Source organism: Tinamus guttatus, unplaced genomic scaffold (genome assembly GCF_059628265.1).
Source record: "Tinamus guttatus ecotype Peru unplaced genomic scaffold, ASM5962826v1 Tinamus_guttatus_pri_ptg000510l, whole genome shotgun sequence".
Lineage (NCBI taxonomy): Eukaryota > Metazoa > Chordata > Aves > Tinamiformes > Tinamidae > Tinamus > Tinamus guttatus.
In genome coordinates, this window is record NW_028289044.1 from 4,187,803 (window position 1) to 4,259,891 (window position 72,089).

The following is a 72,089-nucleotide window of genomic DNA, read 5'->3' on the forward strand; positions in this document are numbered from 1 at the left end:
AAGATTCTGCTAGTACAGAAACCAGATATTGGTCTGCAGTTCCCTAGCTCCTCCCAGTTGATCTGTTTGCCTTCCTACCCCATCTGTAAAACTGTGATGCTCCACTACTATACCACGCTATGCGTATACATCTTATAAATGTGTGTATTTATACGCATGTATTTCAGAGGCAGAATGCCCAGACTCCATTAACAACAGCACACATATAGAAAATATGCTAATATAGCAGAATATAAAACATTTGTGTTCGTTCCACAAGGTCCCCAAACAAACCACAACCTGCCTCTGTCTTGTAAAAGGGCCTGTTCCAGTGATCTTTGAAGTCAGTGGAAAAAATCTAATGGACTCAACAGGCTTTGGATGTGGCCCTCAAGTAGTAAAACCTTTATTGAATGTTTACAGATTACCACTTAGTCAGTGTTGGCTTAGGAAAAGAAAAAGGAAATAAATTAAATGCCAGTGACATAAGCCTCATGAAGAATTAACTAAGATAAGCACTTATTCTAGTTGGTGCACTGTCGATCTGAACAATGCAGACAAAAATAATAATTAAAACATAGCTTCATGCTGAGATGAAACTTTCAAGAGTCTCTACTGTGTTAAGCTTATGATTTTTCTGTTTTTGTATTTGCAAGCATAATTATGTCCCAGAGGCAACAGGAGCTAGTGCCTGTCAGTCCCCATTTCCCCCTCCGATAGGAGATTAATTTCTTTACACAGAAATCCAAAAGTTGATGCCAGAGCAATAATAATAATGTAAACAAATCTTCTATTCTTTTAATCTGGAATGCATAATTTAATGCCATAGCTGTATAAATAATGAAAATACCACATCTACTTTAGGCAATTAAGGATAAACCAAAGGTAACATTTAATGTAGTATTGATTGACTGTATCAACAAAATGACGGCAGACATCTGTATGGATGATAGCAGTTAGGAAAATGCTACCAAGTATATCAATACAGATTAAGTAAAGGTGGGACGGAGTAGACTTGATGGCTCAGAGTTCTGGTAATGGAATATGAAGCCGCTCACCTCTAACACACTGATTCAAACCAGCCTAGGTCAATTTGTGACTGAAAGTCACCACCATCAGAAGGCTCTCCAGTGAAATGAGCTTGTCCTAACGGCAGGCTGTCTGTGTCACAAAACTCACCATCTATCTTGGCTGACACCGTGATGAGATTTTCAGCGGGGAGGCTGAAACGGGAGAGCGCCAGCTCCACATTCCTGCCACCCGGCAGGTGAGCGTCAGTACCCAGGGGCTTCTGGCGCAGGGGGTTTAGGAATGCATCGTTTTAGGGACCATGTAGGCAAACACTAACCGAGCAAAAAGCAGTAGGAAGAACCCTGGTTTTGAGAGATCGCGACTGAACTGTAAAACAAGAGACATGAACTCTCAGATGGACAGATGTGGTAAACAGAGAACCACTTAGGTGGCACTGGTTAGGATGACTGGTACTAGGATCAGCACACCAGTGGTTTAAGTAGTTTTAAGGCTTCAAGTTTTAGCAGATACCCTGCTAAGCTCCTGGGTTTGGATGGTCTGAGTGAAGATATAATTACAAGCAAAAAACCATGAAAGGGTTTGTTTAAAAAAAAAAAAAGGCAATGGCAGCCAGGATCCTAGGTTAGTTAGAGGCAAGAAGCAAAATATTAACACTAAGTGTAGAACAATACAGCATAGGAACAAAACATGAAAGGCCTTGAAAATGAAAGCACAGTGCTTACAAAGATGTGGAACACTGGAGAGATGCATGGACAAAGCAATGAGCTAAGGGGATTATTTTTTACAACAACAATTCTGGTTGCATATGAGCAGAGCAAGACTGTATCTGCCAAAGCCACCAAAAATGACATTGTTGTAACTGAAATACAAAGTGACAGGAGCATAAAAGAGAGCTTTAGCTACGTAGTTGAATGAGGAATATTTTCTCTGAAGAAGAATCCCTGGCAATAGGATTTTACCATAGGATGAGGGCTAGGAAAGAAGAAATTAAAGACAGTAAAACTGAAATGGTGAAAATTTCTTAGGGAATTTTCATGGAGTCATAATTCTTTATGACTTATTGTTTAGAGATGTTTTAAGAAGCCTGTTGGGCATACATAGGATTATTATTAAACAAAACCAACCCAAAACAAAACTTGGTGACAAAATGAATAGAACAATTAGATAAAACTGGCCTAGCACTAAATGTACTGTGCTACAAAGTAGTGCAAGAACAACCTTTGTAATAAATCTTAAGATAATACAAAATCATGCAGCCAGATGCTGATATTCCTTCATTTTTGTGTGCTAGGGTGATTATGAAGTCTAAAACCATATCTAACAGTTATTTGGATCTGACTGCTGTTCTGCACATACTACTATATTTAAATACCCGTGAGCATAACCATGAGTTGGGTTCAGCTGAATCATATTGAAACAACCAAGGAATTAAAACACAGGACTGAAATACTTTGAGGTATCTGGTTTTTAACTTATCTTTTAGCGTGTACAGGAAACATTTTTTGAAAGTTCTGAGCATGCAGAAGATAGAAAACATCAGACATCCCCTCCTGTGCTTAGGGGACAGTTCCGCTAAGAATAAATCCCAGTATTGTGGGATTGACAGGTCTTTATTTTTGTGCTAAGGGGAGATAAGACCTTCTTCTTGTGCAGGTGGCTGGCAGGGGATGGCTAAGGCTGGATCAGGACAGCCCAGGCTCGCTCGTCAGCACCTGCCTTGCAGGTGGCCAAGCGCATTTGCCCAGTACTGACCCCAGGCCGCTCAAGAGGGCCAGCGGTTTGGATTTGCATCCCAAATAAACGAAATCACCTGCTGCAAAGGACCTCCCATCATCCTGACCAAAAAATCACCTGGCAGAGCAGGTTAGCACGTTCCTATGTGTAAGCTTTAAGGATCTCAAAGGCCGTGTCCCACTGGAGCGGGCTTTTATGAACTGACGGTGCCAATCGCTTTTAATCCCGCAGGTCTGGCGCAACATTAACTGCAGCCACCCCGGCAGGGAAAAGAAAACAGCAGTACTACAACAGAACTACAGTACTACAACAGAACTACAGTACTACAACAGAACTGCAACAAGTGGCGGGTCCAGCCCCGCCAGCCGCCACGGCCGCCTCAGCCCACCCCGCCCCGCCGCGGGACCGCCCGGCGGCAGCGCGGGCCGGGCTCGGGGGGCGGCGCGGCGGGCGGGGCCCGCGCAGGAAGCCGGTGCCGCCGCGGGAGGAGGCGGAGCGCGCTCAGCCCCAGGTACCGAACGGCTCCCGGCGGGCGCGAGGGGTCCGGCGGGCGCCGCGGTGGCCACGGCGGGCGCCCCCGCCGCCTCCCGTCCCGCGGCGGCCACGCGCGAGCTGGCGGGCGCCCCGCGGCCGGGCCGCCGGCCGGCCGGAGCCTGCGCCGCCATTGGCCGGCGGGAAGCGCTCGCCGCCGCCATTGGCCGGAGCGCGCCGCCAATGCGGGCGGGGCGTCGCCCTCGCCGCGCGTGCTGAGGGCACGGCGGTGGCGGCGCCATTTTGAGTGCGGGCGGGCAGGGCGGGCAAGGCCAGCGCCCGGGCTGGTCTCCCGTTCCCGTGCGGTTTATTCCCAGATCCTCGCCAGGAGGCCGGGCCTTGTGCGGGGAATGCCAGCGTGGCTGAGCTGGCCAAATCCCTGCTCCTGCCCCGTTGCCTCACGAGCTCCACCTTTGACGTGCCATTTGCCAACGTGCTCCAGTTGGGTTTGTGCGTGTATAAAACCCTGTCTGTGTGGGATTTCCAGGTGTCTGGAAGCGGGACAAGCAGCTACTGTGTGTGTGCAGACTGGCCCCACACGCAGTGAGCCCTGCGCGTGTGGAGCAGCTCTGCGTGCAGGGCGCAGGCGGTCTGCGCAGGGCCAGCACCCTGCACGCGCTGCAGCGGCCGGCTGTAAATCCCGTCCACCCAGGACCTGTTGAGCTGGCGGTGTTTACCTAGCAGCTGCAACGTGTAATGGATACACTGGGCGCCTTTGTGTGTTCTTCAGAGCCAGCTGGTCACACCTACGCTCAGAAAATCCGAGACAGAAATGCAGGGGCCGCGTGCTGCCTAAACGCCGCGTTGGCAGGGCTGCCGCCAGCCCCCGAGCTGCTCTGTGCGCACGGAGCGTGGTACCGGCAAACACCTGCACAGCGTGGGCCAGGCTCCCCGCTCACACACACGTTAATTCAATACAGGGCACGGGGGCTCTTTGCCGTCTCTTTCCTGACATAAAGAGCTGTCCGCTCTCCAGAGCGGAGGAGTAGGAGTGCCCGTTAACCAAGACGTGTTGACTCCGTCTTGGTAAGCTGTAGAAAGTGTCATTTAAGGCATGCAGGAAAAGCTGCAGCTATGGGGAAAATTGAACCGTTTCTTAGGCAGTGGTATGTGGCGTGTTTTCCTTGGAAACGTTTCACTTCTTACTACTAAATGGGCTAGTGACAAACACGGTTGTTCAGTAAATAGCTTTTCTGCTCACCAAGGGAGAAGTTGGCAGATGCTTTTGTTGGCATCGTTATCTCTGGTTGTGAATGGGTACGATTAACCAGGCCTTGTCTCCTGTCCTCGTGAAAGCCTTGGCTAGACAAGCTTATGGTCAATATGACCATAGTATGTATTTAAATATGACCACAGAGAAAATACAGAAAAAAGGCTGAGTCTTCTATTAAGTTTGTTAAAAACAGGAGTATCCCTCCTTTTGTTTTGGGTGCAAGCAGCTGAGTTCACCAATTCAATTGCTGTATTATATTTAATGAACTCTTTTTTTTCCCCTGCATTTTTTTTTTGAAAAACAGACTTTTACCAAGTATAATAAAAAGAATGTACATATATATATATATATATATATATACCATATATATGTATATGTATAGTTTCATTGTTTGGGTAAAATCGTGAATGAGGACAGTGCTTTTGTTATTAGTTTTTTGTTTTCTTGGGTTGAATTAAACAGAATAAATCCATATGCTTTGGAGGCCTGCCCTGTGCTTCTGCCAGGTCCTTGACTTCCTCGTAGGTCTCGACCTTGCGCTTGGCACCGTGTAGCCAGTTTGTGTGCGAGTTTTATAGACCTTGCAGGTTCTCCAACTGCTGGCCTGAAAACAGAGCATGAAGACCTAGTCACGTAAGCTGTGGTATTGATCTGTCACAGTGCTCAACACGTATGGAGGATTTATTTGATCCAGTATTGCCTTCTGATCCTGTAGCTCGCTCTTAGAGAAGGACTTGGGCTCAGTGTGCAGCCCATGATAGTACCTCCAAGAAACATGCAATTTTTTAGGCTCAACAGAGGAAACAAGGTGGGGGCTTTTTCCATAACTTATTCTGTGTACCCTATTTCTTTGTATCATGAACCGGTTTTGTATCTTAGGTAGTTTTTAAAATGTTTTGAAAGAAAACAGATGACTAGTAACAAGCTTACAACTGCAATAGTAGTTTTAGCATTTCCTTGAGATTTTTCTCAGAACTAGGAAGTTCCTGGTTTCCTTCAGTATCTCTCTGTATTAATCACCCTGAACTTTTCATCAGGCATTACAAGCAGTGTGATAAGTACAGATAGAATAAAAATACAAAGGATGTTTTGGAAAGCCTTTATAAATTTCTAGAGCAGGCTAGAGTTACAAAAAGGAGTTAAAATGCAGATTAGACGTGTAAAGAAGATGAAACCTAGATGGTTGTAAGGTAGGGACAAAGAAACTAGCAGTTTTCCTTTACAGCATTTATAACATAGTTACTCCTGGTTCTAAAAAAAAAAAAAAAAAGGACTGTGTAAGTATGTTTTCTGATACAAACTCTTTTATTTTTTTTTCTTTGCAGATTTGCTTGCAGGTTTACATTTTGCACAGAAAAAAATGTGAAGAGAATTACAAAATACGTAGAAGCTGATCATTTTTTTTTAAATAAAAAATGAAGTACTTTTCAATGCAATGGCTATCCTCATTTCAAATGAAGTCTGCAATGATTAAATATTAAAATGATAGATGGTTTAAATTAATATAAAAACTTTTCAGGAGGTTATTGCAAAGATTAACATTTTTAATGTTTTAATACTTCCATAGTTTATCAATCACAGGCCCAGTGAAACTGTTTTTAGTTACCTAGATGATGATCCCATATATCATTGCAATGTTATACACAACATAAACGTCGCAGTGTTGTTAGTAGAAGAGATGAAGAAACACAATTTATGTTACAGCTCTTTAATAATCAGTTTTGCTGTTGAAATATTTTTGACATCCTGAATGAGCAAGTAGGTTTTTCTTCCCTTCTAGAAAGGAGACGAAAAGGAAAGACAGCTTCAGGAATGAAATTAAGCTAAGTGTTGTTTGCCATTTAGAAAAGAACCGCATTTCATGGAATGACAAACATAGGTGGTCACTGGTACTGCTACAGGAGAAGAAAAAGTGCTTGCATGTGTTTTTCCAAGTAGGACTTGCATTAATTCAGCTTTAATGCCCCAAAATCGTTTGCGACAGCCTGTGATTCCTGATACATTTTTACTCTTTGCTAGAATTATGTTGGAAGGTCATGGGAAAATGTCATGGCACCCCAGGTGCTTTTTGTATCTGCACGTAGATACCCCTGTAATTCAGTGTACTGAGTAAACACTCCAGGCATTATTAAAAATGCACAGTGTTAATTTCTTTGTTTTCTGCTTCTTCACCCATTTTTAAGCAAGAAGTTTAAAAACGAAAATTAGTGTTTGCATGGGTTTTTTTGCCTCTCTCACCATGTATTGCAATCAACCATTGTAGCTTTATGTTATTATTCATATACTTACTGTATTGTATCCCAAGGCTTTCTGCAGAGTTAGCTGTGGAATTTTATGTATGTATCCTTTCTTCATATCCAGTGATTTTTCTTGGCATTATCCTTCATCCTGTGTGTTTACCACCAAAAACAGCACAGCATTGGTAAGGTGCAGAGCATGGAATTAGCACACGTAAGCCCAATAACAAGGGTGAAGAAGGAAAAGAGGCACAGTCAGGAGAGGAAAGATGGAATGGAAACCTGGAAATAGATGTTGAGCTGGTGAAATGAATAGATGGGAGAAGCCTGTTCTGACAGCAGGAGCTGGCAGCATTGAAGGTGCTTGTATCCCATGGCAAGTGTTGGAGAGGGAAAGAGCAGAGGTTGGCATTAGGTTCATGCTGAGTGGGGTAGGGGAAGTTAAAACCCAGAAGGTAGACTCGAGAATACCCTTTTTTTTTTTTTTTTTTTTTTTTTTTTTACACAGGTCAGCTTGTCCTTGGTTACTAATACTTCTATTTCTATCCTTAGGATAGATAATAAGGGAACGATTAGGGTACATTGCCTGTAGTTTGTTGCCTCTAGACAGTAAGCCAGAATTATTCATGTATTTCCATTGAAATAAAATAAATAATGAAACAAATAACCTTTTATGTTATCAACTGTTATTTATAGAGGGGAAACAGATTGGGTTAGAAATGTGGTAGATTTCAAAGTTTGAGTTGTTTTCTCTCCGGCTGTGCTGTGTGGTGCAAGTAAAGGAAAGGTTAAGTTTACCCATGATAATTCCCACTCACATTTACATTATCAATCAGCCTGTGTAGCTTTTTGTGCTTTATCTATTGTGTGTTTTTATTGTAATCTTTACGTATGAAGTTCTCCATTCTTCCAGTTCTTAGGCTCACATTTATTCACAAATGGCTCTGACAGACGCGTGCTGAAGACGTAGACGCGTTCAGGTACCGCCAGCTGTTGGGTTTCCCGCGTCCCTCAGATCCCGGTCCGTGCGGAGGAGCAGCTGCACCTGCTCCCGGTCACTGCAGCCGCTCTCCTCGCCGCAGCGCAGAGCCGCTGATCCAGGGGCTGGCGCGGAGCAGTGGGTCTGGATGTGGGATTCCTGGGAACAGACTATCCCCTTTGCTGCCCTTCCTTCCAGGCCAGTGACCTCCAGCAGAGAGGTGGCTGAACAGCTGGGGGCAGCAACATCTTAGAGCCTCTCGCTTTGATACCCCGCGTATTTATGAGACTCCGGAGTGGTTTCAGATGGACGTGCTTTAAAATTTGTTTTAAATGACCTGCGTTTTGCACCTGTTCCTGCATCGGCAGAGGGCACGTCAGTCCTCGGATGTGCCTATCACCATATCTCTGTTCAAACTCTCACCTCACCTGCTTTACCATTAAAACCAATCATACCTGAAAGGTCTTGGCTGTGTACCATAGATCTTTCTTTTACGTGGAATTGTGTAGTAGGCAGATTGAGTGTTGGATTCGTTGTGCATGGAGCAGATGAAGCTGCCTTCAGTTCAAATTACATCACTCACTTTATTGCAAGACCGGTTCTCTATTACTTTATATCTTTGCCAAAAGAAAACAGTTAACCTGAAGCGGTGTATTATTTGTTTTGTTTTTGTGTGTTGGCTGTCAAGCCAAAGTGCAATATTTGTATAGCCAACATTTAAGGTTGATTATGTCCTTGATTTACTACTGCCTGGTTAAAATGAATTTTAAAATCAGGCCTGTACCGCAATAAAAAAATGGATAAAGAGCTGGCCTGTTGCCAGAGCTTAGAATGGTGTCTGGGGGCCGGCAGTGGCGTGTGGGGACTGGCAGCAGAACTGGGGCTGAGTGCGGTGCTTCTCGCTGTCCTGGTGGCCGAGGACCAAGCGTGAAACCAGCAGTGACAACCTGCGTGGGTGCTGCAGTGATGGCGGGTCCCGTGAGGGAAGGGCGATGTATAAATATGGCTGAGGTCATGGTAACATGAGCGAGCCCAGTTGACTGTTACAGTCAGGTGCCCACAGAAGTCTTGTGCCTAGGAAGAAGGAATTCTGGCTATTCCTGCAGAACGGAAGACTATTTTGGAAAGCTGTGGCCCAAGGAAGACATGGGCTTTGTAAGGAGGCTCCTGTAGCCAAAGATGCTTCGGATATCAGGCAGTGCCTTCTGTGCCTTCGCTTGTCCCAGAGGCGGCTGTAGGAGTTGAAGTCCTCCCTAGAAGACACCAATTCCTGCGTGTTAACAATGTCACCTCTGGGAGCTGACAGCGGGTCCGGGCTTGCCGGGTGTTCTGAGCACACCACAACGTCACTGCGCTGTGGCACAGCCTGTTAGCTGGGTGTCCCTGACGCTGTTAGCTGGGTGTCCCCACACGCAGGCCCTCCTGTAGCCGACGCGTGCGGTGCTGGGGTCCTCGGCCAGGCACCCCCGGCCGTATCATTTCCTTCAGCTGCGCAAGCCGTGACAATCAGTGTCTCTCTTCTGTTGTATGGACATATCCTGGAAAGCTTTTTCAGCCTTAGATTTTGGTGTGATTAAGTTTTAGTATGTTTTTAAAGCCACAAAGAATTAAAACAGCTAAGGATTATTATTATTATTATTATTATTTTTCATCCAGAATTCATAAAATGGTCAGATCAGGGATGGATGTTGCTTTCCTTGGAATTTTTGACATATACTACTTAATTTATGAATGACAGTTTCTGTAATTTGGAGAGAAAAGGTTAACAGAGCTTTCTTAGACTGCTGTTTGTTTTTTTATTGTGAAAGATGAAATAATTTTGAAAGTCTGGATTATTTCAATATCTTTCGGGGAATACAAAGCAGCAGACTGAAAGGCTATATAGGGAGAAGTTATTCTGGAAAAATGATTATTAGAGGCACAAATTCTATTTAAAAACTTCAAACTATTTTCATTTTAAATGCACCAGTGGGGTTAAATAATATTAGGAACTTATGTTAAAGTAACAGATCATAATGATTTAAAACAAAAGGTCCCAGTGCACTTGCTATTATCCTTTATGGCTTTAGCAAAATACATCCGAATTGATTTACAAGGGAAAGCTTCTGGATGAATTCTTCCAGTTCTACATGGCCTGTTTGTCTTCATGGATGTTTATATATACCCATGGAAATTATGATCCAAATGTGGGTACAGTACTAAAACATAGCCATATATGCAGAGTAAAGAATTCAAAGCACTTGCATTCTGTGGTTTATTGCACACAAGTAATGTATATTGTATAGGGTCTGTTCAATTCTGTGCTGTGACCATAGAAGGACTCTATAGAATTTGTACTGTACCTTGAAGAGTCTTTCAAGGGCACTGGCACTCATAACCACAAAATAATCAGTGCAATGAGTGACCCAACTTACCAGGCTGGTTTTGAGCATCCTCACCCAGGCACTGATAGTGCTGGAAACAGTGGAGAGCTGGAAGATGTTTCCACTGTAGTGTGTTAGTATAGATTTTAATTAACTTACCTTTTATGTATATATATAATCTATTTGGAAACAAAAGGAAGGCTCAGAGCACTGGAACAGGCTGCCCAGAGAGGTTGTGGAGTCTCCTTCTCTGGAGATCTTCAAAACCCGCTTGGATGCAGTCCTGTGCCACGTGCTCTAGGTGACCCTGCGTATGCAGGGGGGTTGGACTAGATGATCTCTAGAGGTCCCTTCCAACCCTAAGCATTCTATGATTCTATGATTCTATGATTCTATGTAAAGCTGAGTATGTGGGGCTAGGCTATTTCAGAAGTTAAAAGCAACTTAACCAAACTCTTTGTTTCAAAGTTGATGCATCCCTCCTTAACCTTCCAGAGCTTGGTGGAACTGAGCAATTATCCTGGGAAGAGAATAGCAAATTGCCCTGCGGTTTCTTGTTATACTGGTGATACTCTTTGCTTTTTTTGCTTGCCAGTCTGAACTTATTTTAGTGAATGCTCTAGCAGTTTTTATTTGTTCGTGTTAGGCAATCTGCAAAGCAATACATCCCTTTCTTCCCGGTTAAACCTTAAGGCAGCACTGAGGCATACATTCTCCTTTGACGAGGGCCAAGGGCATGTGCAAAACCTTAGTGCTTGGAGATGGGCTCTCAGGAAATTAGAGTGAATGGATAGAGTGGATTTTCATCTGCCACTTTATCTCAGGCTACGATTCCTGAATAGAAACTCACAACCTGAGAGCTCTTTACTAAATGCTCTTGCAAGGGCAAAGTCTCCCATTCAGGAGCCTTCTAACTGTTAAGTTCCTAGTTATAGTTTCAGGTGTAGAAATTTCTCATCAGAGGCATCTTCCAGGTGAGGGAAGGCCAACCTTTCATGCCCCAGAACACAGCATTTTAAAAAGTCTAAGCACCAAAAGCAGCAAGTAATAAATAAGTGCTCAATTTTGTATTTCACTAATATTTTCACAATAAGGACAATTTCATATATGCTGCATGACTTCAGACATCAAAATAAATCCTTTTTTTTCAGCGTGTTGGTCTCAGCTGGTGCCGTCCTTTCCTCTGGTGTTCTGCAGAATGAGCCCTGCAGTGAAATGCCTTCTTGCTGGTGCCACACACGCACGCTGGTCAGCAGGACTGGGAATTGATGGTGACAACTCCCTTCTGGTCCTGTGGCTCTGCGGGGAAACCTGTGAGAAGGAACCAGTCAGACATTTGCAGAAATGGTCCCATCAGGGACCTTCAAACATTCACACAGCTCTGCTATTTCAACTGAAACTCTGCTGCTGGGTGATTTATTTGTTTATTTTCCTGCCTGTTTCCTGCCCTATTATATTTTCTGATGCGAACAAAGGCATATTTTTGTCATTTGAGAGTTTCTGCATATAAAGGCTTTAGAGTGATTATGATGCATTTCCTCAGTTTTTGTACTAGTTTAGGAGTTTTCATGCCTATCGATAATTTTATATTCACTTTTTGCCCAGACAAAATATGCAGCTCTTCAAGCTCTTGCATCATGCGCCCTATTACTTTATTCTTTGGCCTAAAAATCATTGCCTTTAATGGGCTCTCTAGTTTGATTTCAAGAGAAGCAAGTCCTGAGTGATTTAGATATAATCTGCAGCGAGTGAACTTGGCCTACTGGTCTCTGCTATTGTCTTGAGCCACTTTGGAAACTACTGAACCGGGGCTGTTTAAGCCGTATGAAACTTCTCACCCAAGTATGGCCTAATCCTTCAAAACCAACGGAGTAGGACTTGTTTTTGATAACGCTGCTGCTAACATCTATGGGTCTGTTCACTAAGCCTGCATATCGTGCTTGTTATTAGCTGCTATAGGGCTGAACTATGTTAGTACTGGATCTTATAGATTTATCTGCTGCTTTTTCTGTTCTGTTTTGTTTTTCTGCACACAACTTCAAAAGTGTATTACATTAAGACTAAGAAAATACATGCTGGTTTTATCATCTGATCTTTATGAGGAATATTAACAGCTTATTCCATCTTTTATCAGGTTTTGAAAAGCAGAAAAAAATATAGATTCTAGACCCACCAAATTAAAACTGTTTATACCTGATGTTTCTTTTGCCTGATGACCAGATAGATTTTTTTAAGCTGAGTTTCTTTCCTGAATGCCTAATACAGCATGTGAGACGACAAAATGGGGCATAAAACTACTTTTCTTCATTCACAGATAAGTCTATTTAATACTTACTGAGTGGCAGTAGTCTCAGGGAAAGGAAAAAACATTCACTCTGGACACTGGATGGAAAGATTACCTTTTAAGTCCTTTCAAATACCAGGTTTTGTAATGGAAATAATAATTCAGTTTTGCCGGAGTGTTACAATTATGCCCACGTGCACTGAAACGTTATTCGCTGCTGTCATTCGTCGTCTGCTTTCAAATTTTGTGGGCCTGTTCTAGGTAGCAAGCGAGGAAATCGTTAAGACTATGAGAAAAGTGTGCTGACCAGTTTTACCAGTTACTACGACTTGGAGTCAAATGTGGTGGGGCACTGTATGATACTACAGTGAAATATATGTCAGAAGGACACGTTTTTCTGTCTTGCAGCTTTCTAAGTGCCTGGTAGGCTTGTGGCTGTGGTCTGTGGTTGTGGTCTCCCGCCCGGGGCTGGCTGTCAGGCAGGGATGGCCTGGGTGCCGAGAGCTCTATTTCTGCTTCAGCAACGGACAAGTTCAAGGCAACTGGACACAACATAGATGGGGTATAAATAATAGAAGTAATGGGAAAAAATAAGCAGAGACATAGTCTGATATGCTTTATAAAATCATTTTTGAAAAACAGGGTAGGAGAGAAAATTCAAGCAGCTTCAAAATATCTTGTTTTGATATATTTCTTTAGAGGAACTGTTCAGATTTTCAATTTTGAAAACATTCAGATATGCAAATTAAGCAAAAAAGGCACAAAGTAAAACATCAGCAGAATATGGAGTTAGTTATTGTTTCTGAATTTTTCTTTGCAAATAACATAGGAGTTTCAAGCATTATTCCCACTTCGAGTCATATGACAGATTACAGTCACTCAGTCTGTCCTCTGAATGGTTGTTTAAGATGGATATGCTAAAAGGATGTATAATTATTCCCCAAACATTTCTTCTTATTTCAGGAAGTTCATGAAAATGAACCTTAGCTTAAAAGCCACAAATGATGAATTAATAAGTATATATAGTTTAAGCACCCAGGCCTGTGGCAAACTCTGACTAGGGGAAATCCCAGGAAAGGAGCAACATCTGGAAAAAATTGAATCTTCGGCATGTCCCCGAACTAAAGAAAGTGAGATTCAAAGCTTTATTTTCTGTTTTAAAGAAAGGAAAGATAAATTGCTCTCTCCTCTACTTTAACAGCTAGCAGAACAAAGAAAAAGTTTCCGAGATCTTGAAGTAGGATCCCAGTGAAAAAAAAAGGTGCTCTATGAGATTCAAGAATTACAACTTCATAACATATTAGAAGGGAAGTGCTCAGACAGACTTACCTGACTTTGAAATTTAAGGTCTATGACCTCTAGCTTTATACCATTTATTTAAATTATTACCTACTTCATCAAAAGAAATGAACACTGAAGGTGTAAATGCTGAGGATCAAAGAGAATAAAACTACCTATATTTAAGTGCAGTGTGAAATGTTTGCTGCTGCCGCTTTGGTTGCAGAGATAGAACAAATAACTGTCTGTCATTTTGCCTCTTGACCCAAGAAGCTTTCAGCCTGAGAGCCAGGAAATGCAGGCTTTCATTTTAGGTTGTGTGAGGCTGACAAAGGCTTTATTCTCCTTATTTATCCCAAATTATGAGCACCATTGTACAATTCCTGCGTTTACTCCTATATATTCATCCTTTTAGAGAGGGTGAACTTGCTTTGGCTGCTCAGTGTGGGTCTGGACCCTTTCTGGTCAGATCCCCGTTCATCTCTGAAAGTTCATAATTTTAAGTTTGTTCAAATGAAGATCTGTCTTCCTACTTATATTGTATATATGTTTTACAGATGGTATAGCAGTTTGGAAGTGGGTAGGGAATTTGATTCTGACGACAAATGAAAAATCCTAATAATGAAAAATATATATAAGGTCATTACATTAGGAATATTCTTCTTCAAAATGCCATGATCTTCATGATTTACTGTAAGGGTATCTCCTGTATAAGTAATGTTTTTATAAGTGAGTTTTGGCCAAGTACATCTTGAACGTAGTTCTACTGCCTGTGTAAACTATGACAGACTGTTCTTTACTGGGAATGGAGTTGACTTCTTTAATAGCCTCTTTTTTGCTTAAAATTCAAAATTTACTTGATAGGAAACCTTTTAAAAATCTTACTGAGGGTTAACAGTCCTTAAAATCTTCACTTTCTTCCTCTCTCTCATGAATAAAATTAATCACAATTTTTTGCCCTGTTATCTTGTGTTATCAGATGTGCCTTACATCTAGCAAAAGCAAGTGAACTGCTTTTGCTGAAAGACAAAAAGCAAATATTTAGACCTAATTGATCCCACCTAATCTGAGGTACCTATGTGAAGTTAAGCCTCCTGAATGCAAAATTTCCAGAGGTGATTTGGATTTGGATTCCTTATCCTTTGAGAAACAATTTCCAGAGGAGTGATGATGGCTGCTGTTTTTTTAAGCCTTAAGATTGTGATGTGTATAGCTCAGCCAATGAATGTATAAGCAATGTGTTTTTTTTCATTTTTTAATTTTTAAAATAGTAGTCTTCATTATTCTTGCAATTTTGTCTACTGGTTACTTTCACTACCTTTCTTCCTGACAATTTCAGCAGTACACAAAAAAAGCCAATCCACACAATCAAGAATAATATTTTCCACTTTAAATGGAATAATTTGGTGTTTTCAGACAATCTAATATGTTCCTTGGATTTTACCATAGGAGATAAAAGGCTATTTTTGTCCCTGTAATGTTATTAATTATCAATCATTTATTATTAATAGTAATTAATTATATTAAACATTATATTAACGTCCATTATTTATTAAACTAATGAGATTGACTGGTAAAGACCCATTCTTTCATTGACATCAGTAGCCTTTGAATGAGATTCAAAATTAATTGGTTTATGGGTTGAAATTATTAACCTGCATTGTAACCACAAAAAAAGGGAGGGGTTTTTAAGTGTTATATCCATTTGCAGTATTTCTAAACAAAACGTATGTGTACGTATACACATATATACATTCATCCTCCTTTATGAACTTTTTCAATTACAGTAGAAGATTTGACCTAGTAGTTTTACACTCCATGGTAGTTTTTTTCTATCACAAAATCTTAATTTCCTTTCTCCCAGCTGACTAGCCACATTTCAGCTGCAAAAATAATTTAATTGATTACTTTTATCACTCTAAGATGCCCTGTTTTAATATTCAGGCAGCTTGCTGTTGAAGAATAAAAGCATTGGAGACTGTCAGATATCATCACTGCTATGAACGTGTGCACATGGGCACGTGTTTAGATGTTCCTGTGTTCAGTGCTGCACACTTTAGACTTCATTATTATTATCAATAATTTATGTTGTGCCATAAATGTACAACGTGCATTCTTTATGCTATTTGGTGCTCGTGCTTATTTCCAACATGGTTTTTGTAATTATTAACAGTATGTTTTTACTTAATTAAAAGAATTGCTTTAAACATTTTGTGATTGATTCAAGCAGTATATATTTCAAGAAGAGTCAGTTGGGATTTAAAACAAACACTGTTATGATCAGATCTTGAGTAGACGTTCAAACATGGTTTATAGCTCAAAAAATGCTATTAACAGTAGGAGGTGATAATAGGCGATTTATCATGTGTATTAATTATTATCAGTCAGTGCTTCAGAATAAAACAGGAGGAAGGAAAAATATATCATGTATTCTTCTGGGGATGTAAACCTTCAAGGGTGAATTCTAGAGGGGAAGAGAAAGAGGGTAAAAAAACAATTAAAGGAACCACAGAAATGAATAAATCCTTTGACCTTGTAGTATCTCTGAAAAATAGCAATAAAAAGGCAAAAAAATAATGCAAGGGCGTCTTGCTTCATTTTCTTAAAGTTGTATTTTATAAAAAGTTGAAAGGCGAGGAGAGCTCAGGTTGACTTCAAATGACCTGCAATTACTCTTAAAGTATTTTTAATAGCATGTAAAAAGAGCAGAGCTCCTTTACGTGCTTTTTCGTGGTTATATTGCAAGGACCTGAAGGCCACCCGGAGTGCACGTAACACGTTGTGCTGCAGATGACTCGTGTGCTCTAAAGAAACAGAGAAAAGGCTAATTCCTGCACTTGCTGACGTCAGAGAGCTGAAAAAGACTGAATGCGATTTCCATTCCTTAAAAAGCAATGGTTACTGCAGGTGACCACCTATATTTTACATAGGGAAGTGGCAGTTTTCTCCACAACCAGTGTCGTGATTCATAAAGGCTGAAGGATTTTCCCTTACGGAAATCGGATTGGAAAGTTACATTTGAAACCATTCCTACAGCGAGATTCATCAATAATAAATATTATCTCTTATTAATCCATATTTTAGTTTAACTCTGGCTCATCGCAAGTTACCTCCTCGGGGAACAGAGGATTCTTTACAAGAGAAGGTGATGAGCCACCGTCCCCGGGGAATTAAATTGTGAAAACAATCTTGGTTTCCTACATGCTAATATAGATCTGTTATTCCCTTTCCACATCTATCACAACACATTTTAAATTGTGGCTGATCTTTTATGCAAATAGCTGTCTTATTAGGCACCGCGGCTGTATGTGCTAATGTCTCCACGGGTTTCTCGGGAGTTCGCTATCCAGCCATCAAAAATTAGAAAGGAGCAGGGATTTCTGCAGAACAAAGAGCAGCAGCAGCGTTTTCGGGTTCTAGGTGCCAGAGAGAGGGACCCTGCACTCCCCCAGCCAACAGCCGCAGTCCCAGGGCTCCCATTCACTCAGCCAACCTCATTTTTAAATAGTGGGGAATAATTGTCTCCCTGTGTTTTACTAGCACTCCTGCAAACATCCTTCACAGCTGACATTTTGTTACCAAACACTGGTAGGCTAGTGAAATTGCAAAAGGCAAGTCAAAACAGTTGCTAACAGTGGCATAAAATAAGCCAAGAACTAGTTTTGCGGTGTAAAATGTATATTTTCCCTTCAACTAGCTGCAAGTTGAAATTTTATTTTTGTTTTCCAACATTGCTACTGTGATGTGAACATTATGTGAGAAATACCATTCAGTCACCAGAATAGCAGGAAAAATCCCAGTGGATTACAGTTTACCACATATGTGTTCTAGATAAAAAAAAGAAAAAAGAAAAAAAAAGTATTCTTTGAATAAAACCAAAATAAAGCATGGAAGCATTATAATTTTGTAGCTGAGGTTTCAGTTAAAATTGTAAACAGTACTAGTCTTATAGTCTTATGCCTTGCTATTCCTCTTGAATACTTTTTTGTCGATTTGTAGACTCCTAAGTTCATTTTAAGTCCTGTGACACACACTGAAAGTGAGCATCTGATTTAAGAGCTCGATTCCATTGTCATGTTTTTTCACTTGACATTTACACTTTGGTAATTCTTACAGGTAAATACAAAGAAAGATACATTTTTCCCTTTATATGCATGAGTCACTGACGGGGTCATTCCTGCAGCGGTGCTTTGGACCTCAGCTGAAGTTACGAAGGAGCTAATCCCAGGTGGTTCAGGTTATAACGTTGACAGCAGCCCATGGCACAGAGATCTGGGTGATTTTTGGGACATGCTTGAGCACCACAGTGCCCAAGGGCTGAGCTTCCCAAACAGGGGTGCCCAGTGAAGCTCACTGTATGTGCTCCAGCTGTATCTGCTCCAAAGAGCGTAAGAAGAGGTGGTGGAGCCCCAGCTCTCACCTTCTTTCTCCATTGTCTCTTCATTTGCAGATCTTGCAGATCTTCATTTGCAGACTTGAACATTGGCAGTGTTCAAGAAACGTGTAGCTGAGGCACTTTGGGACACAGTTTAGCAATGCTGGTGGTGACTGGTTTACAGTTGGACTTGATGATGTTGGAGGTCTTTTCCAACCATAATGATTCTATGATTCTGTGATCTCCAGGGTCAGGGTGAGAGAGCCGGAGAAGAGGGGATGCCCTGCTGATGGGGGGCTCTCTGGAGCAGACCTGGCTTGCAGCACACGCACGCTCAGGCTTCTGGCCCTCGTGGGGAAGGGTTTGCCAACAGCAGAAGAGGCTGCACAACACTCCATTCAAGCTATGGTTTACTAAGGAAAAGAATACATTAAAATGAAATTCCATTGCATCAACTACTGTGTTACAGAGCAATCAGTCTAAATTCATTTCATTTTTTTCTTAATTCAAACTAACAGCCATTCTATAATGGTAATAAATGGTGTAATGGGGAAAAAAGGGTATTTTTAGAATTTATCTAATAGTCTTTATAATAGTGATGTTTAGTACATCATTGTATTCTGGGTAGGCTTATGTCTTTGTGCATAATCTTGTAAGTATGGCTTGTTACAGATTTTTGTGTTGTACATTGTTTTCTTTAGGTAACTTATCTAGGAATAATGCTTTTCTTTTTTTTTGTATTATTGATAGTGATTTTTGGCTTGAAAACAATGGGTAGAAAAGATGCCTCTACAGCAAGGACTCCTGTTGACCAATACAGAAAACAAATAGGTAAGAAATCTGTTTATTGCAACTAGATGAGTTGATGTAATAACATGCATTATTTCTCCTCAAAAACTCTAAGCTGCTTGCAAGTGGCTGAGGCAAAGTAACACATTGTGTAGGAAAACATTATTTGTATACTGTTGATAAACTCAGGCAGCAAAGCTTTTATAAAGGTGGTGTTTTGTATAACTTGAAAAAGAAAAGTCCATGTTTTATGTTTAGAAATGCCAGTGAAATACTGCAGTGTATTTGCTACCTGAAATGTTGGACCTTTCATTGTTCTCCTGTTTTCCTCAAGTTTAAAATATGAACATTTCTAACAAAAGAGTGTTCATACTTCATAAAAATTTGGAATTTTGAAAGAGCCAGACCTTTATATCGTATAAATGCATATTAATTAAATTGATTAAATTTTAATCATTTATATTTCCCTTTTTTTTCTGTAATGACTCATTGTAGATGTAGGTAACTTGTACATAAAGCACAATTGTGTCTCCTCCATCCTAGAGATGTACACAGCAAACATAAATCTCTGTTTCTGGCTTAAAACCAAGTGGCTTATTTTTTGCATCCGTACTTGAGGATTCTGTCTCTGTAGGCGTTATAAGACACATACAATATTTTAAAAGTAAGTATTAAATGAAGTACCTTAACCTATACTGTTATTTAAGTAAATGACTTTGTTTTACAGTTGCTAAGCACCCACATCTGTGCTTAAATATGCAGAAAATCAGCAAGTCTCTGAGTAAAAAGGGCTGTTTATAATGTGCCTTCTCATGGTGAAAGAGCTAGGGTTTTGTGAAAAATCTTAATTTTATAATGTTTTAATTCTTTTAGCGTAACATTATTTTAACATAGTTGTTTGAATGGGCTTTTTTTTGCATTTAAAGTTGAAAATAACTGACCATTTTGTATTTCACTTGTTTTAGGTAGTAGGAATGCTCTGTGTTTCCTACCTTGGGCAGTTAGTGTGGCAGGATTAATTCTTTGAAATAGTTAGAAACGTGGTTGAAGCTCTTCGAGTACATTTACAGATGTGAAGCAAATGGAGTGGAGAAATTTCAGTTAGATGAGCTCTCTGCTTTTGGGCAGTTTAGGCTTTGCATAGAAAACCTCGGTAGGAAGCTGCCATGCAGCAGGAGATGACACCACAAATACTTCACCAAAATGGTTTTGGTAAGAAGTGGGAGCCCCTCAGCTCATCTTTAAGATGATTCTTCCCCCATAACTAGATGGTTAAAAAGAAGATTGTTACATCCACTGTCTAACATATTCTCAGCATGTTTTTCATTATGGTCACTTCTTTTTCAGCCGTCTCTCTTGAGGCTGCTTTTCTTCCTTTTGTGAACACCTTCATGTGATTACTGTTGGAGTCATTTTTTGAAATGGGTGGAAGGGATCAGTGATCTCGACAGGGGTGCTCTACTCACCAGGGCAAGACTCTCATGCATGAAGCATCTCTCATTCCAGCAGAAAATTCTCCTGTCCAGGTCCAGCCTTCAGCTGCATCCCCCGAGAACTGCCTGGACCACGGGAGACCCAGAGGGAGTGTGAACCTGCCACTGAGTGTGAGACTCACTAAATGACCTCACGCTCTTCCACAGCTTGAGCTATTTCTTGCACATTAACACCACTTGGCGCTGCGGTTGCACATCTCACACCTGTGTGCCAAGGCTGATCAGCTGTGTCCTGAGCAGGAGAGAGGACACTGCATGTGGCAGGGAGGCAAGGGCGCGAGAGGATTTGTATCGGGGCCCGTCACTCTGAGAGATCCTGTTATGCAGCTGACTCGCATGTTCTGGGCTAGCCTTATATTGTCTAGGCTATATTTTAAGGCTAAATATGGCCTTATATTGTCTCAGCAATTTGGCACCTTCACTGTTATGCGAAGCAGCACCATCATCTATTGGGTACTGCAAAACACAGTGTCTGAGGGGTCTCATAATCTCATTTTGCTTAGGCGTGATGCGTTGTTCTTAAATTGGCAAAAGGAAGCGCTAAAAATCACAAAGAATCTTGCGCTGGCAGGCAAATAAACTCTATGACCTACAAGGTGTTTTTTCTGTCTCCAGTTTCTGTGATTATATTATTCCTTGAAGGACTTAGAGCAAGTACTAAAATAAACTATCCACTGCATCTTTCTCTGGTGGTAGGTGTTTCAGCTCCCATTTTAATTGTTCATTGATATAACCCTGAAGCTTGCCAATATGCATTATTGCAATTAGTGCATTATTATTAGTGGATTTATGGATAAACCCCTATATTTTAATATTACTGGAGTTTTTGAATTTAACACGTAAGTATTAAGAGCTAGCATTAGGCCTCGTTGCTGAGCTCCTCCTTGCTGAGTTATCCTTCTACTGTCATTGTACCTTTAAGTGTATTAGGGCAATAAATACAAATATTGACTAATAGAGAACTTTTCTAGTTGTAATGAATATGGAATCTTTCCTGTTTTGTCTTTGCTTCTGATTTTTATGCTGTTTTGTGTAAATGATGATAATTCATCTTTTTAATTCCTCATGATCTGATTACATTGGGATTATTAAAAATTGTGCTGGAAGAATTGCAGTTTTGTCTTGAAATCTAGTCATCAAATAAATAGATTAGCTTTGGGAGTTCACATGCCTTTGCAAGGATGCTTTAGTTTGATGGTTGCTAATAAAAGACCTTTCAGAATACAGAAGCATCCAGATAGTTTGCAACCCCAGAAGCAGTAGAGAAAGGGAGGCTGTGAGGGGCCTGCGTTTGAACACTTAATTTTTCACACCTATTTAAAGTTTTAAACCAGTGCTTGGGGTGATTACCAGATGCCTTTTCCAGGTGTTTAGTGCATATAGATTCTTGAAAATATTATGATGAACAACTATCTTTTGTTGTCTAATTGAGGGGCATTATTTTTTACCTTACTATTTTTATAGCCTGGCTAGAAAGGAGGTAACTATGAAAAAATGCTCATATCTTTTCAGGGATGAAAAATACAATCTTTGAGGAACAAGATATCACAAAGTCCTGTCAAATCCAACAACATTTTCAATTAATTGTATAGTGGAGTAATTTGGAGTAAAACCAGATATTTAATTTCACATTGCTCTTTTCCCTATGACCTGCCACATGCTTGCCCTGTGCCACAGTTTAAATTCTTATTGCTTGGTTCAGTTTAGCCATTTTCCTGCATTTTTTCCCTCGTGACGGTAGGTTTACTTGGGTTGCTCCTTGCTGTTATGCCATTAGCAGTTGGTTTTTTGCTTCAGTTTTCAGAGGATTCTCCCCAGATGGAGATTGTGAATACTCTTCTCTGGCCTCAGCCACCAGCCAAAATTGGTCAGCAGTGCCGCTCGCTCAGTGAGTGCCAGGGCAGCCCCCCTGCCTTTTCTCCAGGCAATAGAGAGGATTTTACTTACCAGACCAAATTGCCACAGGCTTCTCTGGGACTGTCCCCAAGCGGGACAGCAAATAACAGCAGCCACCTTTCCAGAGGTGCTCAGGTTGTGCCGGGGTAGGCAGGAGGGAAGGACAGCGCCGAGGAGCATCTTATGATGGATCCCCTGGAGCAGTCACGGCTTGAGAGGAAGCAGGAGGACAAGGAACTGCCCTGCTCTTTATTCAGCTCTCTCAAACGCAGCAACGCACCTGGATGTGTGCTCACGTGCACACACACGAGTGCACACAGGCTGAGCAGTGGCAGAAAGCAGGGAACTCCTTTGGGTAGCATTTATGTATCCCTGCTGCTGTTTGTGCTGCTGGGCTTCCTTGTCTGGGATCTGAGGGAAGGTGTGAGAACGACTGCGTCTTTCTGCATTTCTGTAGCTTTGCTTCATAATGCTAAGAAAATAGCAACAGGTTTTGCACCATATTTGCTTTGTTTACTGTTATGGGTGCTTTAAGTTCCCAGAACAATTCCACATGTATATTTTTCAGCCTTCATCTGGTGTGTCACTTGTGCAGCATGGGAGCCGCAGGATCTTGGGTAGTGCTCATGACTCATGTGATTGCGTGGATCCTAAGCAGGCATACCAAAAGGATTATAGTATAACTAAAACCTGGTCTGCAAATCAGGAATAGACATACTTTTGGCTCACTTTGCTGTTGTGTTGCTGTAACATAACTTTTCATGTGGAGAGACTGTGTGCTGATCATTCAGCCTCCAATTTGTAGACTCAAAGGTCTGTTTAGTGTTTGTTCTGTGTCCTTTGATTTAATCCTCTAGAATATGAAGCTTTTATAGGTGTAGCTGAGGGGATCACTGGGATAAACAAGGCTCTCCAAAGTTCCTTAGGGAGGAGTGAAATTTATGAATGAAATATATATATATATTTTGAAAATAGAATTTGGTAGGCCATGCATAGTGGGTCTGTTATGGTGGTGCTTTTTAGCATACCATACACAAACTGATCCATCTTTGAAAGAGGCCTGGGTAGTGCTTCAAGAGATGCTGGCATGCAGCAACACAACAAGGAAAGAAAAGGAGTTCTTAATTTGAGCTAACAACTGGAAAACTGAGTGTAAAGGGGCCCCTTTTTACTCCATGAATTAGTGTGGGGAACTGGTGGCTACCCAAAGAATGGTGTCTCATGCTACGTTTAAGTGCTGCGCTTCCCAATATCCCAATGGGAACATTTTTTGATAGCATTTTGATTTTGGGGACTGGTCCTTCCATCTCAAACAAATGTCTAACAGGGTAGATGTCGATGGAATGAAAATTCTCCACCTATTTGCTGGAATAGTATTTTTCACGTTTTTGACAGAAGCAAACTATTTACTGGGAGAACACTAAGGAAGAGAAAAGTTCAGAGGAAACAACTATCTGCTCTTCTGGCTGTGTTATTCCTGTAGAAGGAAAAATGAAGACACCTCTCCTAGGAGTTATTGGTGAGCTGGAGAACAACCCAGGAAACAGATGGACAAATCCAGTGCATGGATTTGGGTCCCCCTCCCTTTTTTTTTTGCATATAAAATATTAAATTTAGCTACTTGAATTTTCTAATAAGAATGTCCTAACAAGAATGTCCTAACAATAAAAAAGAAGTAGAAAAAACACTACCTCCTTTTGCTTTTATGTGAGAGTGCTGGCAAATTTTACAGTCCTTTCCTGTGTTAAGGTTCATGCTTGATAATGCTATGCCAAGCGTACCACGTGGCGTCCTTTTCTTTTTGTTTGGGAGAAGTGTAATGGAGAATGAATTTCTTGTTTCACAAAAATTGAACTATATCTTTTGGTCAGTGATTGCTACTTTCATTTCAGTTTTGTGCCAGAAGTGTAATTTCTTGGAAAATAAGGCAAGAGCAGCTGAGAGAAACACTACTATGGAGTGAAACATAGGCTGGCTTAAGTAATGCAATCCACATTTTGTGGCTATTGGGATGTTTTTCAATAAGTTCTGTGAAGGCTGATGATGGATTTTAAGCATATACAGTATGTGATCACTGATTTTTCAAGTCCAAAGCAGTAAAGCTATGTTTCATTGCCTTGGCGCAGAGCATTAAAAGTGATGGTAGATCTGGATATGTACTTGTGTTTGTATGGATGTTATTTACTTTTCATTTACAAGGGCAGATGCAGTCCTAGTCTGGACAGAGAAGCTGCAGAGCCACAGAACTGTACATGACGTGCACACACCATACAGTGATAATAAAGAGGAACGTGGTGTGTCTAACTCCTTTGCCCCCTATTGCTACCCTACAGTAAATCCATATTGTTTCTTTGGAGTTGTTTGATTATACTACTTTTACAATACCTTTGTACTACACTTGTTTAGTATTTTTGTACACATGGAGGCTCATAGTCTGCTCTGTTTTTAGTCTCATCAGCACCACCACCATTTCATGTTTTGCTGTATTGCATTTTGGTATTATTGCTAGCATTTGCAATTCCTGTAGAATACCTGGAGTCTACAGGCCTCTCGGAGTGACTCATATTTGTCCTTGTACTCATTTTGAGCTCCTGATCCATTTGTCAATGCATTCATTTTTGCAGGCAAAAATATCATCCCGAAACAACCTCCCTGCATCCTCTCCAGAATACATAAAGATTTCACTATAGACACATGAGCATATGTATATTACAAACAGAGCAGAGCAGTTCAGTGTTTTTTAGAAATTCTTGAACCAGATTTTGAAAATCCTAGCTCATATTCATTAAGGGTGGACTTCAAAACATGACCACAGATCTGGCTTATGTAGGAAGAACCTCTAGATGTTCTGTTCTCATTGGTGATCGCTAACTAGTAGTCTATTACTTTTATGTTTTCAGGTCTATTACTTTTATGTTTATCAGTGTTAAAAATAATTTTTTTCAGTGGAATCTTCTGTTATGCATAATTTTAGAAGTAAGAAATTAGGACCTGGCTGCATTGAGGCATATAAGGTCTTGAGCTATTCATGTGATGTGTGCTGGACCCTGTGTATTACTTCTCAGGCTTTGAGTGTGGGATGGGTAATGAAATAACAGTGCATTGGGAGTATCGTTTTAGCTTAAAACACTCAAATAAAAATATAGAAAAAGCAGTTGTTTAAGTTGAATCAGAGTCACTGTCAAAGTTACATTGAGGTTATTTCATAGATAAAGCACCAGGAACTTCTGAGCAAAGAGCTATAAAGTTAGAAGTGGAAACCAGACAGGAAACCAAATACTATGGCTCTGATTGAGTAATCAGATTGCAATTAATATATTTACAGATAATATAGGGCAAGTTATAAAAGACCTGTTGTCTCTCAAGTACTTTACTTCAAATCTAGTCTTTGTAATATCCCCAGCTATGTGGATATTATATAGGAGCAATTGAATGAGTTTTGCCCTGTTAAACATATATTAAATAATGAAATAAATATATTTCGAAAGTTTTGACTGCATAATAAATAGGAATGTGGGAAAGGCCGAGCTTTTCTTTAGTTTATGTTCTGTGAATGTCTCATCATTATCACCATATCTTTATTGTGTTGTAAAATTTGTAGCAACGCTGATATCCTGAATTGTGGCTTTTGATTTTTATTAAAAATGAATAGTGATTTTAGAATGCATTTTTTGTTCTTAGAATTAATTTCCCTATTATATTTTAGCAGAATACCTGTGGGCTTTCTTGTTCATAAGGATTGGGGATTAGATGATCCAGATATGATGGGTAACAGGATTTGACACAGCTCAACACTAAATCACTTGTTCAGGTTCAGGCTAGGTGATAGTCATGGGAAGATGGTAACTACCTGGCAGATGTTGGGTGGCATTTTTGATGCAATGTTTGTGCATCCAGTTCCTAGCGGAGAAGTGTTGAAAAACATAATGTTGTTGGCAGTTAAAACAGAGAGGAGCTGGATAATGAACGAGCATATGGAGTGAAACAGTGTCTCAGCATTAGACATGGTCCCATCAGCTCAGGGTTATGGCATACTGATGGGAGAGTGGCCCAGTTTCCCTGAAACTGCTGCAAGGAAGACTGAAAACATAGAGTGTGCTAGATCCCTCGCTTTGGGCTCCTTGAGCATTGTGCCTATGCTGTACGAGCCTGTCAGCAGTGCTAATTAGCTTTGCCATGATGCTATATGTTATGGCACTGCATCTTCTGTTTTGAAGTTGGTTTGCACCTGGCCAGTTCAGAGCACAGGCAGAATGAATGTGCAGCTGTTTGTGTAGCCATAGCCTGAGGGACACAGCCTGAGTCAATGTACTGGAAGCTGGAGGAAGTTATAAATTAAAATAAAATGCAAGTTGAGCCACTTAGGATTTTGCAAGCATCGACTGAGCACTGTAAGAATCATCTCCAAAGGTGAGAGGTCTCTAAGTTTGGCCTGGTGATTCATGTCTGCACTTGTAAATTAACTAAGCCTGGGACTGCTTTCTGCCATAGAAGCCAACTGGCATTGAATGAACCTGACCATACTGTTCAATTATTTTATCCCCAAAACAGCAGGGTTGCATTCAACCTGCTTTGGGGAAATTGTTCCAACACTTCCCATGCATGGGAATTGCTTGGGAGAGTGCTAGTTACTTTAAGTACAAACTGTGCCAGACCCTGTCCTAAAAATTTGGCAATACAGAGAATTGATTTTCAGTTTCTATTGCAATTGTATGATGTAGTAATACACCTGCAGCTAGATAGCCAAAAAGTACAGTTTGACATTGCAAAGTGATGATTAGCAATACCCACCTAAGACACCTGACTCTGACTGCTTGTTCCTGTCGCCATGTCACAGCAGACTCTACGATCAGTTGTGATAGCACTGCTGTTTATGTGGTCATTTTGATCCAGCTTGAAGGAAAAACTGTGCGTTTTTTTCAATTCCCTGATCTGCTTTATCAGCTGAATGCATGCAACTGAGCTACTAGTGTGAACAGAAGAGCAGGACAACCCACTGCAGGGCCTGAATCACCTGGCAGAAGTGCTGTGATTGAGTATTGCTGCCGAACATATTGTAAAGCCAAGCCACAACTCAGGTGAATTAGGCAGAATCTCTAGGCTATCTGACAAGCAGATTGAACAGATTAGAAGGAAATGTAAAAAAGATTAGCTGCCTGTGCAAGCTTTCCTTGGCTTGCTTAGAATCACCTCTGATTTCATTCCAGAGGTGTCTGTAGATCAAGTCAGTCCTACTTACTGAATTATAATATGAATAGTGAAAATTATAGTCTAAAACCTTATATTCTGAAAGGAATTTCACACTGTCTATAGTGAACAATGATGTCTCCTTCCATAGTTACAGAAAGGACAGACAGACCTGAGCATAGTTCTTTTGGGTCACAGCCTTTTCATGTGCCTACTGCACACATGATCAGAAGAAATGGAGCGAAGCAGCTAGGACATTTATATCTGAAGAAATGCTTTTCCAGAACAGATAGACTGAAGTCTTCTGTGTCCTCTCTGGAACAGATGGGTACTATGCAAACTGGAATGAAAGGTACAGAGAAAAACATTGAATAAATTGCAAATCAAATAGTATTGAAGATACAATCCTTAACATACTTCAGCGTGCGAACTATCTCAGAAAATCAACCTGTTAAGTACAATACCAGATGGAAATGACTGAGACAGCTACAAGAAAATCGGACTCATGTCTGCAACACAGGAGCCCCGTGTATCTTGAAAGGGAGCTTGGAAAATCACAGACCACATAGGATATATTCCATGGAGGAGTTTCTGTCCAAATGGCTTATTGGAAGAAGCAAATATGACCTGTTGTGTTTACATAGATAAAACTATGAAATTCTATTAAGTAGTCATTATACAAGGGACAAAGCAGAAAGTGCATTTATTATTCACGAGAGAAAGAGAAAAAAAATGTTTTTGGTATGGTAAAATAAGAGAAAAGATGTCTGTAAAGGCTGGTTATTCCCGTCTTAGTTCTACCCCTGACACAATATGAAGAATTAAAGAGCGTGGTTCAGTGTTAACTTTTCAGGCAACTTTTAGTCTGAATAAAAACTTCTGATGATCAAGAAACCGTGAACTGGAAGGTCAGGTTTTACTGTGGTGGAAGTTTGTTATAAATATCACAGTACTGAATTTATCAGAGTTACTTCAAATGTATGTTCCTGTAAGTGAAAACAAATTCCGATCCCTAAGTGTGAAAATAAGATTAATCACATATTCACAGAATGGTTGAGGGAGAAGGGACTTCTGGAGACCATCTAGTCCTACCCCTCTGTTCAACAAGATCACCTGGAGCACATTGTCCAGGATTGTGTCCAGACAGCTTCTGAATAGCTCCAAGGATAGAGACTCTACAGCCTCTCTGGGCAACCTGTTCCAGTGTTGCTCTGTCACTCTCACATTAAAGCAATTTTTCCACATTTTAAGGCAGAATTTCCTGTTTCAGTTTGTGCACGTTGCCAAGAATCTGGCCCCATCTTCTTTTCACCCTCCCTTTAGATACTTATACATATTGATAAGATCCCTCCTTAGTCTTCTCTCCTCCAGACTCCTCTCAAGCTTTCCTTGTAAGAGAGAAGCCATAGTCCCTTCCTCTCTTTTTGGCCTCCACTGTACTCAGTGCAGTGGCTCCATGTCTGTCCTGCACTGAGGAACGCAGACCTGGACACAGAACTCCACGTGTGGCCTCACCAGGGCTGAGTAGAGGGGAAGGATCAGCTCCCTTAACCTCCTGGCAATGCGCTTTCTAATTCAACCCATGATACAATTTAGACACCAGAAAAACTTATTATGTTGCTTCCTGTTTTGTTTATTGTCTTTTGTCAAAATATTATCAAAGAACTGTGCAAATTGCTGGCTTTTGGGCAATTTGGGAAATGTATCATGGTAAAGCTGGATAACCCCTAACTAGGTAACCTCCAGAGATCCTTCCAACCTGAATTATTCTGATATTCTCTGTGATTATTCTCATTTGTTTCTGATATGCAGGGAATGTTTGCTCAGAACCGTAGGACCATAAAGTCCTGTCACAGCAAAGGTTTTGAGAGGTGTTCAGCATGCTTCCTTTGCTTGGAAAAATAGCGAAACTCAAGACTGTTGATGTGATAACTGGCACATTGTAGAAATATCAGGGTGGATTGTATCAGTATCAATATCTTAAACCTTGGCTTATCTCTTTACTTTGTTGACGAGCTCACTATCAATGCTGCAAACTCATGAGCTGACACCTCAGAGGAGGTGCCCTTGTTTCTGATTATCATCCAAATCATGGACATAAAATAAACTGTGTATTATTCCTGTATGTATTTCAAGTAAAGATAGGAAGTATGAAAGTCTTTAGATAGAGCAGTAGTAACAGTGAGTCTGAAGTTTGGGGTACTTTGACCATGCATGTTTAAAAAAAAAAAAGAAAAAGAAACAAAATTGAAAAAGATGATAAAAGAACTACTAGAGTGACGAAGAAAATGAAAACATTTTTTAGTCAAATTGTTTGGCTTAGCCAAAAAATGCTAAGACAAATATGATTGCTTTCTGTAAATATTTTGGGATATACTGGGAGAGACATAGGTCTACATAAACTCAGTCTATAAATGAACATAAACTGTCCACATAAACTGTCCTGATGTCCTGCTTGCAGTGATTGATCATTCTCTATGACCAGTTTGAACAAAACTGAATGAGTGCCTGCACCAACAGAGAGCTGGATTTCAGTAGTTCACAAAGTCCCTTCTAGTCATATGTTCCATATGGACAAGATTTTACAGTGAAGCGGAACAGCTTTCTAAGATATTTATAGCTGAAAATATATTTGGAAGGATTACCATAACTTTCTTCCTGGAGTTTTACTTTGGGAAACATTAATACTGAATATTTTTCACCAAAATCAAAAATTCAGGAGAACCGAAGAACATATTTTTGAATTTCACAAGCTTTTCCCTTGTTGAAGAGAATAGAAAGTTCCTGTTGAGAGTTCAGGCTGAGAGCAGAGAGGTTAGAGAAAAGGGACACATTTTTATGGTAACATTAATCTTTGGTTTTCGATACTTGTGCACTCAACATAAAATGGTAAAACCATCAAAGCAACACAGATTAAAGACCCAGAAAGTTGTATATTTCCACTGCATTCTCATACCTGTTTTTTTCTTTCTTTCTTTTTTTTTTTATAAGGTGCTGGGTACATTTGATGTTGTTGCCTTTTTTGTATTTTATTTTATAAAGTGCAATACTCATCTGGTTAATATGTACAGCATGCCATCCCTCTGGGGATCCCTAATTGTACCTCTTCGACTGGACTTGCCTGATTCACCCCTTGGCCCTTGCTCTGACTGGTAGGAATGGGGTGTGACTCAGGCATTCTTGCCAACAAAAAATGTCAACGGGAAACTAAAAAATGGTTCATATCATTCAGACTTCCAGCAATTAGTTCACCTTTAGAGGGAGAGAAAGGAGAAGCACAAAGTATGTGTAGATTGTCAAGGGACCATGGGAGCATGTTTCATGCAGTAAGTAAACAGGAGCAGTTTGGAAACAACTTTATAGCAGAGGTTTTACAGTAATGCCATGGTAGTAAGGGACATCTCCATTGAATACATCATGGACTAAAGTGCATTTTTAAGTCGAGTTTTCCTTCTGAAGTAACATCATCTACTTATTGAACAGCATATGCAAAATCAGTTATTTTCCAAAAATAGTTTTAACCTTGGTGAGTGTCCAGCATTAAACATTACTGAAACCCTTGGCATAAAATTTCTTTCATTGTGTAATTGAACTCTGATACAAGGAAACAGCTTTGTTCTCAGTATGTCTGAGAGAAGGTGGAAATATTGGCTGAAATGAATGATGGTGGGGAAATGCCAGGAGTGGAAAGTGATCACGATACCACTATTTATTTGTACTTTTAGTTCCTAAAATATTAGTAAGAAATTATTGGTTAGAACCTAAGCGTAAGATTAACATTGTATTTCTTTTACTCCTTTGGATTTTACAGCTGAGATTTCACTTAGGCAATCAGAGAATCATTTCCAATAGTTAGTAATCATAATTATTTTTCACTTCTGTTACATTATTACACCAGGATTTAAAATTTTTGATAAGTATCAAAGCTTTAAGAAAAGATATTTCCAAAGGCTATGAAATAATTTTATGTATGATCCAGGAACAGAAAACAGCTCTGTGCTTTTTCTCCTCTAATGGATTTTTTTTCCAGAAGTAGGGCTAGTTTCTTTAGCAGTTACTCCTGATTTTATCTATTTCTTACAAGAAGCAACATTCTTAAAAGATTATCCTGTGGAATTAAGTAAGTTTCATGAAAAGAAGATGTTGATAGAAATCCTTGCTTTTTTTAGTAAACTTCCCTCCTACATGCCTTTCATTACTTAAGTTAAATAGTATAGTTAGATTTAAAATGAGACCATTACTGAAACAGACTGGCTCAATTCATAAAAATATCAGCACAGAACTGATGCCGATGGAAATGAACACAGAATGGTCCCAGGTAAAGTCAAAAAGTCCCAAGTAAAACCAGAACGATGACAATATTACAGTACAGTTACAGCATTTAAGTGAATTGTCGTTTTTATATGCCTAAGGAGAAGGTGTGGAGTAGCCTAGTAATTCTGCCGGACATACTGAACAGTGCAGTATTTTCAAATGGGTACCAGACATCTCCTGACCAAGTCCAGTCCTGAAGTCAGGAGTGAGAAGCCACAGGTTTTGCATGTTTTAATACACTACACCCTCAGACATAGTTCTTTCTCTATAAGCTGCCAGAAAGGAGAAAGGACAGAGTAATATGTCTGGAGAAATATGGATAAGTTTAAAAGTCAGCCAGTCTCTAGCCTTTCTTTATGTAGGAGCAGGCTTTAATACCTTAACACAAATGCAGATCTCACTGTTGGCTGTAGCCCAGTTTGGCTTTGGAAGGTAAAATTGTGTCTCCTAATATGCTTGAAGACATTATTACACCTTTAGTTCTGAGGTCCATAAACCATTACTCTGGGTGCTCATAAATATGCATTTCCTTTGCATTTTTAAGTAAGCTGCTATTGCTGTCATTCACTTTTAGTTAAGACCTGTCAGCTGGTGTTTCTGTTGAAGGCAAGAAGTTTAAATTATGGGTGAACTGAAGATATGTATTTCTTGGGAGTGCTAAAATTATGAGTGAGTTGGAGAGATTATTCCTCACAAGTAATTTTAGGATCCCAAGGGATAATGGTGATGTGTACAAGAGATGTTCCTTCTCTGCTAATTCCATTAAAAGCCTCTGATTTCTGCATTGCTAGTGAGTGAAACTCCAAAAACCTGTCTTTCCATCTTACATAATCACTTTCACAGTATCCTCTAACATTCACCTCTGCTAAAAGTGTCAGTGCATTGACTCCTGCAGTGACAGTGATATATAGGTCTGACAAAGCATCCTTTGCAATATGCTTCACTGAAGTGAGAATTGCAAATGCTGACAGTATTACTGGAAACCTTTTACTTAGACAGTATTAATAAATTACAACTTATGTTTTGGGATGGTGTTGTAATATACAGCTGGTCCAAAATGATACGACTCTTACTAGTAAGGAATTACTGCATGTTGGCAGACCGCATCCAATTTATTTTCAATTCAGAGAAAGTCATTATCCACTGGATAAGACACTGGATCAGGAGTGATGATGTTCAGGATCACAGTTGTCCCATTCTTCTGGTGCATGACTTAATGCAAGTCTCTTCATCCCAGACATCTTTTGTTCCTTCTTCCTGTCCTTCACTTTTTAGATTGTCTTCCTCTTTGATGTGTGATCTGTGACTATTCATAGAGTAGCCCTCTCAGGTCTTGCAGCTTCTCATCTCTTAGGTGAAATCCAGGAGTCTGGTGCTCACACCAAATAGGTAAATTCTGTCCCTTATTGCCAAGTTCTAACGCCAAACCAGATGTTGTTTGGTTCAGAATATGCAAACCTTTCTAGGGCTCGTGTGACTAGTGATGAATTGAGGGTGAGTCAATTTGAAGTAAAGAATCTTAGCAGTAATAATGTGTTTATTAAAGGTTAACATGAAAAAAAAAGATGACAGCTCAACAAAGGAGGTATTAGAGAAGTGAACGTAGCTTTTTTTTATGCTGCACTGTCCCTGTCTCACCTCTTCAAAGTAAAGTCCCAAAGCGGAACAGCTGGGCATGTGAAGCCTGGAGAAATGGCTTCTGAAGGAGGCAGTATTCAGAGGCCAGGGCTCTGCAAGCAGCAAGGACAGCAGGAAGAGAAGGGACAATCACAGTGCAATCAGTGCTATAATCTCCATGGGATGTCTCTTAGGCTTCCTACCCTATTTAGGTCAGACCGATCAGGTAGTGAGGAGTTAACTACTATAGAGTGGGAGAGATTTTCCCCTTCTGAAACACCACTGACCATTTATCCAGAAGCTTTAATATTATAATTACAGTCCTTGTCAATGTCGTGGTGCTTATTCATCAACTGTGCTTGATGAATGGTTAAAATGATGTTCTAGCACCAGAATAGCATGATACACCAAAGTAACTGTGAATAAATTTCAGATTACTAGTATTGGAAACATTTTTCAGACAATGGTTGGTTTGGCTGCATTCATGTGCTCAGAGGTTAAACTTATTGTGAGAGTTGTGGTCAGGAAGAATTTCTCACTGCATCAGATTTTATGAGACTGGTGAGGGGTTCTCCTATAGCAGGGAATTGAGGGAGAGAGGGCTTGTTTTCTTTGGAGTATGAACCAGGATCCACCTCTAGAATCACGTATATATATTTTTTCCAAAATATTTCCCAATATTTCCCTTCAACTTCTCCTGTAACCTCAACATCTCCTGTTCTGTATAAGATCAAAATAAAGTAACTTCATGCAAGATAGTGGGAGAATCAGTCCTGGTGAGGCCACATCCAGTGTTCTGTGTCCAGTTCTGGGCTTGCCTGTACAAGAAGGACATGGTGCTACCAGAGAGAGTCCAGGGTAGGGCTATGGAGATGATTAGGGGACTGGAACATCTCTCATATGAGGAGAGGCTGAGAGAGCTGAGCCTGCTTATGCTAAAGGAAAGAAGGCTGAAAGGGGATCTTATCAGTGTATGCAAATACCCTAAGAGAGAGTGTCAAGAAGATGGGGCCAGAAGATAGGGCTATTTTCAGTGGTGGTGGAGATTGGACAAGAGGCAACGGTCACAAACTGAAACACAGGAAATTGCATTGGAATTTGAGGAAAAACTTCTTGACCATGAGAGTGACAGCCCACTGGAACAGGCTGCCCAGAGAGTCTCTGGAGATCTTCAAAACCCACCTGTACATGGTCCTGTGCAATGTGCTCAAGGTGAGACTGCTGGTGCAGGGAAGTTGGACTAAATGATCTCCAAAAGTTCTTTCCAACCTCAATCATTGTGTGATTCTGTAATTTTCTGGGTATGTGACTATGGAGGTAAGAAGAGCAAAACAGGTGTTTTGTGGAAATCTGTTATATGAGTATGTTTTATTGCAGGCAACTGAATTTGATGAGTCATTAGTCCAGTTTTCCTTTATAATCTCTTTAAGTGCTTTCACTAGAGAACTATTAGTACTATTTTTCTACCTTCCTGCCTAAGCTCTTACTGGGCCTAACCTCTAGTAATTACACAGCCAACATCACAATAACAAGCAAACAGATGGGACATATAATATTCATAAATTATTGAATGAAACTCCCTCATCCTTCACAACAAGCTCTTCAGGACAGGGACAGACAGTGTCTTATAAGTACCTAGAATATAACAAGGACATAAGTAACAGCCAACATGACTTGTCGAACCAGTCTGATATTCTTCTATGCCAGAATAGCAAACCTTATGCCTACATATGCCTTGACTTTATTAAGGCTTTTGTCAGGGTAATCTAATAAACAAACTAGAGATGCATGAACAGATGAAGCTATTGCAAGGTGGATGCCAAGTTGGTGCAAAAGCTGTATTCAGGAGTTAGCAACAGTTTGCTGTCTATTTGTGAAGGTGTAAAGAGGGATTTACAGGGGGCCAGTCCTCTGTCCAATACTCCAATTGCAAGAGGAATAATGAATTACACTCATAAATTATACAAATCTGGGAGGAAGTAAACAAGTATGGATATAAGATTAAAATTAAAAAAAAGAGATGAAACAATGTGGAAAAATAAAATATCACATAGTAAGGAACAGAGCAAGATTTTTAATCTTGGTAGAAATAATAAGCCCACAAACTGGGTAGAAAGATCAGAAACAGTAGAACAGGAAGTAGAAACATTGCTTAGGCAATAATTTTGGAAAGGATTTGTAACAATGAGCAGACTCACAAACTGTAATTGAATGTACAAGGAGAGTATATGTGAAAGACAGAGATAACCCTCTGCTTCAGTGCTGTGTTTGATTTTGTTCAAAGAGCAGGAAAAAAAAAAAAGTCCAGAGGAGAGCAAGAGAGGTCCAGAAAACAAAGACTTGAAGGACTGGGGTTGTTCAGTCTGGAGAGCAGGAGAGACATAACGACAATCTTTAAATGTATAAAAGCCTGATACAAAAAATAAAAAAGATGATAATCTTTTCTCCAAGGCTGTCATGGGTATGACAAAAAGTAATGAGCTGAGTTCTACAAAGGAGATTTAAGTTAATATCTATTAGACTTTAGGAAAACTTTTATAATAGAGATAGTGAAGCACTGGAAGAAAGCTAGTGAGACTGTCGAATCTCCGTTATTAGGGACTCTTCGAGAACTGCACAGAAAACATCTGCCTAGTATTGTGTAGATAAATTTGATCTTACCTTGGGGCTGAGCACATAGCTTCTCAAAGCCCCTTCCAGACCTGTCTTTCTGTGATTCTGGAGTTAAGGTGTCTGTGCAGAACTTGGTTGTTGGCAGCATCCTCTGGGTGCTGTCCTTATCTACGATGATGGTGATTATACTCTCTTTTGCTTGCCTTTGCTGCATAGCTTCCATCCAGCAGATCCCCTCTCGCTCAGTTTTTTTTCCTCCACTAATAGAGCTATGGATGTATCTTCAAACAGGATGTATTAAAGAAGGAAAGGTCTGTGGTGTCTAGAGACAGAGATTGCAAAGAACAAAGGAATACTCACAGCAACGGTGCAACTCTGAAGCGATCTGCACTGCATGCTATGTCCATCTTCCTAGAAAGCATTGCAAATAAGTCTGTTTCCACTTATTTCAGGGTATATCACATTTTCCTGTCCTTGGAGCCAGCCAAGTTAATAAAAGCAGTGTAAGCCAAGTTGGAACTGGGCTCAGTCTGTCTCAAAAAGGCAGAAAGACTCTTTGTGTGCTCTTCTCCCATGTTTTGCTGCCTTGTATTGATCACCAAAGAAACAGCGCTATAGTTGCCATTGTCCAAATACAGTTTAATCAAATATTTGATAAAAGTGTGGCTTAGAAACTATGCTAATAGTGTATATTTCACATATGTTTCTAAGCAAAAGTATCTTTGCTTTGCTCAAGTTCAGAAGTTTTACTGAGCCTGATTCTTTATATGAAAGTGCAAAGACTGATACTTTGTTGTGTAGCAAAGTAATAAACATGTGCACAAAACTAGTGTGCATGTGTATGCATGTATATATTGGGAAGATGGAGAAAAAAAAAAGACACCTATTCAATTATATGTTCCGAATTAGTTGTGTTAATTTGTTTTTGAGAAAGGTATTTCATGTTGTCTGTTTGATTGTAAAATGTTAAAGAGATCATTCGAAAGGTTAATGGAAGAATTGCCATCCTGTGTGTTCAAGATACTCCTTTTTATATGGAGCTATTACTTTTTTAATGGCTGTAAGCATGCACCTGTTGGTTTAAATGAAAGACTGAAAAAGATGACTTAGTATTGCAACGTATGAAAAAAACAGATCCCTGAAATAGTATGCAGCAGTATTTTAGCACTGTTCTTTATTCTTTTTATATGGTCTTGCAATTAGCTCTGTATATTCTATGGATATACACAATGAAATTGTATGACATCTGAATTAGCTGACAAAGTATTGATGATATAGATAAATGTGTATATACATATATATATATGTATATATAGTATTGAAGTTGTTTATATAGATTTTTAAAATATGACTTAAAGGAGTCTCAGAAAATGTGCTAAATTAAATGTGTCAACATATGCCTAATACAGATTTTAAATGTAAAGCATTCCCCTTACGATATGCTGTTTTCATGAGATGGCAACTCAATAATTCCAAGGGATTTTCTAAGGGATTTTGTTTCCAGTCAGAATATTACATTTAACAAATATTAGCAGACTTCTGTTTTGGAATCAGGGAAAGATAGCAAATAATTAAATAAGTATATTTTGGTATACCTAAGGATGTCATATATTTTGATTTTTTTCTTTTAGCTTGTAAGCAGTATAAAAGGAACTTATTCATTTTAATGCATCCTTCTTGTTGGCTTAAAGCTGAAATATAGTTGCTTGAAAATTAATTTACCTCTCATGAATGACTGGTTGGATTATCTTTGTAGCATTAAATGTCAACCTTGAGCTTAGAGCACATTGTGTCTACGGTAAAAAGTTGTCCCTGAGCACTTAATGTTGTGTTAAATGATGATGTGTCCTTTGAAAATGTATTATTAGTGTCAAGCTGTTCCGTCTCTCAAGATTGAAAAATGGTCAGTGATTTGAGCTGCCATTAAACCTGAATTAAAAAAAAAAGAGAGGCTGTGGGGGGCTTTCATGGTTTTTCTGAGTACAGACATACTCTTGAGTGCGTACAAGACATATCAAAATGTTTCTGTTAACCTAAGACTCCAGAAACATTTGTAATCACAGCAATTAAAAATAAGAAAATCTCTCTTCTGTGTCTCTGGAAAAAGAATGATCATCGTATATATTTGTGTGATGTTAAGAGCACAAAAATAGTAGTAGATTCTTGAGGGCTTGATCTTGTTTTTGTAGAAGAGAACTAGAATTATGGCACTGATCCTCAAAAGTGGACAATAATTTCCTAAGCACTAATATATATATGTGACACTGTCTGATTTTATATGAGATTAGGCCTGAATTTCTTTTGGAATGTTGTTTTTCTGAAAATTCTCTAATATCCTAAATAAATAGGTTTTTTTTCAATTTTAGAGTTGAAATGCTAAGGATGATACATGCGTGTTTAAAATGCAAATGTAAAGAGAGTAGAATATCACAGAGGTTCACTGGGGATTCAAATTCTGTTATTTAGTTAATACAGTGAAAATAATAACTGATTTAAGATCTCTCGTGAAGATATTTAGACATGTACTTCTGTTCAAGCACCTTGGAAGCAAGGTGCATAGGAACCTTTGTGGGTCCAGGTCATGTTACAAAGTGCTTGAAGATACCTAATTACTGGCACTAGCAAAAGCCCTTAAAGGAAAAAATCTGCTAGTGTGTATCTAGAAAAACTCTTTTCTATGAGGGTTGGAAATTCTCTCTGTTCCAATATGAGATGGAGCTCAGACTTGAGGAGATCCACAGCATATAGAAAAAGAAATATCTATAACCTCTAGTATTAAAAAATGAACTACTGTAAAATTAAATGAAAATTACAGAACTGCTGAAAGAACAAAACCTTTGAACATTTGTGTCAATTGACTTGCTGGTTATAGACCCTATTGAATTCCTCTGGTGCACTTTAATTACATGAGAAGGTACAGGGGAAACCTTATTGCTGTCTACAAATATTTAATGAGATGCTGTATGGAAGGTGAAGCCTAACTCTTCTTAAAGGTGGAACAAGAGGCAACATGCACAAGTTAAACATGGGAAATACCAATTATATAAGAGACAAAAAAATCAGCAGAAGGATATTGAAAGAGTTTGTTCGGAGAGGTTGTGCCATCTCCATGTTTGCAGATGTTCAAAATTCCACTATGCAAAGCCCTGAGCGACCCGATGTAGCTTTCAAGTTGGATCCAGTTTGGAAGTTGTCTCTGTTGTGAATGGGGTTGGATCAGATGACCTCCACAGGTCTCTTCTAAACTAAGTTTTCCTATCAGTCTCTAAAGCTCCAGGGAATGTAGCAGGTACACAGGAAGGGTTTGGAAGAGGCACAGTGTTAATGTTTACAAGACAGTGGTACTGTGTAAAGTAAAGACATAGCATGACCTCTGGCTCGAGAATTGCAATGGCGTAACAGAAACCATGCAATTCCCCCTGAGCTGTCACGCCAGCTGGGATTTTAGGTGCATAGTTCTGTAATGTTCTCTTTATAGTGTTAGGAATACCTAAGCTAATTATTTCAAAGATAGTTGTGTCATGTGGTCTGGGATTCTGGAGAAAAGCATGTTCTAAACTCATTCTCCACTGCTCCTTTATGTGTAGTTTCTTTGGCTCAGATTCATTCCACCTAGATTTAGAGATTAAACTAACCCACCTGATGTGGGTGCTGAACAGCTTCAGCAGCACTCCGCTATTCCTCACCCTTTGGAAAATGCTCCCTGTGGGAAGTAGAGGGAGAGCTAGAGCAAGCAAGGGCCTGAATCCCTGAAGGTTGGTGCAATGAACAGGATCTTCTTTGACTTCTGAACAGAGGACAGTGGGGAATCAAGTGAAGGAACCTTCTTCCATTTACCCGTCTATCCCTATCTGCCAGCTGGATCTAATATGTCTCCTACCTATGTTGTGGCAGGGAAATAAGAGCAGATCCTTGAAATTGGCCCATGGAAGCCCTAAAAGAACTAGAGGGGCCTCATCTTGCTCTGTGCTTGTACAGTAGGATTTTCTGGGAGAGGTCCCAAAAGCTTTGCTAATTCAGATCAATAGGAACTATAAGACCATTGATTTCAGTTTAACTAGGTGTGTGATTAAACACTTCCAGCCTGACAGTAAAGCTTACTGCAGGTCATCTCCAGGTTTTAGTTAACTGTGTATGCAGTTTAATCTTGGATTCAGCATCAGTTGTATTTATGTACTTTAGTCAAACTACTAAAACTAATTAGAATTTATTCAGTAGTTGTGATTTTATTACACTTTCGACAATAATTTAACATTTGAAATGGACTCTTTTCCATTGTGTAGAAAAAGTATTGTTACTGTTCTGTTTATAACTGTAATACCAGCACAGAAAGATTCAGGAAAACATTTTACTGCTTGTTACAAATTGTACTGAAAGTTTTGAAAGGAATTTTAAATCTGGAATGTTGATTAGCAAATTTTACTGTCAGGTTTTTTGGCATGCTGTAAATAACTCATCTTCAAATAGTTTGTCTGAGTAATTAAATTTAGATTGCACATTTCTCATTTCAAATATTTTGACTCTTATCTATTTGCTTTTCCATTGTGGCTTAATTGGTGTGGTCTATATAAACGGACAATAAATTTATATACCTTTGTTATAAAGATCAGTCAGTGAATAGAACTTGGTATTCATCCCAGACAGAATTATGATTGAATGTATTTGCAAGATTAAAGCACCGAATTTACTTTTTTTTTTTTCTAATTAAAGGCAATTAAAGATTTGCAGACACAAATAAAAGACAATGAATTGAGGAATAAGTGTAGGAGCAAGTCCATTTGCAGGTGAAAAGAAGTGCCTTTGAAGCAGAACCAGCTGTATTTTCATTGAAAGAATAACAGTTTAGGAAGCTTTTCTGCATGTGCTTGCTTGATAGCATAATGTACTCATAAGCAGCTTACGCAGTACAGTATTCAGAAAATAGCAGTGCATTAATTTTTAAAGTAGCAAATGCAGGCGAAGAGCAGTGCTGCCACATGATGATAATGAAGGTGGATATTGTAAAGTCTACTGAGAGAAAAGAAGCAGGGAGCTCCTGAAATGTGAACATTTATAAAACAATAACTAGATATTCATATGATAATAAGCTTGGACAGCAGTATCAACAGAGGCCAAAGATGCAGTCCTGTTTCTGCTTAAGCCTGATGAATTGAAAAGCAGAGAGGCAGTCTTTAATCTGTTATTCAATCCTGGTAATGAGCTATTGTCAGAACGAAGGAGTAAATATATAGAAGAGGTAGGGAATCTCTTTTTTTTTTTCCTTCTGAATTTATTCTGTAGAATAAGAGAGTTAAAATATATTCTGATCCATCTGTGTCCTAAATGGCTGCATCTTTAAAATCACAATCTGATATATACCCAATTTTCTTAAAATATAGTGTTCAGCATGTCGCATACTCAGTTACATGCATTGCAGATATATATGCAAAAGGGACGTATGCAGAACTAGTGATATTGATACTCGCATGGTCATGTCACAATATTTCTTCAGACTAAATAAGAAATGGTCACCTAGAACTTAATCAACTTATCTGTTTCATATTTATTGTTTAGTTTTAGTTTTGCATTAATCATGGTAGGTTTAGTTAAAAAAGAGTACTGACAATCCCAGGTCAGATCATCTCTTATCTGTTATTATTGAATGGAAGATGTATGAGATAATATTGCAAATAGAGGTAAATCACAATAATCTGGGGGAAATCCAGAGAATTCTAATTGTAATTACATGAGGAGAAGCAAACTAATGTTGCATATTTGATGAACAGTTCACTTGTGCTCTGAGGGAGGAACTTTGGCATTTTTCACAGTGTTTTCATCTGTGTTGTAGATGAAAAAGTGCCTGTCTTTCACCCTTGTCTTCACCCTTTGCTAATTCTACAACTTATAACTTCTACTGATAGAGAGTTTTCAAAGAGGAATTTGTAATTGGATGTAAGTCAGTTCAGCAGCTACAGAGATCACTCTGCCAACAAAGGAATAGGAAAAAAAAAAAAAAGACAATGTGTAGACAAGGGTGGAAAAAAAAAGGATGAGCTGAAGGGCAAGCTCTGGAGAACTTTTGAAGGGCAAAGAAAAATTCAGACACTGAAATGGGAAGTGGATGATCTGTGCATGTGCTGTTTGGAGTGACTGGCAAGAGGCAAGACCTAAGCAGGGAGGACATGGCTGTAAGTCATTAAGGGAAGTTGCGTTGTCATGGGCTAGTGCTTTGGCCCTCAAAGTGGAAAAAAGTGATGGATTTGGGAAAAGCTGAAAAGAAAGAAATGAGAAATTTGTCAAAAATCCGAAAATCGGGGTAGTTGAAAAAAAATAGAAAAGCCAGAGAGGGAGTTTGAGAGAAGAAATGAAGGATTGATGATAATGGGAATAAGAAGAAGTAAAAGAGGAAAGGAATTTGTTTAAGTAATAAAGAAAGTACGATTTGGTCTGGAAACATTCCAGTTCTATCCTTTGGCTTCTTCTTCTTGCCTTCCTATGTTCCCTCAGGAAAGTGCAGTGTCTGTCTTGCCTAGACGTTGGGTAAGGCAGACAAATGAGGCTTTGTCTGATGAGCCCATCCCGACTGGCTTTGACGGTCACTTCCTGGGAATAAGAAACAGCACAGGCTGATGACTCCGACAGATAAATGTACAAGAAAGCTTGCGGGATAAGTGAGATAAAACTAGATGAAACTGGGAGTGTGCAGATACATGTTCCAACATGTTGCAGGCCCAAAAGAACATAGGGATATGGTATTATTTATTTCTGCTTGCTCTCCAGGTGGTAATGATCAGTGTTCATGTGGTAGGGGCTTTATATTTCATAGTTCTTTATAGTCCTGTAGTGCAGATGTCTTTCCTAAGGCCTTAGAAAGTTCAGATGTTTTAAGAGTCTTTTAGTGCAATTGCTGAATCTGGTTTTCATTTTGAAAGACTCCACAGATGCCCTTTTTAAACTTTTGCACTTTGTGGACTCAGACTGCTTCCCAAACATGTAGATGTATATGTATATTTTTTTTTCTTTTGGCTATCATATTTAGCAAAGAGAGTGGTAAATTAATGACAGGTGCATAGATTTGGAGAACTACCAGCTCCAGAGTCATTATTAAAATAGCCTATTTGTTATAGGGAGGTTTAGTTGTTCATATCAACTTTAATATAAATCTGGAAGTATTTCTGAGTAAGTACAATCCAGTCTTAGCCATAACCACAATATTGGAATAAATACTACCAGAGTGCTTGAAACTGCTGCAAAGAACACTAATAAACTCTCCTTTCTAGGAAAAGACTTGGCCCTCCTGATAGATTGTGTTTAGAGAATATGTGTCTCCTGTGTGATATTTACCCTGGTTCTACCCGGTTTATCCTTGGAGAGAAAGAGGAAGAAAGGGGAATGTTAGGAAAGGGGTTGGGGTTCTATAGCTTACTTAAGTTGTACCTCACTCCTAATGGGCCTCATGAAGTTTTCCCGTTATTATTAACCAACTCCATTGCACTGCTGGAAGGAAAATCTTTTTGAGTGTAGGTCATGATGCTGATCAGCCCGCTTTATTTGCCCCACACAAGAGGACAGCACATCTGAGCTCCAGGAACTGAAACTGAACCCAGTCCTTGTCACTTTTCTGCTTCTAAGCTAAAGATATTTTTAGTGCTTAAAAAATCTCAGATGAATAAATTTCTGTATTTTGTTCACAAGTAAGTTAGAACAGCTGCATCGGTTTATTGAAAATTGGCTCCAAACAAACAAACAAAAAAAGTCAAAGCTGGGATAGTTCTATGCCAAATTTCACCCTGGAGTGAATCTTTATAACTTATAAAACTCCTGCTCTATATAATGGAAATTCTGACAGATCCTTAACTATTTCATATCAAACTGTACTACCGCAATACTTTAGGGGGAACAAATACTTTCTATTTAGAGCTGCCCTCATCTCATGCATTTGCTTTTTGGTTGTTCTTGCAGATTTTTCCCTAATTGTTCAATAAAATTACTGTACTCCACTCACTGATGCATGCTATTATTAGATATCTTTGACTTCTGAAGAATAATGCTGCAGTGGTCCTGTACTGTATTTTAGATACCCTGACTGGATTAATATATTGGAACATCAGACATAAATAGTCATGCTGTCATCTCTTCTTCATTCCGTCCCCTAAGAAGGTTGCTTGGGTATACATTTTTGTTCAAAAGATAAGGTTTCATTACTTTTCCTTGTGCCATTGAGTACTTTAAAAATTATTTCAGGACTTTTATGAATGGTATTTGATCAAAAGTTAATACAAAGATCTTCACAGTATATAATTCCTTAGGCTGAGGAGTGATTATACAGTGAAAGAAAATTCATAGAATGAGTTCGGCATCCATAATATACTACACAGAGAGGATCTCTGCATTGAATATGAGCAGGGTGATGAAGGAGAAAGAGCTTCTCTAATAGATAAGGTAGAGGAAATATGTATCTCTGTGAATCAAATGCATCACCAGAGAAGATTTTTATTTTCTAATTCACGTTTCAGAATTTCACCACTGCACTGTACTATCTAAATTTTTAAGAAAATCATAAGATGAGAAAATTGCCCTATTGTTTGTGGATATGTTTGCATATGTTTGAGCAAATGGGAGTTCCACTGGGCACAGATTTAGAGGACAGATTAAGTTATTCACATGTATCATTGATGATATTTACATGTAAAACTGGATACAATTAATGGTAAAAAATAAAACCCAAAAAAGATTTCTTCTTTAAGCATTGGAGTTCATCTTGGGAAATTGCAAAAATGGCATAAACATGTTTTAGGGGAAAAAATGGAAAGGACTTTTGTGAAAAGCCAAAGCAGTTGTGCTGAGGTGCTGCCCCTCCGAGCAGAACTGCGTGGATTTTTCTCCTTTCTCTCTCCTTCTGTGATTGTATCAGGACTTCTGCTGCCTTGGAGCTGCTATGGTTAATAGTACATATGGTTACATATGTTTAATAGTACTGCGATAATAAGGCTTTTAGACAGGAGAAAAAAAAAAAAAAAAAAGAGAGATGTCTAAGTATTTTAAGCTTTATTTTTAAGTTGAGATAAATGATTTAGGCCAGTTTTAAGTACTTTCATGTCCTCCTCTAACTTCAATTCATATGAATGCACAGCAATCATGCACTTGGCTGTGCTGTTCGGTGGCACCAAGTGATAGTCCCCATAACTTTTTAGAAGTCCTTCTAAGCCAATTCTAGGAGATTCTGTGCAATACAGTCATACAGGCAGCTGGTGTGGTTTTGTTAGTACTCACTTGGAGTGGCCTGCATGACTGAATTGTACTATTTGTGAAAAATATTCCATTTTGAAATGATGGAACCTCTACACTCACGCTAATGTCATGTATGTCACTTATTGTATGTGTTGGAGTTGACCAACCCACAAAAAATATAATGAAAATTTTGTTCTGATTGAAACATGAGTGAAAAATGTCGTCTTCCTTTAATCCACTTATTTACCACCAGATACTTACTGGAAAATATAATTTAGTAAATATTGTACTATTGGAAGGCTATCAGTATTGGTATTTTGATATGTCTCTGGAGGAATAGGTTCTGCAATGATTTACTGCCTCTTGCTTGTTGCTGTCACTGTCTGTTTGACTGTTGTTCCCCTGCTCAGTCCCCTGTGTCACAGAGGAGCTCCTTTGTGTAACTGCTCAACTACAGGGTACTTTCAAAACGTTAGATCTGCCATTGAAACTAAAATAATAGTTAATGTTCCTTACCTTTTTTGCCTCATTTCCAATATTTTTTTCCCCATTCTAGGAAAGCAAGATTATAAGAAAACCAGGCCAATGTTAAGAGCAACGAGATTAAAAGCAGAGGCCAAGAAAACTGCGCTAGGCGTAAAGGTAGAAAACCATTTGATAGCTTATACTACCTTTCTGTATATGTTGTTTCTTTTCCCCATAGAGGTACTGTGTGAATATTGATTTCTGAGAGTTATTGTTTATGACACTTCAAAATCTAAGTGGAATGCTATCATCTAAAATATTTATGATGGATTACTTTTACTTAACCCTAAAATAACTAGAATAGCTGAAACATTAAACATTAAAAGATTTTATGCAGTCCTTGTCCTTGTTTTCGTGCATACTTACATTAATGTCAAGAAAATATTGTATGCTTAGGAAATGGATATTTTTCACTACACACTACACCACTGCATGCACACACAGACACACAAAACAGTCTTCATGATTTTATACAGTTATAAAAATGACAATACATATCTTTCTCCTTTCTCTTCCTATCTTATGCCTGGGAGTAATTTAAAGCCAGGTTAGAGACTGGTAAGTTCTCAGCACTGTTATCTCAGCTGACAGCCTTCTGTGGCATGAAAAAATGGTTGGCTTAACCAAAAACAAAACACTTAGAAAGGTACTGAACTTTGTTTTGGAATTGTCCCTTCTTCAGGTGGGTGTAAAGTATAATAATGACTAATTAATCGTGGCAGTGAATGGGAACAAGGAGGACAAGTATGAATATTTTCTACTATCTCTCTTACCCAGCATGTCATGAATATACTTGGCTGAACATACACTGTTAATATTTAAGTTGCATCCAATATTTTTTCCCTCAAACTTATTTTTAATCAAGCTAATACAGAATTAACTTGGCAACCAGAGTTAAAAATATGCAAAATAATATTTTTTTAAAAAAAAGTGAATCAAATACCTGGCTGTCCTAGTGAAAGAAACTTCAGTAATGTTAAAAGGAGAGCATGTTCTTCTTCTGGCAGATGAGAAATCATTTTTTTCAAGTTATAGCTTATAGCAAATGCCAAGGTATTACTACCAAGCTGTAACAGCTGTTGAGCTGCCAGATGATGTATTTGGTTGTCTTCCAGAATTTGCTATTATAATCACGAAACAGTGCTTTCTTTTTGCTCCTGATTGCTGATCTCGATCAAGCATTACCGTGCGATGCAGTATGTTTTCACAACATAATCTCCTCAGTTAGTGCTGTGTGTCAGATTTTAATGAGAAAAAGTAGATTGCCTTTTTTGTTTAAAGGATAGATTATTAACCTTTTGAGTTCAATGTTTTTCCTTCCTTCCTTATTAAATTTTACTTTTTCTTTCCATTTTACTTTCAATGACATGACCTTTTAAAAATGATGTTCTGCTTGGAGTCTCTTACTGTACAGCTTAGCTCTGTTAAAAATGTGATTTTTTTCTGCATATCTTTTACAAGGGAGAAAAATAAGAGCCTTGATCCTTCAAAATGTATTTTGTTTCTTTTTTTTTTTTCCTGTATCTAATTCTTTCTTTAAAAAGACAGAGATCAGGTAAGCTTACATATGATTGTATGTATAATGAAAAATTGAATGTTAATGAGTAAGAAAAACAACAACAACTTATTTTGCACAAATGTTCCTGCATACTATAGCAGAATGTCTGCTCTGTTCTAGTTAAGAATGATTTTGCTATCAAGGTGCGCTCATGTTCATGTGATCACAGCATATCCTGTTCTCTGGAGTTCAGTTAGTTCCAATGTCTACATTTGCAATTCTGCCTCTGCCCTCTATAAAAGGGGAGAAAAAACCTTTAAGATGTTATCTTCTGACTATAACGTTTTCTTCCACACCTGAGCCTTCAAATATGATTGTGATTATCCTCAAATTGATTACAGGCATTTGCTTTGCTTCCTAAAAGCTGGGGAAAGCTGTCAGAGCTGAAGCAAAAGGGAAGGTGAGTTGGGCGCCTTTCCCTGCAGGGAGATGCTTGCAGAGGAAGAAGAGCAGAGCCTTATGCTTCCCTCCTGCTGCATTTAATACAAACAACTCCAGACTTACTAAATGTTAAAATACTTTCCCCAGAATATTGAGAATCCCTGGAGAATAAAGAATAGAGAATATAGCAAACTGAATGTCTCGGGGTGAATTTGCAGCTCGTCTCACCTCACAGCGCCAGCTCTTCCAGCCCGCCCAGGGCAGCGAGACCTTGCACAGTGCACAGCGGGCACCCTGCGGATACATCTCCGCATCCCGGGAAAGGCTACTTCAAAACACAACCTCTGTGTCCCTGTTGCCAAACACAGTAACTTCTCACCTGCTCTCAGGCAGGGTTTATTTTGCTCAGACCATCATTTAGCACCTCCTTCTGTCCGAGAGTAAAATTCTTATGACTGATGCACTCAACACCTATCCCAGATACTTCTGGTTTATCTTCCGGATAAATTCAGAAATAAGAATTTGCTGAACCCTCCTATTTCTTTGTGCATTTACTGTATATCGTTTTTTTTGCTTATGCAGATTTGTATTCATGATGCAGTATACACCCTTTCAAAATACATTAGTATGTCCATATAACAAGAAACTGAACTCCAGATAAAAATATTGTTGGGAAAATGCAACCTTGCCACACATGTGGAAATACAAGCTCTGGAAAAGAGGTCTATATTTCCAATTCTGTGAAATATGTAACACAATAAGTTACAATATTGTGACTTAATATTTTCAATGTCCATTCATATCTCTATAGTTGTTTTTCATGAGTGTCCTAAAGGATTATAATTATGGTGAAAAGACCATTGGCTATAAATTAAGTTGTATTTAGGTAAAAGAGAAGAGTATTAGAGAACTTTATAGTGGTGTTAGTCATCAATATCTATGAGGATAATGAAATTCCACTGTTGTGTATTTCACCATAAGAGCTGACAATATATGCTTAAAAAAAAGGCCCTGTAAATGACATAAAACTTTTCAGAACCAATCCCCAGGAGATCCTTCACATTTCATTGCTGGCATACCAATTAGCTTGTCTTGTCAAACTTTGATTGCCTTGTCATTTTAATGCAGGGTTTAAAGTAACAAAGTTTCTTTCAGTCACTGCCATTTAGTACTTTTTAATTTCCCCAATGAGGGATTTTTTCTATGTTGATAATGTCAAAGAAGCAACTAAACACTAATAACTAAAGTAGTTCAGGCAGGGTGACCATTCCAGCATTCGTGGTGTAGTATTTGTTTTTTAAATATATTTTAAAATCAAATATCATAAGAGAATTACTGTGCTGTGTCTGTACATGTGGCACTAATGCAGACAGCATCAAAATAGATGACATTTCTTGAAGAAGTAAAAGAGACCTGTCTTGAGAAACAAGTCAGAGAGAAAGCTCTGTGTGTCCCAGTGTTTGGATAGAGCCAAATTCTTTGTACTAAGACCGGAAATGGAGTCTCTGAATCTTCCTTGTGCAGTTGCTTTGCTGTCCCATGGAGCTGGCGTCATCATTCCAAGAGCTTCAGCTGGTTGTCCATGCCCTAGCAGCAAGGAGTCTGCGTGGTCAGCGGCAACTTCTCTCTCAGTGGATAACGGAAGGGATATCACGGGTGACAAGCAGAAAATAATTGGAGGAAAGTGAAAATTCAGCCCCATGCAGCTGGGGGGTTGTGTGCCCTCATCGTTCAGAGAAGCCAAAAGCAATAGGAGTTTTGGGGGATATTTCTTTAACAAGACTGCAAGAATGCATCAGTGATCTATGTAGGAGATGATCAAGTTTTGTCTTTTATTGAGAGGCAGACACAAATCTGAACAGTAGTATTTTAAACTCACTTGCAAACACATAAATGACTACAGAATATCAGCCAATAGAGAATCATTGATTTAGCTAATGGAAAAATGTTTTCTAAAAAAAATGGGAACTTGCTGACTTGTCATAGTTTTGCATATCTACTTAATCCATTATTTAGATAACTAGTTCACTATGAAGAGTCTATTTCATCTGGAACAAGTTATGCATGAATAGATAACAAAACATTCCTAGTGTATTTTGGCAAAGAGTTTTCTCTGATTTCATGCTGTTCTTAATCTGCTAAGTTAGTGAACTACATTTGCCAAGATGTGTTGGGAATATAGTTTAATAGCTTTGTAGAAATTAAGGCCTCAAGAGACTATTAAATCATTATATCTGGCCTCCTGTATGTCACAGGTCATAAAATTTCATCCAGATACCTTCTGGGAAGTCCAAATACTTCAGTAGGGCCAACGTATTTGGGCCTTCAAACCAATCCACATGCCCACATAAAGAACAGAGTGGTTTAATGTACAAAACTAAGTGTGATATTCCCAGTGATGCCAGGAATCAGACTATGTTCCCTGACATTGAGATGGACAGGAAAAGAAAAACAAAGCCAAAAACAAATCAGATTGCTCCCACCTGACATGGCCTGACCTGTATACATAAGTACAGTTATCAGATGCTTTGAGCATAAATAATCACATGCTTTAAGCATGTGAACAAGATGCAGCATGTGGAAGCTTAGGAGGATTTTCTGTACCATCTCAGAGTACTAGCCCATCTTTCTCAGCCCTGGTGTCTAGTTGTGGCCAATCTCTAACACTTCAAAGGATAGCTGAGTGAAAACAACAACAACAACAACAAAGCCTCAGGTCTCCAAAACTGAATCAATACAGTTGTAGGGAATTGGAGAGAATTCTGTTTGGAAGAGAAGGAAACTCTTCTTCTGATCTGATACAGAAAAGTATGAAGCATGAGCTGTCGTTATTTTTAATAAGCTGGAATTTCAGAGCTTCACAGTATAATGCTGACAGTGCAAGTGACCCCATTCTGCCCATGGTCCAGAAGGAGAGGAGCAGTCTGGAGGGCTGAGCTCACAGCCTCCCAGGCCAGCAGCCAGGACCTCCTTTTCACACATGCTGACGCTGAAGTATTCTTCCCAAAAGTTAAATCAAAGCATACTTTTTTTGAGAGGTCCTGCTTTGAAAGACTACAGCCGTGGTAAGTCCATAATTTCCCCAAAAAGTAATTCAAATATTCCATCATCCTTCCTCCTGGGAAATTACATTTTATTTCAGGTTGAGCTTATTTCAAGGTGTGTCTGGAGGGTTCCTTTTAAACGAGATCAGACTTTCTTGAAAAGACAAGACTAACTGACAAGATAATTTTTTCTTAAATTCAAGTATATAGTAATATACCGCTATAGTAATACACCGTAATCAAACTACTTCTAATTCTTCTGCATTATGAACAAAATGCATTGAGCTCTGTAGCTTGACCATGTCAGTTTTTTTTTTTCCAATCTCTGATCTATTTTAGTGACCTCTTTTCAAACTTGATCTTGAGGAATGATTTCTAGCACTTGACCGTGATCTAGTGATGCTCTTACGAAAACCAATCATTTCCCTACTGGAAATCCCATTTGCTTGTTCAGAGACCATGATGCTGAGGTAGTGCTTATCCCTTAAATCCAAAGATCATTTTAGAGTCACAGTTGTTTAAGGCAGGCCCCTCTTTTGTAAGTTTTGTCTACATTTTTGATTTTATTGTGCATTTAGCTAGGACGTTCAGGTTCCCAGGGTGGAAATGATGTATGTTTTTTAAACCTATATAGTAGTAGATGGTGAAATCTTCTATCTTTGGTAACTTCTTTACGTATAGAATGTACTGTGTTAAGGAAGTAAGCAGAAGTAAGCATCAATTTTTAAATATTATTTTACTGAAACTCTAAAAATTGGACATTAGAAATTATACATGAGAAAAAGGCTTATTATGAATTTCATGTATATCTTTTTTTCTTTCCCCTAAAAAGACAACTATCCTTGTTCAGTGTCAATTGCTTCTTTTCATGTCTTCAGAAATGGCTACGGATAGTGCAGCATTTCAGAGACAGAAATTGTAGTGCTCTTTCATCTAGTTTTAGAAAGATGTAATATAGAAAAAGTACATTGCTTTTTGGGAGACAATAAAAATAAATTAATGTGTGAAAAAAGTCTGAGCATTTTATGAGAATATGGTATTTTTCTGTATATGTATTATACAATATTGTTTTATTCAGTGTCCAATTTCATAGACTCATGATAGAATCATTAAGGTTGGAAGGGACCTCTAGAGATCATCTAGTCCAAGCCCCTGCACACACAGGGTCACCTAGAGCACGTGGCACAGGACTGCGTCCAAGTGGGTTTTGAAGATCTCCAGAGAAGGAGACTCCACAACCTCTCTTGGCAATCTGTTTTAGCCAATATTTTTTCACATCTAGTCCCCCATTTTTCATCTCCTGATTAATCTCATTTAGGCTTCTGCACCTTGCTCCATCAAGGTGAATCTGAGAAAATTAGCTGAAAATTTCAGCTTGAGAAACATAAAAATAATGAAAATGAAACGAGAATTAAATCTACTTTATGCCATAATGACATGTATTTTCTTTATGGAAAAGTTTCTGACAAATTTAACAATGATAAAGTCAGTATGGTTTTACAGAAATGACCATAAATATAAGAAAATAAAATAGAAAATTAGGTTCCTTCTAAAGGCTTGTTTGACCATTTTTTGGAATTTGAGAGCAAGCATATGATTTTTTAACATTCTAAACCATGTTATAAAAGAAAGAAAAAGGAGAAAAAGAAGCCCTGTGATCATTTTAAGTTTATTTCTATAGGACTTTTTATATATGAGTTAATTATTCATGGTGAAATCCTTTGAGTAAATGGATGTTGCAAAGGGATGATAGAGATGATCCATAAAGTGCAAAAGAAAGGGAGCTATATAAGCAGAGTGGGGAATATTTTAACATTTCATTTCTATGCATGGCTTAAAATACAGATAGCAAAGCCTGAGAAGTATAAAACAAATTAAAATGACAATATGTACTGTTGTTGGAAAAACAGTTCAGTGGTGTAGTGTTTCATTTGCTACTTACGTTGCAAAATTTATGTTTATAAAAGTTCATAAACTGAATGTAATTCTTAAGACACTGCAGAGCCTTGTCTGAGAGCCAGGTGTCCTTCCTTACATTTTCGCTGCTCTGCCTTTGTAAATAACTCAATATTAAGGTTGTTGCATAATTCTCAAACCTGGAATTTCAATATGCTTGCATCTATAAGCCCTTACATAGATATTGGGCCATCCATGCATATTTTCTAATACCAATGTAAGGAAAGTAGTGATGTTATTTCAATGTTAAGCTTAGACAGAGAGGAATTAAAGAGCAACTTCAGTCAGAGCAGTTATTGGGAATTCTGAGAATAAAATCAAAATTTTCCCAGTTCTACTTTGCAGGGAACAAATCTTCAGTGTAAACATTTCCCCCAGTTTTGCTCCTTTTGCCATGACTTTTGCAAGGGAGAGTGGGGAGAAGGGAGAAGAAAGGGGAACTAATGGTAAAGGAAAAAGCTTGGCAAGCATAGCACCCAAACAAGGGGAAAAAAACCTCAGTAATACTGGAATGAATTTGCTCTCTGTGTCAAGTGTGAACGGTGCCTGCATTGTACGGTTTTGTTGTCCACTCTGCGGAGCAGATGGAGCTTGCAGTTGTATGTCACTTGTTTATTACATCCTCTTAAGATTAGTAGCTGTGTGGCCAGATGGGTCTGGGAGCACAGCTGTGGATACAAGGAAATAAATGAAACCTGTCTGATGCTGCCATGCCCTTTTGTGAGATGCTGACGTGTTGCAACTGCAACAAAGCAAAAATCACTTTCCTTTAATATGTCTGTGAATTAAATGTAATTTCTTTTTCCTTTTAATCAAATCACATAAAATCAAGAGAATAAGGTTCAAAGAGTGATATAATTCTAAGAGGAAAACGTATTTAAAATCTCCAGTAAGCAGCCTCAGCAAATTTACAGGAACAACTTTAAAGTGTTAAAATAAATTTAAAATACATATCAATTAATCATCCTTGTAAAATGTAAAGCAAAGGCTTCTATAGAACAAAGACTCATATAGCACACGCCAACTAGGCAGGAGTATTTCAAAGTTTATTAGATGGCATATGTTGAATTATTGATCCAACATTCTGATAAAGTATGTAATGCATTAATGTAAATGCAAATGAAATGCTGTTCTATAGAAGAATGCCAGATTATGGGCTAGACTAAGAAGTAAAGTGAACACAGTTTTAACTCCTTCATGTCAGTGTACACAGAAAGTCACAGAACTATCATGAATCCGGAGATGCAGGATGAAGTTCATCCTGCAGTGAAGATGTCTACACCAGGCAGACACTCATCTACACTCCCTTTATCGTTAAAGAGGAGAAATAGACATTTTTAGGGAGTATTCACCTGACCTTCCTTAGATATCTGCTTTAGAACACGAGTAATGCAAAAGGGGGCCAGATTCTCTCCTTTGATGGTAAAGATGTCTAAGTGTCTAGGTCACGTATAGACAACTCCAGTCCCACTAACAGAATTGATTTGACGTAGCATGTTCTGTAGCAATTCACATTATTTACTGCGTCCTCAACTCTTTCTGTTGTCTACTTTGAAGTGTCTGTGTTTGTTTTGAGGCAAATGTTGTTTAACATGAAGCTGAGATTTTGGGGAAGTTTTGTTGCTTTGTTCTGTGGAAGGAAGGTGGTTGAGGAAGACTGGTGCTCCCCTGCATGATTTTAAGAATACATTATGATGATAGATAATGAAGCAATGCATGTTGTTAGGTGTGGAAGTGGCAGTTTCTGTGAACTGAAGGAGCATATGGCCATTTCTCAAATTTACGTTTCTTCTTTCATTGTCTAACAAAACGAGAATTGATGCTGCAGGAATTGTGCTGTGCTTTCCAGGAAAATGAAATCTTAAAAATCAGAAACACTTTAACTTTGAAAGAAGTGATCTTGTAAAGAGGGTATCATAGATATCATGCTATGATTCATTATATCTGAGGTCTAAAGTCGATCTTAACTTAGGCCAGCCTTAAGACAGAATATCATGATAGGCAGTCACATAAGGAATATGGCGTTTAGTACAAAAACATTTTCCTGCTTATGAAAGATGCTATAAATCATGTACACTTTGGAAGACTTTTATGTTAATTAAGGAAGATGTAAGAGGCAAGTGCAAGTGCAAATTGTGGGTGTTTTTTCACTTTATTGCAGTGAGAAGGCAGGAAAAGTTTCACTCCATTCTGAGGGTTTTATAGGCCTGTATTAGAGCATGCCAGGAGACGGGGAGGTAGAGCTACCGATTTTCATTGACTTCCACCATACTGTGTTTGCTTCATTAAAAAATTACCAATTTGTTGACAAAAAATAACATATTACTAGAAAACATCAAAATTCACGAAATAAAATCATCATTTGAATCTGTATTCAAAACTATGGTTTCCCGAATTCTGTGCTTTCTTTTTTTTAAAAAAAAAAGTGAACATAAGAGCTGCTATTTCTGGGCCATATCAAAAATCTTTACAGTCAAATATCCTATTTCTGGGAGTATATCAGAATATCACCTAAATCTTTCTTATGTGAATGGGTTTGATAACATTATAAAATGGTGAAGAAAGAAAGAAGAAAAAATCATTAAAATAGCAATGCATTATGTGAAGTCCACATGTCTGAAGAGGCGTTGCATAGATGTGTGTTATACAAGAGAAATAACATTTGTTCATTATTTATCTGAAATGATGATACCATTTCTAACATTTTGTGTTTTATTTTTTTCTCTCATTCCTACAGGAAGTTGCCCTTGTCCTTGTAGCTATATTGATATTTTTGTTGGCTTTCTATGCTTTCTTTTATCTTAACATTTCCAATGAAGTTGACCTTGATCTGGATCCAGATGAAAACTAGCAGATGCAATGAATCCATCATCAAGATTCCTTCGGCTGGAACAAGACTACATAGGAACACATAGTCCCTTCACTGTGAGACAACAAAACGATGCCATTTCTTGCGGTCCAGATTCATAAGAAAAGTCTGCAATATGTCAGTCACTCTCACATTCCAGTTCTTCAAAATGTGGGAAGAACGTTTGCACCTCGCAAGCACATTTGGTTAACACTGAAGCCAGGAGCTGCGGTATGATACATGAAGTTTAGTGTTTACATTATTTTTTCCTCAGACAGAGAAACTTTGGCGTCAAAAGACAGGTGCTATTGCGATAATGGGTATTGATGCGGACTTCACAGGGGAAGAGGCTGCCTTGAGTAGATTGAGAAATCAAAGCTTCCTAATAGCCAAATTAGGTTCCTTTTCCTTTCCCAAAGAAAGCCGAAATAACAAATGAAATGCCTTTTCTTCATTTGTATTGAAAATATATCAAAAACCACTTGTTCTCTCTCTCCCTTTTTATCTTTCTTGTACATGTGCGCACACATGTGCGCATGCACAAAGATAGAAGAAAATGTAGGAAAAAAAATATCCTTTTAGAGGCAGTCTGTCACCTCCTATATGGACTTAATTTTATGTCATCCCAGATTCTGTGTGCCCATATATCTACAGTAATCTTTTTCATTCTTTTGCCAACTGTTCAGCACACATGTGTTCTGTCAGAAATGGCACCTGGATGACAGAAGCTCTAACATTCGCATATGCCTTGGAAACACAGTTCTTTGCCTCCTGTGCTGTCTGAACTAGTGTAAATAGAAAGTTCAGTCACTGTTGATTTTAATTAGTGTATTGCTCTATTATTAATCTAAAGTTGAAGTTGTATTTTAATTATGCTCTTCCTGCTAGTCATGGTATCAACTTGCTCTACCTGTTAAGGGCATGTTGTAAAAAATTTGCTTTCCCGTTATACAGTCATTTTTATCATCAAACTAATGTGAGAAGCTGTAACTACTGAGAAGCCTTTTTCTATGAATACTTCTAATGACTGGAAGCACATTAGCTCAATGACGACTTTTAGTTCTTGCAAAGTACCTTTCAGATTATGCAGTACAGAGAACATTTCTGATCCCTCTGCTAGAGAACCACAAGCAACTTGAAAAAGGAAATATGTTAAAGCAGCTGCAGAGAGCTCTAAAATTCAGTCTATGTTCCCTTCTGCTCTGGCTTTGTCATGTTTCTGGACCTGTGATGGTAAAGGCTCTGTTTTGTTCATTTTAGAAACATGGTCAGGCTTTCTCTAGTTATGATTTCTCTTATCTTGATTGAGTCATTTGTGCTGAGACTGCCCCAGATATTCTTCAAAAAAAAATCTGAAATTCTATTAGCAAATGAGCCTTAAGGCATCTTTAGTATCATTTTCAGGTGAGATAGATTGAAGCTGAAGATTATACTTAGTTGCAGCAAAATCCTTTACTGAAAACTGTTCCAGAAATGCAGGATTTCTTACTTAGATTTCATACAGTGATTTTGGAGACAAAGGGATACCAAAACATAGCAAAGATTTTAATGTAAAAAAAAAATTATTTAAAATTGACACAGTCTCATTATCACCATTTAAGGAACTTAGATCTATGCAGTTATTTTTTAAATCATATAATGATCATAAACTTATCCATGATGAGTCTCTGGGTATGCAGTTCTTATCTGTCATAAGCCTCATTCAGCTTATATAATGCAAAACAACTTCTCTAGAAATTTGGAGTGCAACAGTCTTCCAAGAAAATGATGAAGGAGAAATATATACATATATATGCATATATTTCTCATTTTTTAAAATTATGACTATTACAGGCACAAAATCCTAACATTTATACAGTTGTATGACTTATAGTCCTCTAATACTCATATGCACGACCAAATGCTTAGCAACATATTGCATTTATAGTGAAGCATTTCCTGACACGTGGTCTGCCTTTCAGTGGAGAGAAAAGCATATCGCAAGCTGTCTTTCTGGATGTGACATGCCTTTCATTTCACCAGTGCCACACCACATGTCACAGAAGCTACAGACCTCTCCTTTTACTTTGCATGAGCAATTACCTTTTTCCATAAAATGCTGGAAGAATTGCCTTGGTAATGTGTGCATGTTGCACTGTGGGTGAAATGCAGTATGAGAAGGATCTGCTGTTACCCCTGGCTGCAGGTTCTCTAATAACCTGCATTCTGATTCTCTTTCATTAGAAATTCTTAGTTCTTAGTTGTTCTTAGTATCAAATGAGGACATGAAGTTACTAGTACATGCACGTATCATTTTCCAAATATTATGACTCACAGACAAAATCCAAAATGTGTATATAAGTGAATGCAGTATCTTCACTGGTTTGTGGCTCATCAGTGCACATTGTGCTTGAGTGCTACCATTTGCAATTTTCTCTTGGCTTCATTTAGGTTACGCTTTTTATTTATATGAAAGATTTTCTTATGTAACCAGAAACCTTTCTTTTGCTTAGCTAAACTGGGCAGACTTCTGTTCTGTGTACACAGTAATACATGGTAAATCTTGCAGTGAATACGCACTTTCTCTTGTTAGTATGCTATTTTAATGGGACTGTGTCAATAGTCTTGTAATGATAAAACTCGACACATTTCATCAAACTACATCCTTGTTTTTCTAAAAGGCATAAGTACAACAGTGTTAGCAACAGGATTAGATTCTGAGTTTACTCACATTTATCTTACTCCGATTCCACTGCATTCAATGAGATTACTCCTGATTTACTCTAAGGGGAAATCAGAATCCAGTATGCAGTTATTGCTGCTTTCTGGAGGACTGCAATGTCTATGCTTGCCATTTGAAAGTGGAGCCTGGTTTTAATCTTGCAAGCCCTTATTTTGCCCTTATTTATATCTGAAATTGAAATATGCCTCTTGACTTTTAGAACATTTTTATCTATGTGAGTTGCTCAGTATCTGTTTTAATAATAAATGGATTTCTACTATTTTTGTGCTTTTATTAATATGGAATGTGTCACAGTGAATTATATGTTCATTTGGAAGACCATTAAAACAATCCAGACAGCATGATAATCAAGTTTAGCAGTGATACTTACTTACATTTTTAGACTATTTGGACTAATCTAGACAATTCTAAGCCCTAGGCTCATATTAAAACTGAATGTAGTCTATGAATACTTTAAAGACGCTAAAGAGAACTTCCCTTGGAATCCTATCCAATACCAATACAGAGGTTCTGCTCTGAAGCGAAGGTTGTTCCCTGTAGCTCCCATCAACTTCAGAATGATTGGCTTTCAAGGAAGGATTGCTGATCAAGTCATTTATGCACCAGCCTTGACTTAACTAGGCAGGTTTTTTCAAGGACATTCACCTTTACCCCTGGGGAGGAATAACCCCAGGCACCAGTGCAGATTAGGGGTTGACCTGCTGGAAAGCAGCTCTGTGGACAGGGATTTGGGAGTCCTGGTTGACACCAAGTTAACCATGAGGCAGCAATGTGCCCTTGGGGCCAAGAAGGCCAATGGGATCGTGGCCTGCATGAGGAGGAGCTTTGCCAGCAGGTCGAGGGAGGGGATCCTGCCCCTCTCCTCAGCTCTGGTGAGGCCGCCCCTGGAGTATTGGGGGCAGTTCTGGGCTCCCCAGTACAAGAGGGATGTGGAGCTTCTAGAGCGGGCCAGTGTAGAGCAATAAGGATGATTAAGGGACTGGAGCATCTGTCGTATAAGGAAAGACCAAGCGAGCTGGGCCTGTTTGGCCTAGGCAAGAGGAGACTGAGAGGAGATCTGATGAATATGTATAAGTACCTGAGGGGAGAATGTAGGGAGGAGGGAGTCAAATTCTTCTCAAGGGTGGGCAGTGACAGGACAAGGGATAATGGGTACAAGTTGAAACACAGGAAGTTCCACCTCCATATGAGGAAGAACTTCCTTACTGTGAGGGTGACAGAGCCCTGGAACAGGCTGCCCAGAGAGGTTGCGGAGTCTCCTCTAGAGATCTTCAAACTCTGCCTGGATGCTGCTCTGTGCCGTGTGCTCTAGGTGTCCCTGCTAGAGCAGAGGGGTTGGACTGGATGATCTCTAGAGGTCTTTTCCAACCTCAACCATCCTGTCATTCTCTGGGGACAGAGTAGACTTCAATGCTGTTCCCACCCTCCACCTCTGGAGTAAAGTGAATTCCTTCCTGGCAGAGATTGCCTAAGAGGTGCCTGTACCAGATCCTCTCGCTACAGGCAGAGCAAATGCCTCTAGTTCCTCTGTTGCTCCCCACCAGCCCCTCTGGAAAGGAAGGAACAGTAGTCATCCTACAGCGATTTTGTTCAGTACATCTTTCTTCAGTATTTTTTCTTTTGATAATACAGAAACAGACCCACTATATCCACCATCTCAGGACAGAAATCTCAATGCTTTTATTAGTACTGCTGGTAAACATTGCTAAGGAAAGGCTTTAACTATTTCCAATAGCCTGTCAATATATTTTAACTGAAGTTTAGCAGTCATGTTAAGTGTTTCCTTGATAGACTCTAGAAATATATTTAAAGTTTTGTTGAAGAATGCTTTAAGTAAGTTCACTGTTGCATATCATGTAGACATCATGTGATTTGGGTTTTGTCAAAGCTCCTTGCATTCATCTAATCAATGGGAGCAGCGGCAACAAGCACAGTGCAAGATTAAGCAGCACCATGTAACTGAGAACATATGCAACATGAGAAAACTTCTCTGTTTGCTTAGGTTTTTAATATAATCTAGAATACTTGACCTAACAAGTTGTGTTTGAAAAAAAAACAGCTTTTAAACAACCCTTTTCAATGAGGGCAGAGTGGAAGCCCTACAAAAAGGCCAATCCTATCTCCATGAAAATTGCTCCCATGGAAGAGGCATATCTGCTGACATAGCGCCAACTTTTGAAGGCTTTCACAGAGGAAAACGTTACTAGCAGCTCCCAGCAGAGCAATGATTCCTTTTGCTCTGCTATAGGATTGTACCTATAGGGCACAACTGAGCACTTGTTGGCCACAGAATCACAGGATGGTTAAGGTTGGAAGGACCTCTAGAGATCACCTAGTCCAACCCCCCTGCTCCAGCAGGGACACTTAAGAGCATGTGACACAGGGTGGCATCCAGGCAGATTTGGAAGATCTCCAGAGAAGGAGACTCCACAGCCTCTCTGGGCAGCCTGTTCCAGGTCAGATGGTCAGATGCATTTAGGACGATTCTCAGTGAAGGACTGTATTTGAAACACAGACTATGCAATTTAGAGTGCCAACAAACAGGATACTATGAATCTTGATCACGTTTCAAGTTTTACTTGCAGTAGCATAATCATTAGTGGTGCTTATGACTAAGAAAATAACAATTTGGCACATTAATAAGACAGCAGAAATTGATGTTGGAACGCTTCTTAAAAGACTTTGTAGTGGAATATGCCTGCACTTTGGAAAATGAAGCCATGAGATGAATAAACTGGCAAAGATCATCTGTGATCTTATGCTTACAGTATTCTTCCCTGAAAGAGCCAGTGGAGATTCTTTGCAGCAGTTTTCCCCATCATCCTCCTAGTTTTCCATAATACATTCTTCTGTACACGAATTTCTACACATTTCCAAGAGTGGAAGATATTTTTCATAGTTTATCAGTGCATTTAGTTGACAGAATACTATACCCTTCCTTCCTGTCCCTTCCCTCCCCACCCCCCCAGCCCTTCCCCTTGAACATAACAAAACTGGTGGGGAGACAGCCAAAATGTTAGGTACTAGTGTCTCTCAAGCAGATGTCACACCACTATTTTTTAGTCCATTTAAATGAATAAACATGTTAAACTGTGAAGCATTACATTTTAGATTTTTTCATTAAAAAAAAGGGACAATCTGTTTACTGTCCTTAATTGAGACAACAATCCTGATGGTTGCCAGTTTTGGCAGTTGTAATGATGAACTATAAATATTGGGACAAATCAGCTAACTGGTGATTGTGAAAGATAGTTCAAGTAGGAGCCTCATTTTGCATGAATACTTTTTTTTCAGTGCTATATTTTTTCTACTTTCTATAATTGTTATACTGTTTTTGCATGTTAAATTCGCCAATAAATACATGACTAGTCAAAAAATGGGCTTGATTCTGCTTTCTTCTGTTGTCTTAAAAGCAGATAAAAGTATGTGACAACCATGTGCCATAGATGTGTAGCACAATTCATGCCTTATCCAAATTCTCCCCAAAGCATGTTTGTTCAGGTCCACTACAGGTGTGCACATTACGAGATATGAAGAGGTTCATTTTGCTGAAAAGCTAAGCAGAGCACAGATCTTTGGGAGTTTGCCATTTCACAGATAGACTGCAGGAATTTTCAAGAGCAGAGCCACAGGAGGTGAGTATAGAGTCTGTAGAGTATGGTGACAAACTGATGTCATTCTCCTATCACAGTCTCTCTGGAAAAGAGAGTGGGAGAAAATAGAACTAAAATGGGAAACCTTTCAAGAAGAAAGGCACCTCGCAGTTCACCATGTTACTCAAGAAGAAGAGCTGCCTCAACTTCTCATTTTTCACAGGAGAAATTTCCATATTTTCATAGCAGAGAGGAAGGACAGGGCGAAACGATGTGGGAGCCTTTTGCTGATTCGGCATTCCCAGTGCATCCTCCTGCGTTCAAGGGGTGAAGCTGGTGTTTAGAGTTGGGCTGCTCTCCTGCATTGCTTTGGAAAAGCTACAAAAAAAAAGAACAGAGCGGAGCTTAACCCATGGGCCGAGTCTCCTACCATCTCTGGTGTGTGATTTGTTACCACAAACAAATAGAAGCTGAGATGTTGAGGCTTTTTACTTTTATTTATTAGATTCCCAGGGAGATGGCAGAAAAGCTGTTTTTGTTTTCCCTTTGAAAGTTGTTTCTCCATAGCTGTTCCACATACTTGCATGCCTGCTGTCCAGACAAGATGCCCGGCTCATGCCTACTGCTTTCAGCAGGAAAGCTGTGGATATTATCCTTTGCAAGGAGGGGCTGTCCATCTCCCCTCTCCCAGCTGGGATAATAAGTGTAAGTATGCTAAGACTTGCTCTGTTTTGGTAAGAACAGCAAATTCTGGAAAGCTCTGTTTAGCCTTTCTTGCCCGAGGAGTCTCCTGCTGGTCTACGTAGTGAAATACAGTTTTTATTTGCTTATTTGCTTGCTTGTATTTTGATGTTTTCCTTTAACTTCCATTTTCAAAGATGACGTAAGATGCTATGGCTTCCTACTTAAAGCAAGGCTGTTTTAACAACATAGCAAGAGTTCTCACAGGCCCGAGGAGCTCCTAACTGTTCATTTCTAAAAGGTCATCATATTTGTGTTCCTCTGTTCATTAATTATAGACAAATGATTCTCAAGCTGCTCTTCTCAAGCTGTACGTTACCTTTGTGCTGCTGCATCTCCCCTTCAAATAATAGCGGGATGTGAAAAACAAAGGAGAGCAGAGTGGCTTCTTCAGATCGTTATCAAGGCTGCAAATGCATTCGAAGCTGGGCAATAAATCGGGGAAAACTTCCCAGTGAGCTCTACATATTTTTATTTTGAAGAGCAGCCCTTTAAACCTGCTGTGCTCTTGCGAATGCCTATTTGCCATTCTTTGCCCTTACACATGAAGACTTGAATTCATGTTAAAATAAGACATAAAAATACGGTTGTATTATTCATAAGAATACTTCAGAAATTTGATCTCAGAAAGCAGTTGCCTGCTTTTAATTAACGGGAGGAAGAACAGTGTAGGTGATACAGTTCGGTCAAACCTGCCGTGTCGTTCAAATTGTTTTGTATTAAGAAATCATCAAGCTGATATTATGGAGGAGTGTGTAATGTTTAAAGGACAAAATAAAGAATTATCTGGATTTAAAAACTCTGGATTATAGAATTAAGAATAAAATAAATGCTCAAGCATCTCTTCACACACATTGTTTCACTTCCCATATATAGATGTGACTGGACTACATGAATATTGTTTGAAGAATCTACCTTATTTGTGATTGCTGTACCTTCAAACTAATCACATAATCACAGAATGGTTGAGGTTGGAAGAGACCCCTAAAGCTAATCTAGTCCAACCCCCTGCACACGCAGGGTCACCTAGAGCACGTGGCACAGGGTGGCAGCCAGGCAGGTTTGGAAGATCTCCAGAGAAGGAGACTCCACAACCTCTCTGGGCAGCCTGTTCCAGGGCTCTGTCACCGTCACAGGAAATAAGTTCTTCCTTACATGGAGATGGAACTGTCTTTGTTTTAATTTATACCCATTGTCCTTGTCCTGTCCCTGGCCACCATCAAGAAGAGTTTGGTGCCACCATCTTTAAACCCTCAGGTGTGCATATTTATCAGATGCCCTCTCAGTCTTCTCTTCTCCAGGCTAAACAGGCCCAGCTTACTTAGTCTTTCCTCATAAGATAGACGCTCCAGTCCCTTAATCATCTTCGTGGCTCTACGCTGGCCCTCTCCAGCAGCTCCATGTCCCTCTTGTATTGGGGAGCCCAGAACTGCACCCAATACTCCAGGTGCGGCCTCAACAGAGCTGAGGAGAGGAGCAGGATCCCCTCCCTCCACCTGCTGGCAACGCTCCTCCTCATGCAGGCCAGGATCCCATTGACCTTCTTGGCCATGAGGGCACATTGCTGACTCATGGTTAACTTGTCAACCAGGACTCCCAAATCCCTCTCAGTGGAGCTGCTTTCCAGCGGGTTAACTGGTGGAACTTATGGTGGCAAGTGTTTCTACTACACCGTATTATACACAGAAGAAATGTCTGTCACTAAATAAATACCTACCTACAGGAGAAGATAACTTTTGTAGATCTTAATATTAAAAAAAACGGATAGGCAGAAAGAAAAATACTCCCTTGGGCATATGAAAGTGAGAATCAGTCTAAATCAGTCTAAGAGGGACAATAATGTAAAACAAGAAGTGATGTGGAATAACAACACCACCAAAAGACTTTCAGCTGAGGAGCTACCTATCAGAGAACAAGCCTTGAGGTCCCTTCTGCACTAGTGTTTCCCTGAGAACCACTTTTCAGAGAACTGCTAGCCGGTTGAAAAAAAAAAGGAAAAAAGACCACATTGCAACACCACTTATATTTGGTGTAGCAATGAGATCAACAGAAGATAAAGACACTTAAAAAGCTACTCAGCCTCTGTTGGAGCAAGAAGAGGAAGTGTTTGCTCAGATTGCCTGTCAGAAGGGTACCAGATGTGTCAAACTGTGTGCAAAGGGAAGAGCGAGCCAGGGAAGGCAGAGCTCAGGACATCAACAGGGACTCGATACAGATGTACTGCCAGATGCCACTTCTTCTGCACTCCCTCCTGCAATGGCATAAACCCAAGAAAATTTATGAGAGGACCCCAGTGAAATGTTGCTCTTCAGTAAGATTTGAGATCATGAGAAATATCTCTTTTGCTAAGGAGGATGAAAAGTTACCTTTTGGTAACAGTTAAGTGTTCTAGGACTTGCAGTTGCTGAAATGAACCTTCTTTGACCTAACAGTGGGAATTCATTTGTGAATGAAGCCTGCAAAAATCTGGGCATCTTACAGATAACCTGACATTTTAATACTTGTAAGAGGGAATCTATGCAGCTGAATATGGCGGAAAAAAACAGTGAGAAATATTATACTTATTCCAAAGGAATTACAGAGGCCCAAGCTCTGTAGAGTGGAGGCTGAGGAAGAAATCATGTATACTAATGATGTCTGCCTCCTTTCATCATTTGCCAACAACAGGGCAACACATCTCTCCACACAGCCAACAAGAGTACTTTAATTAAAGTAAAACAGAATTACAAAACACCAGGCTTCCTAACTGCTCCAGTTTAGAGAGCTGCAGAAGTAAAGCTCTCAGTTAATTAAATTATAGCTTATAGAGATACCCCACTAATACATGCCTGACAGCCAAATATCAAACCCAGATCCACTAGCAACATTTTCATGCACCGTCAAGTTCTTCTGTATCTGAAAACTCTTGAGAGTTACAGAGACTGTCACACATGTGAGAGTCTTTTTTTTACATTGCTTCTCTCACAAGGTCCCTGACCTTAGCATAGGCTGAGAAACATCTTCCATATGCTATTCTTAATCATTTAGTGGCAGATAAAACAACTTTCCTTGGAGGTGGGACTGGGATAAAGCACTGTGGGAAAGATGCTATTGCACATCATGCTTCCACAGCACAGTGCAAAAAGCTTTGCTCTGGTTCAAGGAAGCACCTTCTCCTTCTCCTTCCAAAGCCCAAGTCTTGGCTTGCTCTTCTGCCTGGTAGCTGGAGGAGATCAAATCTTGCATGACCTCTCCATAGCAGTTATACAGGTTGTCCCTCCAAGAATGAAAATTTGCTCACACAGAAGAAAAGAATGTGAAAGGATTTGCGTCACCACGAGGCACTGTTTTTGAATTATATCACTGGCTTTCATCCCTATGAAAAAAAAAAAAAAAAAAAGACAATTTGACAAATTCTGTAATGTTCCTAATTACTTATTTTTTGGATAAATGGCAACTGCATGCAAAAAAAAAAAAAATAAAATAAAGGCCATGCAGATGGTGGCTTGATTCACTTCTGCTGGCAGAGATTGCTCCTGGAGGTGCGTACAGCACATCCAGCAGGGCAGCTTATGCTGGAGGAGGCAAGACTTTGTACACCACTCGTCACCTGCCCCATGCTCTTCCCAGGCACTACTGCCCTCTCTGGAGAGAGTCCCTGGTCCCCATGGGGCCAAGGTGGCTGAGGCTGCTTTGTGCTGCTGCACCAGCTCTCTGAGCCACCGTGAGCATCGACAAGGGCTTATCTATGAAGCAGGCCTGAGCAAGGAGTTGCCCTGGAGGCAAAAACAAGACAGCAATGTATGTGGGAAGACAAAATAAAGTCCCTAGGGGACACAGAAATTCTATATGCTAAATTGCCAAGAGAACAGTGTTTTAAATCAGGCTCCGGTCAGAAATTAAGGGAGATTTAGAAGTTGGGCTGATGTAGGGTTGATTCAAGGATGATCCTGAGCAGTTCAGGGTTGCAAACTGTCAACAGGCCTTCAAGGCTTTTTCTCTTCTGGCTACAGAAGGGTATTATAGATAGTTTTTGCAACCTGTCTGGTGACTGATCCACTTCACACCATGCCACTATTGAATTTTGTTCTGGGTTTGCTCAGGTAAGAGAGTCCCATGATCTACAAAAGGCTGTCCTAGCTGTTCATAGGATATTCCACGTTTGTGGTCTGTATGGAGTCTTGAATATGCAGTAATAAGTGTGGTTTGGAGAAAGACTCTCTAGGTATATTCGGACTAATTCAACCTTGAGTGCAAAGATTCTGGATTTGCTATGGCAAAGTTTAGTCCTTTTTATCTGCAGTTTAACAAGATTCCAGATTTATTATAAACCCTAATATGTCCCTTATAGTGGCTGTCTGGAGAACTAGTCTAGTAGTACATGATCTGGCCATCTTCTCTTCCCAAGTGAAAGAAGTTCCCCTGTGAATACATTTTCTGCAGATCTAAGATTGAGACATCTGTGCACCAGCAACAGTAATGATTTTGCCTTTGAAAACCCCGCTTTTTAAAAGTGTCCAGGAAGGGACTATGAAAAGTCATTAAGGCGTTTTGGATAAAGCAGAAACGAAAGACTTTTCCCATGGGGAAGGTTTATAAGGGCCTCCAAGCTGAGGGAGGTTAGTGGGACTGCTAGATCCAGCCAAAGTTCTCACAACGCCCGTGTCAGCTTCACCCAGCACAGTGACAGCAGGTGCCTGGTCTGCTGGCAAAGGGCCTTCTGAAGCCAGCAAGGACCCTGGGGAAACCTCCAGTCCAGAATACAAGCCCTAAAGCAGGAGGCAAGCGACTTTTATCTAAGGAATATGCCTGCCTATGATGGTGCACCAAAAGTACGACAGAACTTTTCTTGAATATGGAATAAATGGAGCAGGAATTTCTAGGGAAAAAAAATGAAGTTTCATAAGACAGAATCAAGGATAAAAATGCTGAGTCCCCCAACATTTGCAAAAATGTGCATCTGCTGTGGAAGTTTTAGAGAATGCTGATGACTTGGGTTTTTATAAATATTTTTCACACTGCTTTATCGCTAACCATCACTGAGATCTTAGCAGAACTTCAGCAAGGCTATATATCACTTTCTGACTCCCACAGACTTGTATATTTTCTTGAGCTTCATCAAAGAAGATAGTTTGCATTCTCTGTACTTTGCAGGAAGCTGGTGTATTTCCAAATTGAAAGAATAGATGAAAAAATCCTAGACTCTCATTTTCAAAAAAGTAAAATGAATAGTTGCATACATTATTCAGTCATGAATTTAAATACTTATTTCTAGTTATTAAACCATTAATAATTAAAATATTTTAAAGCATTTTAATTAAACTCATGACACAATAATACTAAGATTCATACTAAGATTCATACTAAAATAAACACAAATGGTCGGGATATAATAAAAGCACCTTAAAAGATAGTTTACTTTTGTCCATTATATGGTGCAGGCAAGGTTTATCCTGAGACTTGCTCAGAATACATTTCATAAACACTAAGAAATTTGCAGTGCAATGCGGTGCCCCACCATGGGCAGTTGGGCTAGATGGTGTTACGGTTGGACCGAATGATCTCAAAGGTCCTTTGCAACCATAATGGTTCTATGATTCTTTTCTTCTTCAGCCTCTCCTCCAGCATGCTGTCAGGTGCACTGTACACAGGCAGATTTTGTCTCAAAAGCTTAATAATTACTAAACACCCTTTAGAACTTTTATCCAAAGCTATATGTTTTTCCCCGTGGTTTTCCTATGAACCTCACGTCAAAATAATTTCTCTTTTATTATTTCTTAGTTGCAATACTCTCTGTCCTTGATCCTAATTTATCAAACAACATCATTGATATTATCATTGATATTATCTGATAGCATCTGCAGATGCTATGATTCACTCCAGAGGTGGCTGCACTTTGTAACTGGGGTAAAGTGGTCCCACAGCATCATTTTGCTAAGCTTGTAGAATGATTTGAGAGGAAGTATTCTATTTAAATGTAAATTACTTCACAATTATTATTATTATTACTATTATCATCATCTTCAACTAGTAGTAGGACTGGTTAATAAGGTTTTTTTTTTTTAATCTTTGGAGTAGAAGGAATCACACAGAGCAATACATGAAAGGTATTTGTCTACCTATTGCTTTATGTGAATGTATTCCTAGTTTATTACCAGAGTAGTGTTTTTTTGCCTCAGCTTAGCCAGCACTAAATATGAAAAGAATTTGAAGAGATTTGTCTGAATTCGATAAACAGTTATAAATGGTTTAAAACATGAATTTCACATTACAGCTTCATTTTCTTGGCAGGTTTTTTCATTCGAATCTAGGTCATCATTAACTGTCTGCGTGAAGCACTCAGAAGAAAAAGTTTACCTGTGTATCATCTCACTTGTTGCTCACTGTGACACAGGGTTAACCTGTCACTATGCTCTAATCTGGCAGTTTTTCAGTGCCTAATCCTGGATGGGACTCCTGAGGCTCCATGAGCAGCGAACTGGAGAATAACAGGTACATGTGATGAGATCCAGAAAGAAAAAAAAAATTGCTTAAATCAGATGATAACAAGTTGTGGAGCTATAGGAGCCTGTCTAAAATGCCCTTCCCCTCTACACCTTTTGAATTTTGGTGCTATCATGAAGACTTGTCCCTTTCACCTCCTCTGAAATCTTTCTTGATAGCTGGTACCCAGACCATCTCTTTCAAAGGCATAGCAGCTGTTACATTCCTAAATCACAGTCCTGATGGGAATTTCCCCTCCTTTTCAGTAAGAAAGGATGGGAAAATCTCACACTGACTTCCAGAGAGCCAAAGTCTTCTGACTAGAGTGCATCACAAGAGGAAGGAGCTCTGATCAGGCACAGGGAAACAGTGAACTCTGTCTTTCATATCCTGTTCAAATGCTGCAATACCTCAGAAAAGGACAGGATCCCAGCAGCCATGTTTCAAAAGAAATTGCTAGCTACCATTGTGTCATTATGTAAAATTCAATTTCAGTAGAATTTTCAGAGCACACAAACTGGCCCTGAGGGACGATAAACAAAGGAACATATTTTATGAGTCCCCCTTAAGCTGGTGCATGAACTGGATGTTGGACAATTTGACCTCATTAACACTGAAGAATGTTGGGGGTATGACCAAAATTCTGGGTGTTTGGGGAACTGCAGAACTGGCTGAAGTGCAACAGGAGTAGAAAACTTCCTGTATCAAACAGCAGGGGAATGAGTTTTCCAGGATTTTAGTTTTGGATGCAGGTACATAAACTCCAACTACACCCAATTTTAAGTGCCTAAATCTTTTCCTGACTACTACGAACCTGTGATAGACATATGGTCAACCCTTAGTCACAAATCCCAGTGGTATTTTCTTTCTTACTGAGCAACTCAGAAAGCTTTTTTATCCTAACTTCGGTGCATATTGAAAAACATGTTATCCCAACTTTTCCTTTCACTTTTCTTGCTAAACTGGCATGCAATGAGCATGAAAACTGAGAGGCTTTTGTAACAACAAAGTGAAATAGCAAATACCTCAAAGCATCTCTGCAGTCTCCAAGTAACGTAAACGTTTTTTGCCTTTAATTACTATTCCCATTTCTGACCAGCTTCAGAATAATACAGCTGCAAAAGTAATTAATTAATACAGGAATGGAGCTTAATAAGAGCACAAGGGCTCTGTGCTCACCCACTGGTTACTTGCGCTAGCTAGCATGCTGATAACAGGTTGCTGCCACTGTTGCCACCTCATTAGAAAATTAGCACTTAATTAACTTAGGAAGATATAGAACAATTTTGATATGAGAAATATTTGTACACATTGCCTATTGGAATTAAAAGCTCCCATCCAGCAAAAATGTTCAGCAGCCTCTACAGCTGGTGGCTGTTGGCCCACAGTGACTGAAGAGACTCGCCGTCCTGTGCAGCTGCATCGCTGCCGTTGCTTTGGAGGGAAGAGGGAAGCTGACAGGCACAGTCTTATTCCAGGCACTGCATGAAGGGAGGGATCCAGCAGTGGCAGCAGCTCCCTCTGTGCATGCAGGATTGCAATCGAGTGCGTAGAGAGGCCGTGCCTGCATGGCCAGTGCCTGTGTATTGAGCAAAGGTTTTGGGGAGAAGGTGCCAGGCCTGATTCACCATCCCCTGAAGGCAGCAGGAATCTTTCCATTGACATGCCACACTAGGGCAGCTCGCTGGGCTTTCCTGGCTGGACAGCTCAGTCCAGGGAACTTGAGGCAGGAGACGCTGCCAAGGAGGGAAGGTGCTGCTCATGTAAAGGTGATGTGATATTCTTACTGTTGCCTTCTTCTTCTTCTGAGGAAAGACTAAGCGAGCTGGGCCTGTTTAGCCTGGAGAAGGGAAGACTGAAAGAGTATCTTATCGACATGTACAAATACTTGGGGGGAGAAAGTTAAGAAGATGGGGCCAAACTCTTTTCAGTGGTGGTCAGCGAGAGAACAAGGGGTAATGGGCACAAGTTGAAACACAGGAAGTTCCACCTCCATGTGAGGAAGAACTTCTTTACTGTGAGGGTGACAGAGCACTGGAACAGGCTGCCCAGAGAGGTTGTGGAGTCTCCTTCTCTGGAGATCTTCAAACCCTGCCTGGATGCCACCCTGTGCCACGTGCTCTGGGTGTCCCTGCTGGAGCAGGGGGTTGGACTAGATGATCTGTAGAGGTCCCTTCCAAGCTCAACCAATCTGTGGTTCTGTGGTGCTTACTGTGTTGACACTGGCTTAACAGTGTAAGGTTTGATTTAGATGATCCTGTGGCTCAAAGGATCCTCTTTAAATCACACTGTTGCAAAAAAAAAAAAAAAAAAAAAAAGCCCTAAATCTCCTGCTAGCAAATACAAAACAGAAAAATCCCTGATTCCCGTGGTGAGGTGTTATTCTGGCTGGATACTTCTACTTATGTTGATGTAAAATCAGCGAAATAGACAGCGCTGGGCCTGGCTCCTGCTGGCTGAGGAATTCGCACCTCTGTGTGCCAGCACAGCCATGTGCGCACACAGGGGACTCCTCTAAGTGGGGGTAAATGCCGGTGTCACCTCTGCCTTCCCTTGGGCTTGGGAGCAGACACCGTGACCCCTGCGCATGTGTTCTGGGTTGCGCACGTGGAGCCACGCCAGCATCCCACATGCTTCTCCCGCTGACATCCCTGCAGCTGCAGCTACGACAGCGGGATCTGCCATAACCCTGGGCTGAACCAGCCCTCTGCTCCAGCCGCTCTTTCTCAGCTGCACTCGCAGCTCCGCTGAAGTGTCTCCAGGTACTTTCTGAAAGAGATGTCGTAGGCCTTGCCAGGAGAAACAGAATTTCCAGCTCTTTGCTCGCCCATGGAGCAGCTTGCTGCTCGCTAGGAGTCTGCAGCAGGATACTAGCCTCACTGAGGCATGGGTGGGCTGTGCTGTACAGGAGGAGAGCTCACTCCCATCAGTGCCATGAGGAACCGACAGTGCCCATCGGTCACACCTCTCACAGCCTGAAATGCTGCCATTGCTCTTGCTGTGCTGTCAGGGAGGTGGAAGTCCTCGGTGATAGGGCTTCTCCCGTGGGGGTGCCCCAAACCTTATGCATCTCCCAAGCAACTGCCCCTGCTCTTCCCAGCAGTGTGGCGTGAGCAAGCAGAGGAGCCGGAGGGA

General features: G+C 39.6%; 1 protein-coding gene across 1 annotated transcript; it reads left to right on the plus strand.

Moving 5' to 3' along the window:
- The first annotated feature begins 3,201 nt into the window (after positions 1-3,201).
- On the plus strand, positions 3,202-55,766 carry TRIQK (triple QxxK/R motif containing). The gene is made up of 4 exons (XM_088533590.1): positions 3,202-3,256; positions 18,756-18,836; positions 45,681-45,766; positions 55,326-55,766. The coding sequence occupies exons 2-4, from the start codon at positions 18,776-18,778 to the stop codon at positions 55,437-55,439; spliced, it is 261 nt and encodes an 86-aa protein (XP_088389716.1). The 5' UTR covers positions 3,202-3,256; positions 18,756-18,775; the 3' UTR covers positions 55,440-55,766.
- Positions 55,767-72,089: the final 16,323 nt, after the last annotated feature.

Excerpts from the sequence above, each read along its gene's own strand:
- TRIQK (XM_088533590.1), top strand. The coding sequence starts at position 18,776 with ATGGGTAGAAAAGATGCCTCTACAGCAAGGACTCCTGTTGACCAATAC. Across the intron at positions 18,837-45,680 it reads CCAATACAGAAAACAAATAG|GAAAGCAAGATTATAAGAAA; the intron begins GTAAGAAATCTG and ends TCCCCATTCTAG. Across the intron at positions 45,767-55,325 it reads AAACTGCGCTAGGCGTAAAG|GAAGTTGCCCTTGTCCTTGT; the intron begins GTAGAAAACCAT and ends TCATTCCTACAG.